Raw genomic sequence first — 60,948 nt, forward strand, 5'->3', positions numbered from 1 at the left:
CTATTGACTATTTTACACCGCTAAAGAGGCGAGGACGAACATGTCGGTGCTGAATAGCTGATCCCCGCAGAGCGAACGTGCCATGTTGGTACGAGCGTTACTCGCCAGCAGAACTGAAAATTTGCATGCTAGCATTCACTGGTTTGGAAATGTTCTTCCATTCCTGCGACTGCGAGGTCTTGGCCACAATCTTCGCCAGGAAACAAACATAGAGGTCGCGCCAAGTTGCCATTCAAGAACCTGCGCCCAACCTTCCATCCAGGAACACGGCGACCACCCCACTTTTTTTAGACAAAATACCGAACCACCGGCCAGTTTGGACCGGGGCGTCGAATTTAGGAACAGCAAGCTGTCCGGTCAATCCGCTGGGCCAATATGATCCGCCGAGATACGGTGATCGCCTAACTCATTGCTATCCTTCCTACTATGTGCTACGGTTAAAGAATCATCACCACACGAGCGATACCGGATCAACGTGTCGTTCTCTAGCCTCCGTTGGGGAAAGCCACACATATGCAAAGTCTCAGGCATCCTTTCGTCTCGCAGGTCCTCGTCAAATCTTTGCGGTGGGCGGCAGCGGTGCGCAAGACATCGTCAACACTCAACAGGCGGTGGCGGCGGTGCGCAAGTCATCGTCAGCAGCCTGCCCCCCCCCCCCCCCCCCGGGGTACCCGACCACGCCGGCACGTCGCGGTGTAGCCCAGAACACCCCGCCGCGCGCCCAGACGCGGGCGCACGCAGCGTCGCGTAAACCCCGGGACCGAGGCGAACGAACCAACAGCGGTGACGAGAGAGAAAGAAAAACAGAGCAAGCGGACGGGCGCCGCCACCACCACCGATTCACCAAACCCACCAGCTCTCCGTCTCCATCTCTCTGCCTTCCTTCTCCGAGTCCTTCCTCCCACTCCCCCGTCCCACCGCACCGCACCGGCCTCCCAACAGCAGCGGCAGCCGGGGACGCCGCCTCGTGTCCGGCACGCCATTTTTTCCCCTTCCATTCCCCTCCCCCGCCCCCCGCTGCTTTTCCTCGCTAAAACCCACCGAATCGGCGCACGCCCTGGCCTGACACCCCCAGCTCCCCTGTCGCCACCGCGTCGCGCGCGGGCCGGTCCCCCTTCCTCCCGCACCACACCCCCGCAAGTATCTCTCCAGCTCCCGCCGCCGCCGCCGCCGGCGGCGGCTGAGGTGGCGCTCCAGGTCCAGGAGGCGCGCCCCGCTCGAAGGCGCGCCCGCCCGCCAGGCTCGATCGCCGGATCCGATCGCCCACCGGGGCGGGGCTCGATTCGGTACGCCCCCTCGCGAGCTTCGATCCGGCTGGTGCTTTCCTTGCGGCGGAATCTTCGTGTTAGGTGCGGTTGGTGATGATGCTCGTCGTTCTTTTTTTCCCTCTCTCTTTCCCTTCTGCTCCCTGCTTCGAGTTTGTCTGGGACTCGGTGCTCTGCGATTAGCGACTTCGGTGAGCTGCGCGTTTAGCATTTTGAACTGTGTCGGGCGAGATCTGGCGTCGATAGTTCTCAGGTGCTTGTGGTGTGTTGCGATTGTTAGTTTTGTGAGTCCCCTGTGCCTAGATGGAATACCAAATTGCTAGCGGCCTTTTTGTTACGCGGGGATGCGCTGTGAACTAGTAGTCGGGCTGATACAGCCCCAGGTATACTGTTTCTCGTTTTCTTATCATTTGATAGTGCGCATACTCATATGAGTTGGAGAAATGCTTGGTGTTAGCATTCAAGGCCTTGTGTTTTGTGGGTTGAAGCTATCATTGATATACTGTACCACTTATGTTTGATGACATGTGTTCCTCTTCCTAGAACGTTTGTGTAGGCAGATGATTCCCCTGATAATAGTTCAGCAGCATTGCTTTTTTGATGGCCCATTTTGAATTCTTGATGTTGGTATTCAAGGAGTAGGCTGCAGGAAAAAAAAAAGATGCATCTAACCCCTAGATCAATTTCTGAGAATTTACAGTTGAAAAGCTAAACGTAACTAGCTTGTTTGAGTGATGAGACAAGATTATACATAGATTGAGATTGATATGATACTTGGAGCAGGAATATGCATGGTGAGGTCCGTTTGCATAGGAAACCATTGGGGTGCACGCTTGCTTATGTGCCAAAAGCTAGTGTTGACTATTGACACGAAATTGCTCCTAAGATGTTCAAGACATTTTTTGTTTTGCTGAATGTGCTTCAGCAATGCGATTGGTCAAGGAGCTCGCATAGCAGCTCACTTGCTCTGAACAATTGCCCACTATATGCACTAAAGATTTCCTTACTATGACGGTTTCCTTTATTGCAGTTTACTTAATTATACGGACCTTCTCATATGGCTTTGGAGCCGTGATGCCTCATCCATCCCTGGAGCGGTATAGAATTCATTGCCAAGACCAATGTTCTGAAGGGCTGTCTAACAGACAGAAATGGACGGAACTGAGCTTGAAAATCCTACTTCAAGAAGCTTATCCCAGAAATCTAGCCGCCGTTCTAGTAGCAGGCGTTCTCAAAAGTCAGCTGGACAACATTCTTCGCCCAGTACTCAGGAGAAAAGAAGCAAAACAAGATCTTCAAGGCAGAAGCACTTGGCTATTGACGACAAAGATGCTAAAAAAGGAAAAAACCATGACCACAAAATTGATGTCGCAGATGAAAGGTCCAATTTTCTAGGTTACGAAGTGTATGCTGGAAAGTTAATTTTTGATAAGAAAAATAAAAGCACAAGCGATAATAATCAGTTACCAGCAAATGGGAAAGCTGATGCGGTTGATGCTAGACTCACAAGTAAAGCTCTGATCTGGGGTTCCTCTGTACTACTCCTGGAGGATGTCGTCTCTGTAAGTTCAGATGATGAGATGTTTGTATTATTAATTGGCTCTGTTGGATCACTTTGCTGATATTTTGTGCTCTGTTTATATTTTGGCAGGTATCATATAATTCTGGAGCCAAACATTTTACAGTGCATGCATACCCAACTCAAAAGTCTTTATTTGGAAAGACACGCAGAGTTCAGAAAGACTTCTGCTTTATAGCCTCTACCTTAGACGAGGCCATTTTGTGGGTGACATGCTTTGCTGAACAAAGCATATATGTTAATTTACTACCTCACCCTGGAGCATCTAGTATCAATCAAGACTCAGATAACCCCCTCTGTGAGTCTTTATTTGACCAGCCACCGATTAAATGCAAACCTCCACAAAGAGTACTTGTTATATTGAACCCTCGATCTGGACATGGTAGATCAAGTAAAGTTTTCCATGAGAAAGCAGAACCTATATTTAAGGTACTTTTGATGTCTACATTAATGTAAATGTATAAACAACTGGTGATTGAGTAGCGATGTTCAACTATTTTTCTGATAGGGTTTCTTCCTGAGACTTCATTTTGACCATTCTGTTTCTTATGTTCTTACTGAATGTCCTCTTCCGTCTTGAAATTGCAAAGATCTGGATATACTTTTTCATGGTTTGAATGCAAACTTGTTGGATATTTTGTATGATTTCAATTTGTACATGTGTAAACTGAAAAATCATACAGATCTTCTGTTTCTTGGTGTCATTGAAAATAAATGAGACCACATCTATCATCTATGAATTCTAATCTCTTCATTCTTATGACTCTGTAGTAGTAAGGAACTGAAATAATGGATGCAGCTCTGGGACTAGAGTAAAAAGTTGTGTTTGTTTCATTATGTAGTGACCATTTAATCTCCTTACTCTGGTTTTACAGTAGCAACTTACTGTTTTAGATTAAAAAAAGAGCAGTAGCCAGTTTCAATTGCCTGTGTGGCATCATTAACTCTTGAGAAGGAACATAAAATGCTGTCTTTGTCAACACTTATTTTCTATGCCACATTTAATCTAGTAGCTTGTGTTAAAATCTGTGCATATTGTTATGCTTTACTGCATACATATTTTTGCTAATAATTTTAGCTACTACTAATTGAGTGATAAACTTGATGCAGCTTGCAGGCTTTCGGATGGAAGTAGTTAAAACTACTCATGCTGGGCATGCAAAATCTCTTATATCTACTTTTGATTTCAGCACATGCCCTAATGGTATGAACATTAAACATATAGATATGTGATTTATCTTGGTACAGGCAACCATCTTAACTGGTCTATTGATATCTTGACTATTTTTTGCAGGAGTCGTGTGTGTGGGAGGTGATGGAATTGTAAACGAGGTTCGACCTTGCTGTTTGTAGTATAGTTGGTTGGTAATAATTATATTATTTGCTACCTCATCATTTATAGCTCTACAGGTGCTCAATGGTCTTCTTCTCAGAAGTGATAGAACAGAAGCTGTATCGATTCCAGTTGGAATAATTCCTGCAGGCTCTGACAACTCACTCGTCTGGACTGTTTTGGGAGTTAGAGATCCTATTTCCGCATCATTATTAATTGTTAAGGTATGCTTAGTTTCTTCTTTTTCTCAAAGACCCCATTACTATCGTTACTATAGGGTTCTATCGTGACTTACTATATGAGGAGAGTTCCAGCAGTATTATTTTGCTTACTTTGATTTTGTTGAAATAAGGCTGTCACTAAATCCTGCTCTCATGAGAATTCCATCGTAACAGGGTGGGTGTACGCCTCTCGACGTCTTGGCTGTCGAGTGGATTCAATCTGGTCAATTACACTTTGGCTCAACTGTTTCATACTATGGTTTTGTTAGTGATGGTAACCTCATATCTAAGCCATTATATTTATTTCATTTCAATGTTTTTTAGTTCTGATTTTCAGATGCATGTTGTAACTGATTTGCTGGTTAGATGCCACATCTGTTCATTTTGAAGAATGCCATGAAATCTCATGTGTCTTAAATAAATACTAGGATGGAGCTTGCTCTTCACTGTGGTCATCCAATCATCCCTTTGCAATTTAGTTTGGGAAACTATTGTGTTATCAACTACTAGAGGAAACTGGTCTCAGGAAAAAAAAACTACTAGAGGAAACTCTTAGGTGTAACATCATATAATAAATTAGCTATGCACGCCTGTCATGGAAAGAAAAATCTACTGTTAGTTCCATTTTATTTGAAATATGTTGTAGGCTCTGAGCTGCATTTCTACTGATCTTGTCATTCTAATTCCAAATCGTAAACAATATCTGTGTTGACAGCATGCAGTTGCTAATCGTGATGTGAATTAGCTTTCTTTTATTTATTGCATGATATAAAGTTTTATGAACGAATTACCCGCACATTATTACATATAACTATTCTTATGCCTTTCCAGATGATAGTATATTCGTATTTTTTATTTCTTAATTGCTAAAAAATCTTTATCTGAATTGACCGAGCTCATTGCATCAGTGAATTTGATGGATGTTGAGAAGTAAGCTGAAAATATTTCTTATTACTTTGCTGCAGTCCTGGAACTTTCTGAGAAATATCAAAAGAAATTTGGCCCTCTTCGATATTTCGTGGCTGGAGTCCTGAAATTTTTATGTTTGCCTAGCTACTTCTATGAGTTAGAATATCTTCCTTTGTCAAAGGACATAGCCGCGAATGGAAAAGGCTCAGATCAAGAAAAAACAAACTTGTCCAATGTCTACGGTGATGTAAAGCACAGCAGATCAAAGCGAGAAGGAATTCCGCGGGCATCCAGTTTGTCCAGTATTGATTCTATTATGACTCCAAGTCGGATGTCACTTGGGGATGTTGATACATCAGGTAGTACAGTGGCAAGCACTGAACCGTCAGACTATGTACGTGGTCTTGATCCGAAAGCAAAACGCTTGTCTCTGGGCAGAAGTAATATTGTTTCCGAACCTGAAGAAGTGCTACGCCCCCAACCACATCATGGATCCTTCTGGCCAAGAACCAGGTCCAAAGCAAGGACTGAGAGAAATTCAGTTGGTGTGACGTGTACTAATGACACACGGTTGTCTTGGGCAGCCCCATCAATGCACGACAAGGAAGACATTTCCTCAACAATATCAGATCCAGGACCTATTTGGGACTCTGAACCAAAGTGGGACACAGGGCCAAAATGGGACAGTGAGCTAACTTGGGAGCCTGACCACCCCATTGAACTTCCTGGACCACCAGAGGACAGGGAATTCGGAACACCAATGGAACTTGTGCCAAATTTGGATGAGAAATGGGTAGTTAGGAAAGGACATTTTCTTGGTGTCCTAGTATGCAATCACTCGTGCAAGACAGTGCAAAGTTTGAGTTCACAGGTTGTTGCACCGAAAGCAACCCATGACGACAACAGTTTGGACTTACTTTTAGTTGGCGGAAAGGGAAGATGGAAGTTGCTGAGATTTTTCATATTTCTGCAATTCGGTCGCCATCTTTCTTTGCCCTACGTGGAATATGTAAAGGTATCTTAACTTCTCTTTGCTCAAGCTATTGTCCATTTCTCCCATTTTTTTCCATAGTCTAGTAGCTTTGTTTTGACTTTCTGAAGAAAAATATATTTCATAGAGGTAAGGCTAATCTTATGGCATTATCTACTTGGGGATTCTGAAGAACTTTATACTAAATCTATGTCATTGTTTTGCATCAACTTGAGCATGTTCTTATGCATTCTAAGTAGGCATATCTTCCTTTCTAAATGTATGTTTTCCTTCCTTTTTGGAGGAAAAAAATATTCTTATGATCAACATGTCCCAAATGAAACTATTGAGCCTGTTAATAAAGCTGTAAGTTGTATCTCCAGCGCTTCTTGTTGACCTTGATTATTTGAGACCCCAAACAGAATGGTGCATTGTTGGTACCTATGTAGCTGCTGATGATTGCCCGTTGTTGGGTCTGTCATGTTCATTTACATGCTCTGTGTCATGAGCATTAGCTTATAAAAAGCAGCTGCTGCATTTTTTTTTCAAATATTCTGTTTATTTCCGAAGAAGAATGCTGATTCAATCTTAATGCTGATCTGACATTGACACAGGTGAAGTCAGTGAAGCTTAAACCTGGTCCAAACACACACAATGGCTGTGGTATAGATGGCGAGCTTTGTCGTGTCAAGGGACAGGTACTCTGCTCCCTGCTTCCAGAGCAATGCAGGCTTATTGGCCGACAATGTAGACAATCTATTTAAGTGCTGTGTTGTTGAATTTCATCGGTTTTGGAGTCTCTTTCCACTTCTAACAACTAATGTTTATATATCGATACTTGTTGATGAGGGTCGAGCATGGGTTGGTCGTGCAGATCTTGAGAGTTTGAACTGGGCAGACAATGTTGTGAGGTTTCTGTATATTCGAGTGGTTATAGGATGATATGTTGATTCTTTTTATCTATATATAACTTTTGCTTATATATATATATTTTTTTTATACAGTAATGCCCTTTCCCTTGTCATGGCGGGAGTTTTGGTGGTTTTGATTTTTGACTGCTCGAGCACGTGACTTCCTTTGATCAGCACACTAACTTTGCATACAGACGATATGATATGACTGAACCTTAAATTTGTTTGCTAATCATTCTTGCTCTACACCTTAAATAGTATTATTAATTAGGTGGTTTGATGGTATGGTTGATAGTATTACTCGACAGTGGCAGTTGGGGGTGATAGACGTTGCATGGTTTGATATTATTGCTCGAAAGTGGAGGTTGGGGAGTCTGGATGTGTGGAAAGGGGACAATGGATCCACGAAGGAATTCATGAGGGAGGGGGACACCCGGGGGGGGGGGGGGATTTGAGATAATAAGATTAAGAAGTATTCCAGTTATTTTTTTGTTTTGGGATGTTGTCTTTTTCCCCTCTAGTATTTTTGCTAGAGGCTTTCAGGAAGTGGGAGAAGGCGTGACTGAAGCGTCATCAGCATAAATGAGCTCTCGGAGATTATGTGAATTTCGCTGGAAATTTGCAGGGTGTTCAGATAGTTTCTTTTCGTCAACAGAATCAGCTCCCAATTCTTGTTTGGTTTACAACCAAATTTTGCCACGCCACACTTTGTGGCGCCGCCACAAAAATATTACCCTGTTTGGTTGATGAGAAAGACAGTGCTTTTTCTGGGCGCCTAAGTTGAACCTTGCGTGGCAGACTGTGGCTGGGTACCAAACAGCCCCCAAGTCTTCTAGGTACGTAGTATAAGATCTGTGATAATAGAAAAAAGGACGATGTTACTTGTTTCTGTTCCTAGTTAGTCGTGCACATGAAAATCGGAGAAAATTCGAATCGTCTAGGGGCACGACCTCGAGTGAGAGACCAAGAGATGAGAACCAAACTTGCGTCTAAAATTCTGATGGTCTTCAAGTTCCTGCCTGTCTGTTCTTCCTCTGATGCGCCGACAGCGGATTCCAAGTCATATGGTGCAGATATGTTTCTTTAATACGCAACGCCTTCTTGATTGGAAAAGTTCTGCCATCGGTGGAGGTCAAACTTAAACAATGGAATAAGAGGGGGTACTGCAAGCTATCTGGTAGGACCAGCCAATCAAGATACAAAATTTAAATTCTTATGATGAGTGCGATTTTTTTTTTTGCAACATGATTAGTGCGATTCTTTTCAGAACATGATTATAGTGCGGTTTAGTGCATTTGTGCAGGCTTTGCGAGGCCGCCACCGCCTAACCAAATCCTAAAAGGTTCACCCTTTAATCTTACCTTTGAAGGAACAGAAACATGTCTGTACGATTATATATGAAAATTAATATGTTGTCACGTGTTTTTTTACCTCTCCCTTCTAGTTTAATCTCACTGTTAGACAGGTACAACTAGGATTAGGCTTTCTCTTCAAAGGCCAGCATATATATATGCTGGCAGGACATAAACATGCGAGTATGTGACGCTCCAAATGGCAGGAAGCAAGTAACGTTGTCGGAATGCCACGGTGCGTCGTACAGTCCTTGGGCAAAAACTTAGGTGGGTCATTGGCAACTTGCATGAACAAGATAAGGGTCATCCAGAATAGCTTTGGAAGAGGGAGAGAAGCCGGGGCGCTACACAGACAGCACAGTGCCACCATCCAAACGAGAAAAATCGAAATTCCGACTGCCTTGTCGCCCCGTCCCAATCCCAAGCAGCTGACTCATTTCCGCCCGGACCACCCTAAATTAAACCGCGGCCGTGGCTTCTGCGATCGACGCCGCAGCGCGGGCAAGAGGGATGCCGGCCCCGCACCGGAGCGACGCGCCAGACGAGGCGTGGACACGCGGTCGCTTGAGCTCCTGATCCTCCACGCCCGCGACGCCGACGCGCGCCCCCACAGACCAGCCACGAGGCCCGCGCGCGACGCTGACCCCGGACCCGCCCGCGCCACTCGCCCGCCGCCATGTGTCCCGCGCGGCACGGCCGGGGGTCGACGTCCGCCGGGCCCCGCCGCCGCGCGCAACCCCTCGTCCAGACGCCCACCTCCTCCTCCTCCCCCGGCTCCATCCTGGTCCCGGCCCCGGGGGCCCATCCGCCACCGCTACGCCTCCTTCCTCCCCTGCATTAACCCACCGCGCCTGTCTTGCACACCTCGCCCGCCTCCTTCACGCTCACGCGCACGCGCACGGTCGTCGCCGCGTGATTAATCGCGGTGTGACCCGGGGGAAAGCCACCCGGCTGACGTGCCCGCGCAGTTTGGCACCGGCGCGCGCGCGCGCGGCGCGGGACGGATCGCTCTCCTCCCTGGACCCCAGCTTCCCCGGCACGGGATCCTGTGGCCGCGCCAGGACGAGCGTTTCTTGGCGTGGAGGATCACTACGACTGCCCAGTGCTAGCTCCTGTTCCTGCCTAGCTACGTAGGCCATCGATGGCTAGTACTCGAGCACAGCGACCGGCAATCATCACCGCGGCTTCTCTGGTCTTCGCGAGGGCTGTCGAGTTCGTTTCGTACTGCTGCCGGAATCGATCTCTTCGCGGGCCGAAGCAGACGTCGCCTTTGCGGCGGAGCAGGCAGCCGGGGTTTGCCGGTAAACCACGTCGCCGTCGCGTGCGCGCGCTGAGCGTCCCGGAGTTCCACGGAGAATTGGTTGTTAATCGTATCGGATCACCGCTTTTTCACTTACCTGAACCGCTAGAACACGCATGGGGGGGAACCGGGAGCACGTTTCCATCCATCGCAGGGAGTAGTGAAAGATCCCGTCGTCCGTGGATCGTGCGCGATCCGTCGAGATAAGCCCTGCTCCCCGCTCGCGCTCGCCAATCCGATCGCGTCGTGCTTGTCGTCTACTAGTAGTAACCTGGCGTTTCTTTAGTTTTCCTTGTCGTTTTTTCACGGCGGCTGGTGGGGCGCACGGCCTGCCGGCAAAACGCTACGCGACACGGGGGAACAGGCCTTCGCCACCGGGGCACGCCTGGTCCAACGGACGCGCGCGCGAGAGCTCGACGGTGCACCACCCGATCGGGCTACGCCGGCCGCCGCAAGGGGACAAGCGCGGCGCGCCACCTCGACGACCCTTTCGGGGGAAGCCCCCGCACAGCTGGCGCGGGGCGACTGCGAACGCGTGCCCTTCCACCGGACCACCTGTTCCAATGGCGCCCGCCGCCGCGCACACCTTTCCGCCGCCCATTGGCCGCGCCCGTCCCGCGTATATGCACGCGCGATTCCGTCCGGTTCTTTCCCAGGCTCCGACGGGCTTGGCGCGCGAGCGGCTCCCCCAACTAGTGCGGCACACGGGAGTGGGAAGGCGACCGGCCGGTCGGTCGTCGCAAGGAACGGAACGGAAGCAGTAGACCACAAGCTTAGCCGAGAGGAGAATATCTCGGGCTCGTGCTGATGGCGGGCGCCACGTGTCGGGTGTGCGGATCCCGAGGCGGCCGGATAACCATCGGTCGACGGGCCGCCGGCCGGATTCCGGACACTTGGCGGGGCAGCAAAAGCGGCTTTGCCCGCCTGGTGTCATAATGCGCGGGCCCCACCGGGGTTTCTTTATCCGCAATCGCAAATGCCACATGTTCGCATCCCCGGACGTGGACACGTAACGCGCCGCGCCCGGTATAAAACGGGGCGGGGGATGGCCGGGAGCCCGGAGGAGAGCCCTGGCTGGGTGATCGGAGAAGAACGGCGGCTTTGCTAGCTAGGATCGTTCGATCGATTGGTCGGTCGGTCCGTCGAAATGGACAGGCCAGATCGCCACCAGTTCTTCATGCCGGTGCAGCAGCCGCAGCTGCCGCCGCCGCCGCACCACCACCACCAGCAGCTGTGCGCGCCGATGATGGACGAGCAGGCGTCGTTCTTGGCGGGGAGGGGCGGCGGAGGTGGAGCGGCGGGGAGGGGGGAGAGGAAGCGGCGGTTCACGGAGGAGCAGATACGGTCGCTGGAGTCCATGTTCCACGCGCACCACGCCAAGCTGGAGCCCCGGGAGAAGGCGGAGCTGGCGCGGGAGCTGGGCCTGCAGCCGCGGCAGGTGGCCATCTGGTTCCAAAACAAGCGCGCCCGGTGGCGCTCCAAGCAGCTCGAGCAGGACTACGCCGCGCTCCGCGACAAGTTCGATGCCCTCCACGCCCGCGTCGAGTTCCTCAAGCAGGAGAAGCACGCCCTCACCGCACAGGTATGTAGCTGAGAGCATGATCGTCTCTCTCTGGTATCCCTCAACCATGATCGATCATGGTTGCTAACTTTGGTGCGGTGTTGTGCTTGAGCAGTTGCAAGAGCTAAGCGAGAGGCTGAGGAAGCGGGAGGACCACCGGGCCGCCAGTGGCGGCGTCGCGGCGACAGCTAGCAGCAGCTGCAACGGCGGCGGCGAGGAGGCGGAGGACGACAAGAGGAACGTCGTCCTCCGGTGCGTCGACATGGAGCCGCCCGAGAGTTGCGTGCTCGGCGGGGCGTGCGCGACGCCGGCGGACGTCTCGGTGGAGTCCGAGTGCGACGACCACCGCCTCGGCTACGACGACGGGTTCCCGGAGTCCTTCTGCGCCACGCCGGAGCTGTGGGAGCCCTGGCCGCTCGTGGAGTGGAATGCGGTCGCCTGAGACACGGTGGAAGCTAGTACATAGGCTTGCGTGTGTAAGATACGCCGTGCATGGTGCCATGGCGCTCTCAAATGGAACCGGAGGAGAACGGGGACGGGCTGTGCCAATGACGGGTGGGCCCCGGCGTCAGACCGGGGATGAGAAGACGTACGTTCAAGCGATGGAACCTTGGAGACGATCAACCAGTGGGATTAGTGTTTTCAATCTGCAAAGGTTAATGGTATTCATTAGAGACGCAGATGCTCATTGGTAGGTCGACTGCTAGAGTTGCACACTAGCATGCAGCTTTGTTGTTTCCTTTGGAAATCAAAGTTAGATAATATAATCGAAGCATATATGTTCGCTTGATAAAAATATATATTATTCGCGTGTACGTATATGCTTGCGTGCAAAGAGTCAACCTTGTGGTTTTGAAGCTATGACTCTCCAAATTCGTCGTGATCACAGTTGATTGGGCATTTCAGTGGTTCAATTTGTTAAGTACTCCCTCCATCTTAAATTATTAAATTATTAGTTGTTTTAGTTTTTCTAGGTACACAGTTTTTCTATGCATCTACATATATATTTATGTCTAGATGTATAGTAAAATTTATAAATATAGAAAATTCAAAACGACTAATAATTTAATTTGGGATGGAGGGAGTAACTTATAAAATGATATTCATACATGACATCCAACAAAAATTTTCTTTTAGTTCTCTAATTTGGTGACTCCCACCAACATGTTGCTACCCCCTTTCAAACATAAATAATGGAGTCCATATCATTTATAAACTTGTCGTTATTAATATTTTCCCATAATTTTCATTATTATTAACAACTTGACCTTTCCCTCTCGAGAATTAGTCCACAAATAAAACAGGAGAGATAGCTATAACCAAGAGAAAAAATGAAAAAAAATACAGACTCTCGATAGCCAACACGTAAACAACCACTATAGTTTCTAACTCATCTCGCAAACATTGATTTTTGATCAAGTACATTTCTACCGGTTGCATTTTGTGCATCTTTTAAAATTTCAGGTTTTCCTGACAGGTAACATAAAAAATTTAGCATTGAAAAGGGAATTAAGCATGTTGATACTTCAATAGTGGGTCCATCGACATCACAAACATTAAGGGATGGGCTAGGGGGGGAATTTAATGCAATTAAGATCTTTCATATATAGATGGAATGGAAATGTAATGCCATAATCCGTGCCAACCATCAGGGTATTTGTGCCCGACAAGAAAAAATATTAAGACCTGAAAAACATTACTAGTACAACTCACTGACAATCATTTGAACATAACATACCCACAACGATCTTACCCCTAATTATACTGTAACAAGTTGTTTTGATCAGACGAGCTTACACTGTACAGACAACCAAATAGGCCTGGCCTAACCCACATGAATTTAACTCTACTGAAATCTGCATAACGCTCCATTCCATGTTACCGAACACTGTGCGTACAACAGACCACAGTAGACATCGCCCCTGGAGCAGGAGAAGTTCAGCACCAGGTGAACACCCTGACAAGAAGGCGCTCGTGACGAGATAGACACGCACGTCGACGAGAGAGAGAGAAAAACACGTCCCTGTTCCACCCTTCCTTCCGCCCGGTCGACGTCGGCTCGTCGCTGCTCCGCCCACAGTAGACGACGAACACGTCCTCGAAACCTTTGGCCTCTGGAGCCTAGCACACCCCGAAACATTCGGCTCGTGCGGTGGGCGCTGCGCCGGCCGGCTGGCCGACGTTCCCGTCCCGTTCCTGTGCAGGGGGGAACAGGAGAGGGGAGGAGGCAGGAGAAACTTCTGGACCCGTGCGGCCACGGGCCCATGCATGGCCCCGGCCGGGCGAATGGGTGGCTGAAAGGGGTCCTCCCGGACAGTGTCGCGACGGCGACGCACAATTATGCTGCGAGAGCCAAGCCAGAGGGCGAGAGGGATTCTTGCGAGCATTCTCCCGTCTCATCTGCGGATCGTTCCGTCCATGGACGCCCGAGACGGCACATGGATTTTCTTTCGTTTTTGGGAGCGTTTCCTTGGGGGGAAACGCCGTGGTGTTTTGCCACCAGATCGGCCATGGTTTGTTCAGTCGCCTGTGGTGAGACCGGACCGGAGCTGCCCCGGATCGGGACAACTCGTGGGCATTTACTTCGGGGATTAATTCGGGGATGGGGACTACCCAGGGGCGTTTTTGCTGGTCTGCAGTGCTGCCCTGTAGCTGGACCGGCGTTGTGCTTCCAATCGGTATGGCAAATCATGGGGGCAGAGATCGACACCGACGTTCTTTATTTAGTAGAAACGGCTCTTATGCCTGATCCGGATTAGTGCCTGTTCAGACATCGTAATTAAGGCAGCAATCCCATCATCATATGCATTTAGAGCAATAATTGCCGTTTGCATTGGCTGAGAGTTTTTTTCAGGCTTGCGATGTCTAGAGCACCATGGAGGACGAGCAGAGGAGGTGGTTCAAGTTAACTGACAGAACGCGTTCGTGAGTACTATCTCTTTTTTTTTTTTGAGAAGATCGTGAGTACTATCTCTGACAAATGTCTTGCCGTAATTCGTATGCACCAATAGAATGCTACTGTGCAGGTGCACTGGACTGGATCATGCGGTCTGTCTGAAAGACCGAAACAATGGCAGTGCTCAATCTTGCGGAAAGCAACGGCTGAGTTTAGTGCATTTTATTTTGGTATTTTTAGTATGGCTGGGCTGCTCTAGAGTTTGTACGAGTAGCAGGCAGCCACAAACCTGTCGCTGGTCCACACCCTGTGCGGCCAATTCGAACAAGACAGATCGTGCACACTGATTTGATGCTATTGGAGGGGTAGCATCATCCTCCACATCCGTGCCTGCTCGATCAGTGACCGCCGATTCACCAGATCAAAGCCGCTTTGGCACCTGACAGCGACGAGCTCAGAGAACACAAAGCAGTCCGAGTCGACCAAAGTTGTGACCTGGGAGAACACCGATACCTCACCTCACCTCACCTCACTCCTTGCACTTTGATACGTACTCTAGACAGAGTTGCCTCCTCGGCTCGTGCAACCTTCTAGAAACACGGGAAAAATAAAGGCGTAACGGAAAGCCGGGCCCCCCTCCTGTGGAGCTAACCGCCCCGGACGCCACTTCCGGGTGACGTGGGTGGTGGCCAATGATTTGGCTGTCGCCCTGCTTTGGGGTCCGCGGCAGCATCCGGACACAGTGCTCGGGCTGTTGCCAGTCCTGTTCCTGATGCGTTCTGCCCTAAGCCAGCATGATGCTAGGCTCCTGTGCCCGCCTCGCGCCGGCTGCTGCGTGGACGGTCGCGGCGGTTTGCTTCGCCGGAGAGGCCACCGCCGGGCGGTGGCGACCGCGGGCCAGTGCGCCACGGCCACCATCGGAAATCTTCAGGAATCTCTCCCGCTGTGTCAGCAGCGCCGGCGCTTTCGCCGACGCACGCACGGAAACCCGGCCAGGGGCGCGCGCCCGGCCCACGCGCGCACTCATCTGGTTGCATCCGTCCATCATCGAGCGCCGCGTGAGTGTCTCGCCGGCACGGCGCCCGACAGGGACCAGACGAAGGCAAAGCTCCGCGCCGCGCCATGACGAGATGCGGCGTGATGAGTTGCGTTGAAGCGCACAGGGCAGGCAGGGGCACGTCAGGCTCGCCTGACGGCGAAGGAACGCGTCGCCGCGGCGCCACCTGCACGGCTGCCCCCCGGGACGGCGCGCGCGTGGCTCACCTCGGACGCGTCGACCGACGTGTTCGCGCAGCCTGACGGGACGTGTGCCGAGTTGTCACCTCCGAACGTGACCGGTCGCAAGAAAGGCGCCCCGTCCCGGTCGCCGGCGCGTCGGAGGTGGCAGGCCACGGCCGCCTAGCCCGATCCGGATGAACCTGTCGCCTGCTCAGCTGGCGTCCTAGACGGTCTAGACCTCCTTTCGAACTGGGGAGGACGGCGCACGGCGGGCCGAGGTAGTGGTAGAGCTTTAGCGCAGAAAAGACGATGCCGGTTTGGTAAGTGTCAGTTCTACGTAAGCGCGACGGCGAGCACAGACGGGCCGGCCGAGCGAGGCCTCTGCTTTCTTTACCGAGTTCGGGGTGCCGTGGAGGCACGAGTGGACGCGGGGAGTCGTTGTCTAATCCGGCTGATTGACTGGTTGACCAAAACTTTTAGTATATGCTCGGTAGAGGTTGAGCACCACAAGTAATCATGTCCGTGGACGATCAGCGCATGGTTCCAAAGGGTGACTCTGCACTGTCGTACGTCGAAAAGTTATTAGTGGCAAACCATGGAGGGGCAATTGAGAGTTTGAGACTGATCTTACTCCTTTTCTTAGCGAGACTGATCGGGTCTTAATACTGCTGAGTGCAATCAGCAGGAGTCCAGCCCAAGTTTTTTTTCTTTTGAGAGGAGCCCAAGGTTTATTTGGGCCCTCACCTTTGAGAAACCGTGTGCCAGAGCCATCCAGGCCCTTTTCAGCCCATTTATTATGGAGATGTTCAAGTGGGCCGAATTGCTGCCACAGCCGCCCACCTCACTATTTCCGGCCCACAAACTTGATAAATAGTGAGGTTGGGGCGGCTGTCTTTCCGGCCCACCTCGTCACCCTCACTCCTCTGTTCGCATTCGCCATCAGCCCATCACCGTCACCCGCTGCCTCCGCCTCGCTCCATCTGCAGAATAGAGGGACCAGAAATCTTCCGTCGTCGCGGGATGCCAATCCATGAATCCATCCAAAGCTCCCGTGACCGTGAGGCCGTCGTCCGCGTCATCCAGAGGCGCCGCAGACAGAAATGCGAAAAGGGAAAAACGGTATAAATATACAAAAGTACAGGGCGTATACCGTATACGGTTACCCCATTTGACGGTTTGACCCACAGTACGGCGAGCAGTTGATTGGCAGCTGGAGCAGAGCGCAGGGCACATCGGGCAGAGCCGCCGGCCGGCTCCCAGGCTTCGTCGAATGGGCGAGTGCTTTCCGTGTGTGTCACTATTCATTCAGAGCAGATCGTACGGTCGTACCCCTGACCAGCCGTCGTAGCCCATTGGATTGGATGGGGTTTCGCTGTTAACTAATCCACTGAAAAGGCAGCCTGAACCTCTGTCAGTTTCTTAATTCTTCTGTTTAGCACCTTCCCACGTCATCTCCTCTACTTAAATTATAAGTACTAGCGTACTCCAATATTAGTATCTCAGGCCTTCTAGCAGACAGGTACGTAAGCACATGACACTGGGACCCACGGAACCCCGGGGCCACCCGTCAGACTCAGATGCGCGCTGCCCAAACGGTGCGAGTACAGAGCCAGCTGATTCAGCGTCTCAGTCACTCCACTCACCGAGCCCCACTGGTGAGCGCACCACCTCATGTGAGCACGCAACCCCTGATGCCCCCGATCCCGTCGTCTCGCGTGCACCACCCACGGACCCTTGACGCGTGAACAGTCGCTGACGCCCGCGGCGCACCACGGCCCGGCTCCACATGTCATGTGCGGAACATGGCGTGGTGACCTGTGCGCGTTCTCTTTGCTCCAAAAAGCGAGAAGAATAACACGCCTGCACTGCTACGCACAAAGACCTCTGCCTTTACCTTTTTTCACACTGACGTGCGGGTCCCGAGTTTACGTGGTCCCGCGCGTCATTGCGAGAGGTAGATTTTAGTTACGCCCCACGCTGGTTTCCTTAAACCGCACGCTAATGCCAAACCCGCCCCGGAGAAACAATGACAAAAAGGTCAAAAGGCGGAGGGCCAAAACCCGAGACGCCCACCCCCGCAGGCCGCAACCACCAGGGGCAAGCCGATGCCACTATGCTCCCGGGGGGAGGAGGCGAGGGCGGGAAGCGCCGGGACCGGGGCGCCACCGCCGCCGCCGACGAGGACGCGGACGCCGCCACATCGGCGTCGGCGGCCTCCCTGAACGACCTCTGCGCCACCGCCACCGGCGCCGGCGCCGCGAGGGCGCCACCGCCGTTCCCGAGGGCGGCGGCGTGGGCGGTCGCGGCGCTGCTCGCGGTGGGGCTCGGGGTCGGCGCGCTCGTCCTCGCCGCTGTGCACAGCGCCGCGCTTCTCGTAGTGGCGGTGCTCCTCTCGGCGGCCGTGGCCGCGTTCCTCCTGTGGAACGCGGCCGCCGCGGCGTCGGGCCGCGCGCTGCGGCGGTTCGTGGACGGGCTCCCAGCCTCCAGCCTCCGCGTCGCGGCCGATGGCCAGCTCGTGAAGATCACCGGAGTATGCTTGCCGTTTCCTCGCGCATTACGTTTTCTTCGTCACGAGATTTCCGCAATTGGTCTAAGAAACTGATCTGTCAACTGTGCAGCATTTATGCTTTGCAATTGAGCTGGGTTCGCCATTGCATTACATTTCTCTGCACTAAATTCACTAGCATTAGATGTCTTTGAAGTTTGAACAGTTGGTGCAGTGACCTTGCAAAGTAGGCGTTAGAGACAGCTCAACCTTGTCATAATTTGTGTTGAGTAGTTCACAATACCTTATCTATTTAGAGCAGTTACTTCGGTAATTCAACGCACCTTCTGAATAAGGGCAAGTAACTGCTCCGTTTCAGTTATCAGCTTGCCATTTGACAATTCTAGCACCATTGTTGCTGTATATGATCTATCCATGTCAGCGCCAATATTTGCAATTATGCATGAGTTACTTTCAGTATTCCTCGTGTGCTAATCTCAGATGTGGTGTTCATTCTTTCATGCAGTTTGTTTCATGTGGTGATATCTCACTGATCTCTTCATATGAGAAGGTTGAAAATTGTGTATACACATCTACTCTGCTAAGAAAATGTGCCAGTTGGGGTTCCATGATACTAAATCCTTGGAATCGACGGTCCAAATGGAAATTAACACATGCTGAGGTAATAATGCTTTGTTGGCTTATGCTTGCAATTTCGATGTCTTCTGACATGTTTTCATGTAAAACATATAGATCCTTTCCTTTGTCTTCCGCCAATCTGCCTTAGGTCCTGATGAGTTAACTGCTTTGTTTGTCAATGTGCCTTAGCAGTCTAATGCAATTTAATGTCATCTGAAACATACTATTATTTCTGCATGATACTGTTAGTGCTAGGAATAGAATAGCTGAAGTGTCTTCCTATTGCTTTAGTTTCAGATCCAGCATATAATGTAACACTCACATTCTTCAATTTCTTGCAAGATACTGGAAAAGTTCCGCGGGCAAGTTTTGCACAGTAAATTTTGAGTTTTTCTTCCCCTGACAAAAGTTTTATGGTAGTGTTTCTCAGTTATAACAGAGCAAGAACTTGTAGTTTAATGTTACATTAATGAATAATTCATTAGTAGGATCTTCCAGTTCCAGCATTTCTAAAGATTATTGTCTCTCTGGCTCTGCCATTACTGTATACAAGTAACACATAATAAGAATTTAAGATGCCACATATATGTATGATGTATTTCTTATTCAAACATTCTGTGGAGTTGGACAGAGGTTTGCTGCTGATTTCTACATAACGGATGCAAAATCAGGTAAAAGAGCCTTGGTGAAAGCTGGGCATCACTCAAAGGTAGTACCACTAATCGATGAAAACCTTCTGGTGATAACAAGCAGAGATACCGAGCTATCTTCAACTTTGAAGTATTGGCTCGAAGAGAGAAACCTTTCTTCTGAAGAAGCTCAGCTTATTCGTCTTGAGGAGGGGTAATTGAGTTGCTCCCAAACATCTATGCCTTTTATCTGCATCTTTGTAGGTTGAACCTTCAGAAACATAAAGTACTGTTGCATGTGCTTGTAGGTATATCAGAGAAGGAATGCAGTTAAGCGTGATAGGAATGTTGAGCAAGAAGAACGGGGATGCCATGATACTTCCTCCACGGGAACCTCTATCGACAGGCTGCGTGCTGCTGTCCTGTCTCCTTCCAATGTATTTTGATGGAATAGTACTGAGATTGGTTGACAGAAGTTACTTCGTGCCAAACTCTGGCGTCTCATGAAGATCTGTATGTGAGGCCTCGTCGAGATGTAACAGCTAACAATTCTTGTGCGGTGCCCTTGCCCCTTGGGATCTTCTTCCTGTACGGGTCCACATTTTTTGCTTTTGGGACTCGATCATGTGGCTCTTTGCAGGTAACCCTGATGTACATTCTCACTTGGTCGATAGTTGTAATGCCTAGTCATTTCTGGGGATGCATTGCGTATCTTGTAGTTTCATTCGGCTGATTTAATGTCCTTGTTTTATATTGTTGCTTGGCATATCTTGCCGGCCCAACCGTCGGCATGCTGGAGCCTAATAGGCCCATCGCTGCCTAGCAGCATGTGAAGCAGCTGGAGCCCCGTTTCATTCGCAACCTCGTTTCCCTTTTTTTTTTCTGGCAAATTGGCAATGCAGTCAGACCCAGCATCAGTAGGCAGAACTGCAGGAGGCTCGTCAGTCGTCATACGCTCGCACTGAAAAAAAAAACCCCGAAGCACTGCATCCATAGAAACTTGTGACTCATGGCTGCCGAGATCCGGTGTCCAGCTGTCCAGTTCCCGTTGTCGTGGCTGGTACGGGGTACCTGTCGCCGTCGCTGGTGATCCTCGCTGCTCCCGCTCATATCCCCTTTGATGGAGCCCTAGAGATCGTTTACCTTCTTCACGCGAAGACCCCTTACCACCATCCGTCCTGATCGAACCGAGAGATTGACCTGCCTGCTACCTCCTCCACGCGAGACCCTCTTGACCCTCCCTCCACATCCGTGGGAGGACGCGCCATCCCCATGGCCGTTGCTCGATTGCTTCTAGCCATCTCTGCGGCATCAACCGTTTCAGTTTCAGTAGTGTGGCGCGCAGTCGAAGCATCTGAATGTGAGAATGTTCAGCTGTGAATCTGAAGCATCCAAGGAAACTTCGATTCCGCGCTATCCAAACAACAGAAGCTTCGGTTTCGCGTTATCATCTAAAAAAGCACCAAATTTTCCGGCAAACCAGATCGCAGAATCTCAACTCATTTCTTTAAGAAAACTCATTTCTTTACGCCTAGTCGGGCTCAATTCTCCAGCGGAGAAACAAAGTTTGGTTTCGCCTCGTCATAAAAAAATCATTCGAGCACGCAGCATGCGACAAGTCCCAGGAAGCACTCGTGATCCGGCGTAGTAGGCCCTTCAGTCTCCAGCCATTCAGTCGCGTCCAGATTTTTGTTTTTGTGTTATTAAATGATGAGGCGCCGAGTGCGACGCCTACTTTATTTTCCTCAACCGTCTCTCCCTTGCCCCCAGTGGAAAAATTGGGGGTGGCGGTAGGTGCCCTGTCAATCGCTCGCCCCCCGTGATTTGTGCGGCGGATGATGCATGTAGACACAGGGTTAGTTTAGGTACAGCAAACGGATAGGGCGATGTTTAATCGCTAGCCAAGCCAAAGAGCCAATGATCGCCGAGATGTTTATCCGCAGCAGCATCGTAAACTGCCCGGCCGATGACGTCCTGACGCGTTGATGTCCTCCGCCTAAACCACCACCCACCCAGTGACATCGCCTCAGTTTTTACCGGCCTGTCGCCGTCGATCTGCCGTCGCCACTGGTGTCGTGTTCCTGCGGTCGCCGCGCTTCCAATTTCCCCGGGCGGCGGCGCGCCCGCCCCCCCCCCCCCCCCCCCCCCGGAATGATTCCAGGTGCAGATCGTCGAAAAGCTGGGGACGGGTGTATCGGCCGTGGCAGACACCGTACCACCGCAATCCCGGCGCGCGCTCGACACGGAGGTCGCCAGCGCCGGGCCGACCCGTCTCGTCGCCATCACGCCCCAATAATTCACTGCCCCGCCCGCCCACCCGCCGTCGCCACCACTGGCCTGCGCGGCCCGCCAATAATAACGCGCCTAAAGGAGAGGCCCAGACCCGCGACGTGCAGGGCGCCAGTGGCGGCCACCACACACGCACACGCGCGGCCGAGGAGCGGCGCGCTGCCGGCCATGTCCACGCCCCCCCGCCGCCTGGCCTCCGCCTCCCCGTCGCTCCGCTTCCTCGGCCTGCTCAAGCAGCCCGACGACGCCGGCGTCGACGACGCCCAGGAGCTCGAGCTCGACGAGCGCGACGTCGTCTGGTCGTCCAGCGCGACGTCGTCGTCCTCGACCTCCGCGGCCTCCTCGCCGTCGCCGACCCGTCCCCGTCCGCGAGCCTCGGCAGACCCATATCGACGTCGTCGCGCCACTTCCCGTCCGGCAGCGTCGGCCTGTCCGCGCTCCTCGCCGAGGACCGCCACGCGCCCACCGCGCCCGTCGCGGCCGCCGCGCGCCCGGAGAGGCAGCGCGCCCCGCAGCCGTACCACCAGTCCGCCCCCGTCGCCGTGCCTGCCTGGCCCAAGGCCATGGCGGCGGCGGAGCTGGACTTTGCCGCGGACTACGAGGACGACGACGGCGAGCCCGTGGTGCCGCCGCACGAGATGGCCGCGCGCCGCGCCGCGGCGGCGGCGTCGGTGATGGAGGGCGCCGGGCGCACGCTAAAGGGGCGCGACCTCCGGCGCGTGCGCAACGCCGTGTGGCGCACCACCGGCTTCCTCGACCTGTGAAAAAGGACGCTCCTTTTCCTTTGGAGGTTTCGTTTCGTTTCGTTCGCCGGCTACGTCACTCCACTTCCACTTGATCTGCAGGGATCGCAGGGCAGCTTCTTCTTGCGTAGCGTAGTGCTGTGCCAGGCACTGGAAAAGGTGGGCGTTTTCCTACTAGCTTTGGAGTTCTAGGGGCACTATTATGAGGTGTATTTGTTGTGCAAGTATCTGCAGGTGCTACAGTATTTTTCCTGAAGAAAACTACGGTGATCAGCCTGCAACTGTTTTAAGATCGCTGCAATTTTCTTCGAGAAAAAAAATTTAGGCAGATGATGCAGAATAGCTAAGTCCGCCGTGTAGCAGAGGCCATGTGATTATTAAACCTGTAGTGTAGTGTGCACAAGAGTGTGTTCATAGCTTTTGTATGTGGCTAATAGAGTGCATTTTCTGATGTCCAAATTCAGAACAGGCACTCTTCTGTGCATATTGCGTTTGCTTGCACCAATGATTTCCTTTTGCTTACAAAACGTTTTTTTTTGTTTGAACGAGAAGATAAGTGATGTCATACGCCTCATAAAACATTACTAGAAACTTTCTGAGGGTTTGATTGGTTAATCCAATCCGTATAGAAGTGGGGTTTGGAAGACGGAAGGATCACCCTCTTCCTCTCCCTCCACATGCGGGCACATTCCCTTCCATTTTCTATAGGGGAGCGATCAACCTGACAAATCCTGAAAGTGAGTTGATACTTGTAAAACATCTCCCTACTTACACTGTGACCAAATTTTTCAGGCCACATACTGAATTTTTATAAAATCTTGGATCAAAGCCAGCGTTAAATTCAGAGAAGCTACTTTATGTTTTTACAACTAAAAGACTAATTTTTGAATCTCATGTAGAAAACTAGGAATATTTTTAATCACTTATTGTGTTCCCTTGGGACATTCCTAGAGCTGATTCCAAATTCAATTTTTGGCACAAATAAACGCATCGCCTAGCTTTAGTACTCGTTTGGGTCAGTCAGAGTTTACTCCCACCTATTGTAAATAAGTTAGAAAGACCCAAACAAGAGAGTCTACAGGCCATAGCCCATACTGTTTCATGGTTTCAGTTTAAGCCGAAACATGTTGTCTCTCATCGGGAGAAACAATTGCAAACTCTGGAAGCGACACTCGCAGCTAGAAGACGAACGACATCGCGACGCGCTTACAGTAATTTGCTTTCCTGGTCTCCTACAGGACTTGGACGCCGGGTCACCTCGTCCCGGTCCACCGTGCAGGCGTTTCTGCTTTTCCCTGAAGGCGACACCGCCCCCATCCTGATCGCTACCGGGATGGTGGTCATTAGCCTCGCCCATCCCAGAGAAAGTTGAAGAGAACCATCGGTAATTGCTGCCAAGATTCCGCATCATTGCTCGGCTCACGTCAAACTGTCGATGAAGTAGCAAGGACCGGGGGGGGGGGGGGGAGCGGTTTTGCTGGAATCTGCTAGGATTTCGACTCAAATTACAGGGTTCTTGTGGTTCCCCTTCTCTTTTTTTTTTCAAGAAATCTGTTCAGACCCACAAAGATGCTTCTCCTTGGTGGCCCTTGAAGTCTGAAGATGAGCGAGCCCATGACAGCGTTCGAGCGTTGCAGTGAGACAGGCCGACCGACCAGATGACAAACTGAACCAGAAGGACAGACGACAATACGCCAGAGTCCTGTGTCGAGCATAGGACAGGATGCCCTTTCCAATGGCTGAATCGAGGCAGCCCCGGACCATTGAACTCGAACGGAAGTGCATGCTGTACCAATCAAACAGCGGCCGGGCGCACAAGTGTGTTGCTCCTCCAAGGGCGCAAGCCGATGCTAATCTCTTCTAGGGAAGTAGGATACCAGTAGGCCAAAGATTCCGGGAGACCCTGCGCCATCAGTAGAGGCCGGCCGGGCCGCATCTGAGACTGTTCAGGCATCTTTGAGTAGGGAGCACTCCAATCAGCGAGGACATCAGCGAACGTCTTAAGTCTGAACGATGCCGATCGCCAATCGGCAAAGGCATCGGCGGAACGTCTGAACGACGGCGATCCACGCCGAGCAGTCCGGTGGGAGGCCTGGCATGGCACCTCGCGAGATGCCCCCGGTCCCTTTCACGGGCCAGCGTCATCTGGATCGCGACGGCCACAAGAACAAAACACAAGGAACCAGCAACCAACTGCAACTGATCAATTCACCGCATTGTTTTCGACGCAATCTGTGGGCTGCAAGCATCACGCGTACCATCTTTCAAGGTTGTTTTTCGAACAAGTTTTGGCCCAGAAAGTCATTTCCACGTCTGGCCAAGTGGCCAGGCACGTCGGTGAATTATCTTACTGCCTTCTGCGCTTGGCCTAGTGATGTAAGCATGTGACCCTGGAAATGGACAGGTGGATAACTCAGAGGGTTACTTCTGGTTCAAGAACCTTATCATGGGAAGCCATTGGAGTCAACAAAGCTACTCAAGCCAAACTGGAGGGTCCCCCCGCCTCCCCCTTGCTTCAATCTGGAGGGTCCACCCCGTTTGTCTGCCTTGAGAGAGCCAAGTAGATAATTTTATCCTCGAAAGATTGCACTAAATTTTTCTGATTTGATGGGAGCAAAACCCCCACTTTTCCTTGAAAAGGAATGATCATATATAGAGATAACGACACAAGCTATGTTCACCTTTGAACGTTCAACCATAACTCTTATCTTTTTTTTGAAGTAATAACCCACAACAATTTTTTTAAACAACATATCATTGCACTGGTTTTGTTGAATGGGCACATTTTTTCCTTCATAAAACCTGCTTAAGTGCTGATATACATGGACATATATGCATGGTTTGCTAACTATTCACAGCCATACCACTAAATCTGTATTATCATATAACTGACATCATTTTTGTTTTTTCAAGAAAGATGGAAACTGGCAATTTACAATTGTATTGGATCCCCGATGAAGATGCTTCTTACTACACGGCATCTTGTTGATCCAGGTATGGCAAACACATTCAGAAATTTATATACATGGTTTGCTAACCATTCACTGGCATACAGCATCTGAAGACTCATTAAATCTGGCTGCATTTCTTTTTACCGAAAGCAGCTGGAAACTGACAATTGACAATAGGATCAGTTGACCTTGGAAGATGCATGGTATACTCAACCTGTGGGTCCCGATTATTGGGGAAAAATTTCGGCTATTCAGTAGCTCCCGCATCCATCACTCACTAATGGTGATATGAGATTCTCAAGCGCAACATTGGCCATTTGTGAGGAATCATCTTGCGCATGATAATTTTACTGCGGCACCACCTTACATCATTATATGTAGGTGACATCCAGGTAGGCACTGCACCTTCTTGTATCACATTCCAATTATTTACTGACGATATTCCTTCCTACTGGAATGATACTGCTGTCAGATTTTGAGCATGTTTGTTACTCCTCTAGTGTGTAGACCTGAATGCCATGCACAATGGTGGATTGATCTTGGCCAAGGCAAGCAAGGATTCGGGGAAGATCCAAAGCCCATCGCCACATATCAAACCAGATGCAACTGCTGGCACCATTAATGATGCTTTGCTTCTGTCGACCATGTGCCAGGTGAAGACAATCAAGCTCCCAACACACATGTCGATGGCAAAGCTCGCGCCAACTAAGAAGGGAACCCCCATTGCCATTGGTAGAGGAACCCATTTGCCATACTTGGGTGGCAAGAGGTCCCTCATCAGATTGGCTGCCACTGCAAATCCAAAGAATCCATAGCACAGCTGCAAACAATGTAGCGGCAGAGCGGAGAAGCCCTGGACACCAAGAATTGCCATATTGCGGTAGACTAGAGCATATGGTGCCTTCCAGTACCCATCTGGGTTGCCAATATCAAAGGCCTTGTAGAACAAAAGGAATGTCAGCGGTCCAATGACGCAGCCCATGGCAGTGCCAATAGCCTGAGCAATAATCATTGATCTAGGTGATGTAAAAGTAAGATGTCCAGTCTTAAAGTCCTGCATCAGATCAGCAGATATTGATACCAGCGATTTTACCAACCCACAGCCCACTAGGCCAGCAACTACACCAGAGTCCTTACCGGCCCAGGCTGCAAGAATGAAGAGAGCGACCTTTCCATAATTGTAGGCCATATTGATGTCAGTAAGGCCAGCGCCATAGGCATTGCAAAAACCCAACGCAGGAGCCAATAAGTATGCTATGACAACATAGTACCATTTCATCTCATGGAACATCAAGGGAATAGCAAACACTGCAACAACTGATAGTGCAAGATATCCAGAGAAGGCTAGCCAGGTAGGGATACTGTCTCTTGTGAAAACTTCGTTGCGATGGATGTCATCGAGCACCGGAATGTCTTCCTCTGGAAACAGGATGAGCCCCACATCAGATAAACTATACATCAAATATCATATTCACATGAATTAGGCAAACTATTCACCTTTCTTTGCACTCTTCAGTCTTGATCTGTCAAGCAGACTCTTAACAGTGAATGCAACAATCTTAACAAAATTGTATAGACCATCTCCTAAGATGAGCGCTATGCAGATGAAGGCCTAAAGAACAAGAGAAGGTAAGTAAGAAATGAATGTAGTAGATGTGAACATAACAAAATTGAACTGTGAAACAAACCTTGTAACCTTGTAGACTTCTCATGCTGCTTTCTGGTATGTCTGCAGGATACCAATCCCCTTTCAAATCACTGATCAGTGGCCACATTACCCCCCATGAGAGAAGCGCACCAAGAAGGAGAGACAGATTAACAAGGTGGGAGCAAATCATCCCTGCCCCAACATATGTTAAGCTGAAATCGAAGAAAAATCTGAAATACAAGTATATATTTCAATCAGGTGAAATTATTGCTAGCCAGGAACTAATTCATTGACTAATGGACCAAAAGACTGACGTTTGTTTCCAAGCTCTTAGTCCAAAAGTGGGAAACTGTGAAAACCCACAATTGCCTCCACCTGAGTAAAACCACTGGAAGAAGCTCCAGAAGAAGCTGATTGCAAAGTATTTTGTGAATCCATTCACTTGCTGCCTATTGTGAACATAACACAAAAACTATTCAATCATTGAAATTTTATATGATTCTGCAGGTTGAGTTATGTGAGAGAAGTAGAGAACCACATACTTTGCTGTTGCATCTCCATGAGTCGTGTGGAATCCATTTATAAGCACAGCTGTTGCACTACCACTTGGGTAAGTTAATTTGTAGTCAATTATCATGATCTGAAATGGTTTACAATGTCAGTAGCAGATTTCATCATCCATTTATACTGAAATGCTTAATAACTTGTTGAAGTTCTTGAAACAGAATATGGAAGAGCTTGGAGGAATCAAGTTCGTTTAAGGCTCACAACACATATGTTTAGTAGTCGACTTTGTGTTTGAGCTTATCAAATTATGTTTGTGTGGTGGACTTGCGCTGCTTTTTAACTTCTATTCTGCCAACCTATGGCTGTAACAATGTAATGACTGACGGTTCAATGCATCTATGGATTTGGCAAGTATATCAAATTGCTATTCAAATATTTAATAGTAAGTATATCATTACTTTTAAAAATCTCCATTTCATTTGGCAATGTATACCTCAATCCACAAGCAAAGCAGCTAATACTCTGAATAGAGATTAGAGAAGCACCACACAGCATAGGTGGTTTGGTGCCTTTCTTTCATCACCGGTCATCATCAAAAGTATACGTGCCAGACTGCCCTGACATAACTAGCAATCACCTAGCTGGTTAAACAACGGAAGCAGATAATATGCCTTGAGACAGTGACGATCGTATAATGTAGCAGCACAATTCAATCAGCAGATGGAGTTAACTAAAATGTTTTGGAAATGTCAAAATACTAGCTATTGCTTATTGGGCCACACTAAAGCAGTTAACTAAATCAAAGAATTTTTCTCATTTTTCCTGCTTAGCAAACCCATGAGGAACTCTTCGCTAAAACTGAAATAAGCATAAGCTGACGTTTTACGGTACCAACAAGATAGCACGACAGGTGAAAGACTCACGCATGCCGCTGAAGGAAGAGAGATACAGCCAAGAAATTATATTGTCTTTTGTGATTATTTTTTTCTTCAGGTCTGTTTTGTAATCAGATAAATTTGTTAAAAGAAAAGAGCAGGATGGTGGAGAGATAAAAGTTGCTCCTTTTACTTCTTACGGGACTAGCAACAGTTGACCGGGCAACAATGGGGAACGGAACAAGATTGGGGAAGAAAGGTAAAGTCCCAGTTCTTAAAATGTAGCTCGGCTCACCGACCTTCCTGAGAGGGATCAGCGCAACAATCCCAACGAAGCTGACGGCGAAGAGGAAGCCGGTCATCCAGCCAATGCCGGGTTCCTTGTAGCTCCCCGGCACGTTGCCTTCCGTCTCCTCCCCCGCCATTTCGTAGGTCCGCTTGTTGAGCCCAAGCAAGAAGGAACCAAACCCACCTGCGGCAGAGAAACTCAGGGAATTTCATCAATCCAAGATCTCCACAGACAAGAAGGGAAGATTCAGTCATAAAAGTCCGCACGTCTCTGACCTCCGACGGCGATGCTGTAGCAAGCGACGGCGCAGGTCTGGACGACGGTGTTCTCCTGGCGCGTGAACGGGCGCGTGGCAACGCCGAGGCGAGCGAGCGCCTGCGTCCAGCCGCGGAGGATGACGAAGGCGATGAGCGCGGCGGAGACATTGAGCGTGGGGATGAGCCCCGTGGTGAGGCCCAGCTTCATGACGATCACGCTGTACATGGCGCCGACGGCGAGGCTCGCCACCATCCCGCGCGCCGTGAGCTGCTCCCGCCACGGCGGCAAGCGCCCCGCGGCGCGGGCCCCGGTCTCGGCGTCGCCGTCCAGGCAGGCGGCCGCCTCCGCCCCCTCGTTGACCCCGCCGTCCCGCGCGTGCGCCATCGCCAGCTCGACGTGCGGCGGCGGCCTTGGTTGCTGCCTCCTCCGGCGCTCCTGCTTCATGGCGGAAAGATTTTGGCGGGGTCAGATTTGTGGCCGCGGGGATTGGGATTCGGAGGCGGCAGAGGGGGGAAGAGTTGGTGAATTGAAAAGAGGAAGCCTCTCATGTCAACTAGTTCTTGGCCGTGAGCAAACAAGAGTACGGTGCCAGTGAGTTGTTCACTTGTTCTACTGGCAGAAGTGTGAGTTCATATGAGCAGAATTGAGATCGCCAAGGATCAGAATATCGGAGGAAGAAATCCGTGAGCCAAAAAAGATTAGATTTCGATGAACAATCCATGAAGTTATTTTCAGTGGAGCAGAGAATTCCAAGAGGCAGATTAAAAACAAAAACTCACCTCACCTTGGCTCGCCTGCTCCAGCCACAGGGACAACAGCAGTGAGCTAGTGACCAGAACAAGAAATGAAAGGTGGGCGATGGTACAACTGACCAGCACGTCACAAACTGGAGAGGAAAAGGATGGGTAAAAAAAGGAGAAAGATCATCTGCATTTTTTGGACAGGCCAATAGCTAGCAAGAATCATCAAAGTAAATTCCCCACCAAGTGTTAAAAAAAAAGAGCAAATTCCCCACCTGGGTTATGCTCTTCGGTGTGAAGTGCTCCTCCTCACGAACTAGACGTAGGTATAGCACTTACTATGCTAAAAGCTAAAATAAAATAAGCGAGGGAGAGTTCCTCGTCGGCACACAATGAGATGCTGGGCTGTTGAGTCGACCAACGTTCCGTGCAAGAAACACTGCGGCTCCCTGTCCCTTGAAATTTTCGGACGAACGGAGATGAGGTGCCAAAATATCAAAATATTGTTGGGCAAAAAACAAGAGAAGTCAACGCATTTTTTTAGGGCAAATGAGGAGAGCTTTCGTTCATCATCATGCAGGAATTTACAGTCCCTGTTGCTTATCTCCCTCAACCAACCAGGGTAACAGCTAGTAAATCAGAATTGCAACAAAGTTACACTTACACCAGGGAGAAATCGCCCGGCAAGATCGAACTTTGTTGACTTCCAGGAATCTGTCCTTTAGTACAGTCAGCGCCCCGCAGCGCGGGCGACGCAAGAGACTTGTCCTCAGTTTCGCCCCCAAAACGGGCGTGCGTCAGCATGTACGCTTGCGCCGGTGCGCCCCGGACGCACACCACCAGACGGCGCAGTTCACGCACGCACGCAAAGGGCGCCCGTATCTTCCTGGTCATGCTTCGGCGGCACGCGCCGCGCCGCCCGCTTTCTTGTTGGTCCGGTGAGGTCTCGGCCTCTCCTCGCTCGCGGTCCCCCGCGGCCGGTTGCTCTCGCGGGGCCGGGGCGTGTGCCCGCCCGGCGCCCGCGGCACCCCACCAGGCCACTAGACCCGGCTCGCCGGGCGGCCGGACACCCGACTCCCCGAGCGAGACGGAGCCGGCAGAAACCGACGCCGAGCCGCCCAGCCCCCAGGTGCGCTCGAACCGCGCGCCCCGCCCGCGTTTCTGCCGGGTCTCTTCGCTTCCAGCCGTGCTCGGTCCGTCCGGTCGTCCAGGGTGTCGTTTAGATCGCAAAACTTTATAACATTCGGAACTGTAGCGTTTTCGTTTGTATTTAACAAATTTTATCTAATTATGGACTAACTAGTCTTAAAAGATTCGTCTCGTGATGTACAATTAAACTGTGCAATTAATTATTTTTTATATACATTTACTGCTCATCCTAAAATTAATGTGATAGAGAGAATGTAAAAATTATAACATTTTGAATGCATCTAAAACTCCCGACGGAGTCGACAAGTAAGCAGAAACTGCAGCTTTACTTCAAAAACAAAAAAGAGAGCAGAAACGGCAGTAGCTGCTTCGGTTTAGCGATTGGGTCGTTCTCATGTGCCGTTGCTTTCGAAGGAAACGGGACGGTGCAAAAGTTTTCATCAGAATAAGCCCCGACGTATATCTCGACCTAGCAATGAAGAATCAAAAGGATGCTTGGTAATCTTAGACTGCGTCCACACTTGTTTTATTCTATCTATCTTATTGCGTGCGAGCGTAGAACTAGCCAGGGCGATGTCGCGTGGTCCGTGGGTCGCTTTCGGACGTGTGCCCCGCCCACGCCAGGCCAGTCAACGCCGCCTCACCCGGAACGGAAGCCAGGCCAGAGCCCGACGTCCGCTCGCGTGTCCTTCCTCGTCTCCACGCTACCGCTCTACGGCCTACGGGCTTGGCTGTTTGCTCCGACCGTGTGACTCTGCACCGTCGGTCTGTCACGTCCTGACGTCCGGCACAGGCGGAGACACTCTGGACCGGACCGGTTTAGCGATGTGGTTTTTCTCATGTGCAGTTGCTTCGGATGGACAATAAACGGGGCATGTTCCCATTAGAAGATGCCCATAATTGACGTGCTCGTCGATAATCTCGCCAGCGTGTCCGTAGTACGTCCATACGTGCTATTTTGTATTTTCGCTGGTTTTATATCAGTCGCGTGCAAGCCTAGAGCTGCTCGGGTACATGTCATACGCCTGGCTGTATACGCAAGTTCAGGAATCTGGAATCCGGAAACAGATATCCCTTGGTTACTGTTCGGACCAGTGAATAAAAAAAACAAGGAGCACTTATTACTTGAGATGCCGATAAAAAAAAACCGTTGTTTCGGTAACAGGAGTGCTCCAGCAGATTACCAATTTCATCGCTAATATAAGAAAAAATGGCGGTCGTCAAAACACACCTCCCTCTTGCTAAAATGTAGGAGGATTTCTCTCTGCACCTTATCCATTGAGTAATCTGCTATGACACTGACTACCAAAAATAAAAAAATTGCTATTGGTAATAGAGAGAGAAAATATATAGAATATGAGAAATGAGTAATCTACTGGAGATGTTCTTCTGAACACTTTGCAGCTCTAATCTGAAGTTTCAGGCCTAGTTGGCTACTAGTTTGGATCATCGTCTAGGATGGTTTCTTTTTTTCCTTTTTCGCAGTAGCATTTGATCCTACATGTCTGCACCCTCCAATCTGGATACGCGAAACGTGATATGTGTCATATAAAATTTCCAAGCACTAGAAAGTAGAATTCCATGGTGGAAGATGACATAGGAGTAATCATATCCTTTTTGGCTCCAAGCGTGGCGATCCACAATTCCAGATCGAACCGCGCACAGTGCGCGCACCAAGTGCAAACGGCACGAAGCACGCCGTTCACTGGGGGGAAATGACCAGTAATCACAGCAACCACTCATGATCCCACCGCAGCAGGGTCAACAGGAGCAGCATCACACGATCTCAGCTCCTCCTCTGCCTCCGAAGTCCGGAAACATATATGATTTCACGTGTCATAGTCCCGGAGATCCTCCCGGACAAGCCTTGACAAGTGGCACATCGTCCTGCCTATATATATGCCGCCTTTCCTAGCTGCCATTCGCAGCCAGAGCTAGCTAGAATGGCCCCCCTCCCTCCTCTACAGAGTCTAGGCCCGCGCGGCCGTGCTCCTCCATTCGATTTTGTATTCCCTGCCGTTTTCTTTGTTGGGTGGCGGTAGGTGCTCGATCGCGACTCGTGAAGGCTAACTTTCGGTAGAGGACGCGCACATTTCGTTTCGGTTCCTACGCTGAAGGCCTGAGATGATTTTGCAGTACAGATGTACTACACGGAGTGCCGCCGAGGAGAGGTCTGATGCGACGGAGCGTGGAAGTAAGTGGCAAGTCAAAGCAGCGGACATGGATCCGATGGTTGGTGATCGGCCTAGGTTGCAGCTTGTGGTGGAAAGGGTGACTTTTGCGTTGGCTCCTTGGTGCTCGTCGCCGTGAAAGATGTACGAGGAAAGAAAACGGGCATGACCGTACCAGAAGAAGAAAGGCAGAAGGGAAACCGCTTCCAAGAACTTGCAAGGGCGCGCATGGGCCAACCCGAGCTCGGAAGCCCTGACAGGGTGAAAAGCCCAGCAGCCCGTTGAAATTTCATGGTTGGTTACTAGGTGTCCATCAACTTCGTGCTCGGCACAAACTAGTATTAGAATTTCAGAGTGCTACAGAGTACAAAATCGAATGGAGGAGACATAGGTATTAGAAATTTATGAAAAAATAGAAATTAATGGAAGATGTGTGTAATTTTTTAAAAAAAGCATAATATATTTGTCGGTGTTTAACCGGCTGCCCACCGAGGGATATACCCAAGGTGGTAAGTTTTGGGTGAGAAGACGCCGAGATCAGGAACTCGAAGGTTCAAGAAACACAAGACTTTTAGACAGGTTCGGGCCGCACGGAGCGTAACACCCTACGTCCTGTATGGTGGTTTGTATTACCAAACCTTTGGTGTAGAATGACCTAGTGATCTTCTCTTTTTGAGAGGGGTCCCTGACCTCCCTTATATATCCGAGAGGCCAGGGTTACAAAGATACTAACCAATACCAGCTAAGGAATCGTACCAGAACATATCTCGAGTAGATTCCCCCTGTATCGGTTAGCCTTATCTCTTATTTAAACGGAATGAATAAGAGATAAACAAGATGAATAAGAGATAAGACGGACTTAATCTCTTAGATCTCTTTAAACTACGTTATGTGCCCAGCCCGGTGACCCCGGGTCTGACAAGCCCCCGAGCTCTTCGTAGCTGAGTACTGCAAGCTTATCGAGTACTTTCGAAGCAGTCTTCGACTTCTTCTGGATCTTCGTCTTGAAGTCCTTCTTCGAGTAGTTGCTGGGCTGCATCGAAGCTATGAGGTGCTCATGCCCCGAATTTTTATTATGGTGTGCGATTTAAAAATCGCACTCCATATGGAGTAGCCCCCGAGCCTTAGGTTGAATCGGAGAATCAGGCTGAGGGTCCCATTAGTCTGTAATCCTCCTTATCCTTCAAAGAAATTTGAAAAATAAGTAGTCGATGCCACGTACCCCGCAGCCCCCGAGCCTTAAATCCAAATCCCACAAATATGGAGATAAGGATCTAAAAACCGTGGCATTGGTGTTACTCTGGAATTGTGAGAAAAACTCTTCGCCTCTGCATAGTGAAATTAAACCTCCCGCTGGTTTATTTAACCGTGTGGTGGCTTAGAGTTTCTTCTGCACTCTCAGTCTTCATATGAGTCGTCTTCGAGTAGTTTTACGGCGTCCAGCCCCCGAGCTTACAAGTCAGGAGAGCCGAATGAGTCATGTCGAGTAGTGCGCATCGCCCGGCCCCCGAGCCTGGGAACTAGCGAAACTGCGATGGCACGCCGCGCTGCCTGGAGGGTTGTTGCTGAATCTTGACCTGAAAAAAGACAATGCACACATTATGTAGCATAATGTGAAGATACCGAGTAGTACTCAGTAATAATATAAATACACCAAAATTTATTCGGTGTAAAAATTTCGCGTCTTGCTCTTGCTAGGCCATGTAATTTCCCCGGTCAGTTAGCCTGTTACGTTTAAGCACCTGATCCCTGATGGCCGTAGACCATAGCGTAGGGAGCTTAGCCGCATGCACGCGTAGGAGCATAGGCTTACAGAAGAGTCGAGGTTTCATGGATTAAGGCGTGTGCTACCCGAGTACTTTAGCAACCGTTAAGAGAAGACAAAGAAGTTGTCATGCGACAAAGAGGATGCGCAGTGCGCAAAGATAGTCGGCGAAGTGTAGCTCTGGAGGGTTTCATGCCCATCGAGAGACGTACACGGACAAGTAATCGATCATGGTGTAGCCCCCGAGGGTTTCATGCCCGTCGAGAGGCGTACCAAAAAAGGTAGCCGATCTTATGAAGAACAAGTCGGAAAAGGTATAAATCACTTAGCTTGATTCGTGGACGAATGTCGACGAAGCCGTGGAGCTCGTTGATGAAGCTGCGACGATTTGTTGATGAAGCTCGACTAGTTGGAACCGATTCCGACTAGTTTTCGAGTCGAGACGAGTAGTTGATGTAGTCGTCGGCGAGCTGCCGATCGTCCTCGCGAAGTCGAAGTAGTCGAACACGTTGCTGCTGCGCGCGGATATTGCGGCACGAGCCGAAGTTGAGCCGGGTCGTCGAGGTCGACGGCCGTGGTGCATCGACGCTGTAGCACAAGGTGAAGTTGAGCCGAGTAGTCGAGATCGATGTAGCCGTTCGCTGAAGGATCCGATCTCGAACTCGATGAATTGATCCGTCGATGCACATGCGTGAAGGTAGCAATCCACCACCTGGTGAACTAGAAAGATGCCATCGAGTTCGCCGGCGGATCTTCGACGCGCTCCCCTACCTGGCGCGCCAGCTGTCGGTGTTTAACCGGCTGCCCACCGAGGGATATACCCAAGGTGGTAAGTTTTGGGTGAGGAGACGCCGAGATCAGGAACTCGAAGGTGCAAGAAACACAAGACTTTTAGACAGGTTCGGGCCGCACGGAGCGTAACACCCTCTACGTCCTGTATGGTGGTTTGTATTCCCTTTGGTGTAGAATGACCTAGTGATCTTCTCGTTTTGAGAGGGGTCCCTGACCTCCCTTATATATCCGAGAGGCCAGGGTTACAAAGATACTAACCAATACCAGCTAAGGAATCGTACCAGAACATATCTCGAGTAGATTCCCCCTGTATCGGTTAGCCTTATCTCTTATTTAAACGGAATGAATAAGAAATAAACAAGATGAATAAGAGATAAGACGGACTTAATCTCTTAGATCTCTTTAAACCACGTTATGTGCCCAGCCCGGTGACCCCGGGTCTGACAATATTCGATGTCTATTTTTATCAATGACCAGTTGATTCTATCAGATTGACGATCAGATCGTTTAAGGCATTGTTTGGATCCTTCAGCTAATAGTTAGCTAGGCTAAATATAGCTATTGTGGAACCAAACAGATTAGCTAATGATATTCCAGCTAATTAAAATAGTGTTATCTCATTAGCCGATTGAACCCAGTTAATCCCAACTAAAAACGTTAAAAGACCATATTACCCTCGACCCTTCTGTTGAATTTCCCAGCGTAGGAGTAGCATGGTCTATTCATATTAACAATCAACAATTAGTTGATGAATAACTAGTGACTAATTAACTAATCTTTAGCTAGCTAAATGAGACATATTATCTGTCGGTACATACAGATAGGGGTACCTCCTGCTAGGGTGTCCAGGCCCTGGGACTTCTCATAATCCACGCTCCCCCTCGCCTCTGGGCCACGTGGCATACGGCCTCCGGGCCTGACTGCTGGGACCACGGTCTCCGGACCCTCCCCGTGCTCCGTGAGGTCCGGGGCCTTTGCACACCCACGTGGGCGGGAGAGCTCTCGGGTAATCCCTGCGGACCCGGCCTCCCCTGGGAGGTCCGGGGCCGCCACGTGTGATGGCCAGACCATCACAGGTCAGCCCGCTCCGGCCGGCCACGGGGGCCCCGGACCCCTCTTTCCCCCGGGAAGGGGTCCGGAGCCGCCATGTGCTGCCCGGCGGGTCGCCTCTCCACCTACCAGCATTCAATGCGGTAGGTGAGCTGGGCGCGCCAAGGTCAAAAGGTGCGGCCTGCCACTGACACACGGGGCAGGTAAGCTGACACCACGGTAAGCCCGCCTGATCTGAAAGCGGCGCGTCGTATCACCGCGCACAGTGCGCGGACTGTGTGCAGTCCCGTCACGGCGCTGCGCGTGTGATGATGGTCTGTAATAGGTGTGCTAAGGCTTGCGATGTAACAGTGCGCATGGCACGAGTCAGCGCTGGCTCGCCCCCTGACTGGAGGTTCGATCCCAACAGTGACAGCACGGCTTCACTGTTGGGCAACGCTGACACCGAACACTGTACAAGACAAGGCTGTACACGGCCGTATCCCGACTATGGATACGCACATCAACTCCCCGATCGAGAGGACTACAGAGAGGAGCTCGAGGAGATGACCTCCATATCTCTCGTAGAACAAGCTCCTGTTGGCCGGACCCACATGTCGGGGTCCCGCTCAGTGTAAGCATCCCCCTTGGACTATAAAAGGGAGAATGCACTCGCTAGAACACGGGATCAAAAACACTCACGCTAGACGTTCTAAGTTCCAGGCTGCATAAGCACAAGCTGTATGCTAAGCTTCATCCAGTCTTCAAGCAAAACAACACCAAAGTGGACGTAGGGTGTTACGCTTCGGCGGCCCGAACCACTCTAAATCTCTGTGGCCTTCCAGCGTTCATCTGTTCGCCGATCGAGCACTCCTAAGTCTCTTCCAAACCCATCCTTAACTAGGATTAGGCGGGTGCTTTCTGCCACCCGGCTGGAGAAATCCTCCGACATTTGGCGCGCCAGGTAGGGGGCTTAGGTTTGGTTTGCGTTCGGTCGACCACCGTGACCTTGATGGCGCAGGAAAATGGTCACCATGACCTCCTGATCGGTGAAGAAGTGGCGTCAACGGCGCCTCGCGCCATCCCGCCTCCAGGGTGGCTCCGCGTGCTGCTCCACCACGCGCAGCGGAGCGGGACTCCGTGGCCCAATCGGTGCTCCCACCGAGCGGGCCGCTCATGGCAGCCAGGGAGTTGCTCCGCAACCCCCCTGGAGAGGCGGCGTCGCCAGACGCGCACAGACAATGGCGTGACGACGTCGACCGCCTCCTCTACCTGGCACAGGCTTCCCCAGGCTCAGCGGGGAGATCTGTGTCCAGGCAGCGCCGTCGTCAAGGCGGCGCATCCGGTTCTGTGCACTCACCATCAGTGAGGAGTGCACGGACTGAGGACCTCCGGGCAGAGCTCAACCGCAGGCATGCGGGAGAGGATGCTAGGATCTCCATCGAGCGAGCACGCAACCGACGGCTCAACATTGAGGGTCGGGACCTTGCGCCCGAGCTCGATGCGGCTGTGGCCAGGCCGCAAGGACTAGCCCAGGCGCCGGTTTCGGGCGTGGGCTGCGCAGCGCTCGCAGGCCACCTCCGAGCAGTCGCCTGGCCGTCCAAGTTTCGGCCTCACCTGCCGGAAAAATATGACGGGACTTCCAACCCGTCGGAGTTCCTGCAGGTCTACATCACCGCCATCACGGCGGCTGGGGGTAACGAAGCCGTTATGGCAAGTTACTTTCATGTAGCCTTGACCGGGCCGGCCCGGACCTGGCTCATGAACCTTACCCCGGGATCCATCCACTCCTGGGGAGAACTCTGCGCACAGTTCACTGCGAACTTCGCCAGTGCGTATCAGCAGCATGGCGTGGAGGCCCACCTCCACGCCGTGAGGCAACAACCCGGGGAAACCCTCCGGGCCTTCATCTCCCGCTTCACTAAGGTACGTGGAACCATCCCACGTATCTCCGATGCATCTATTATCACGGCTTTCCGACAGGGGGTCCGAGACGAGAAGATGCTAGAGAAGCTGGCGACCCACCAGGTGGAAGCCGTCACCACCCTGTTCGCTCTGGCGGACAAGTGCGCCCGAGCTGCAGAAGGCCGTGCGTGGCACTCTGCAACTCAGGTAGGACCTGCTCAAACGAGTGGGCCCAGTGTCGCTGCCCCTGGCAGCGGCAAGAAGAAGAACAAAAAGAACCGTGGCTTCGACAAGTCGCGGGTCGGGGGTCCGGCCGTTGCGGCTGCAAAGACCGGGGGCCAGAACTCCCGCGGCAAGCGCCCACGACAGCAGCGCACCGACCCCGGGTCGTGCCCTGTTCATCCTGGGGCTCGCCACAGCGCCGCTGAGTGCCGCGAGATCCAGAAGCTCGCGGAACGCCTCAGCAAGAGGCGTGACCAAGCCTCCAAGGAAGGCTCCTCCCCTCCGCGGTGGTCCGGCAAGGAGAAAGCCTCTGATGCCGACGCAGCTGCGACTGAGAGGGAGTTGGGGTACAAACCCCCAATAAAGACCTCAAGGGACTGTTCCAGCAGTCCGATTCCGAGTCCGGCGGGGATGAGCGCCGCAAAAAGCTGTATGTTATGTACGGTGGCAGTTCGGAGCTCGTCTCCCGACGGGACGTGAAGGCCCTTCGCCGGGAGGTCCTCTCGGTGAAACCAGTTGTGCCGAGGGCGGCGCCCCACCAGCGGTGGAAGGGCATCACCATCTCCTTTGGGCCATCCGACTGCCCAGAGAACATGGCGGGTGCAGGGGTGCTGCCACTCATCACGGCACCCACCATCGCCAATGTACGCCTTCACCATGTGCTGATTGACGGAGGCGCCGGCCTCAACGTCATCAGCTATGCGGCGTTCAAGCACCTGCAGATCCCGGAGTCCAAGCTGGCTCCATCACGCCCATTCTCAGGAGTGGGCCCCGATCCCGTGTACCCGGTAGGGACCATCACCTTACCGATTACATTCGGGACGGAGGACAATTTCCGTACCGAGAACGTGCAGTTCGAGGTCGCGGAAGTTAACCTCCCCTTCAACGCTATCATCGGCAGACCGGCCCTGTACCGGTTCATGGCCGTTGCCCACTACGGGTACCTGGTCCTAAAGATGCCCTCACCGGCGGGCGTCCTCACCGTCCAAAGCGATCGGGCCGCTGCTGTTGTAGCGGTCGAAAAGCTCCATGCGCTGGCTACGGGGCTTGCCCCTGCAGCTGGCACCCAGGGGTCCGACCCCTCGACCTCACGAGCCAAGGCCCTGGCCAAAGCACCGAAGGTCCGTCCGTCTGACACGGACGATCTACCCGTGAAGACCGTCCAGGTCGGAGCGGAGACCTCCCAGACCACCCGCATCGGTGGTAACCTGGGAGAGAAATAGGAAAGCGCGCTCATCGCCTTCCTCCGGGCAAATGTTGACGTGTTCGCTTGGGAACCGTCACAGATGCCCGGGATCCCTAGGGAGGTGATTGAGCATCATCTGAGGATCCACCCTGACGCCAGGCCGGTCCGGCAGAAGCCACGCAAGCAGTCCATCGAGCGGCAAAACTTCATCCGTGAAGAGGTCCGCAAGCTGCTGCAGGCTGGCTTCATCGAGGAGGTCTACCATCCTGTATGGTTGGCCAACCCGGTTGTAGTCCCAAAGGCCAACGGGAAGCTTCGGATGTGCATCGACTACACCAATCTTAACAAGGCATGTCCAAAAGACCCTTATCCACTCCCGCGTATAGATCAGATTGTGGACTCCACCTCCGGGTGTGATTTGCTGTCCTTCATAGATGCCTATTCTGGTTTTCATCAGATCAAGATGGCTAGTGATGATAGGAAGCATACAGCTTTTGTAACAGTGGATGGTCTTTATTGTTATATAGTGATGCCTTATGGGTTGCTTAATGCTCTACCCACCTTTGCTCGAGCGATGAACATCACTCTAGGTGATTTGGTTAGAGATATAGTCGAGGTGTATGTTGATGACATCGTTGTCAAGACTAGAGAGTCGAATTCCCTCTTAGAAAACTTAGCTCAAGTCTTCGACAAGTTACGGGCAACTTCCACCAAGCTTAACCCCGAGAAGTGCGTCTTCGGCGTATCGGCGGGAAGGCTCCTTGGTTTCCTGGTCTCCCACCGGGGGATCGAGGCCAACCCGGATAAGGTCCGGGCGATCGAGGCAATGAGGCCTCCTACACGCCTCAAAGATGTACAGAGGTTGGCGGGGTCCCTTGCAGCCCTCAGCCGTTTCATTTCGAGGCTGGCGGAGAGGGCGCTTCCCTTCTTCAAGTTGATGAGGGGGTCCGGCCCGTTTGTATGGACTGAAGAGGCACAACGTGCCTTCCAAGAGATGAAGCAGTACCTTACCTCCTTACCGGTCCTGGTCGCTCCGGATCCAGGTGAGACACTGTTTCTTTATCTTGCAGCAACAACCGAAGTGATCAGCATGGTGCTGGTCACCGAGAGGTCCGAGTTTCTCTCGCAGGGGGCCCCTGTGGACCCCCCTGCGGGAGAAGGAGGTCCGGCCTCCTACACTCCAGCAACCGGCTCTGCTTCGGAGGGTCCGGCCGGGCTCCGACCCGGAGAAGCACTGAGCAGCTTGGGGGCCGAAGGGTCCCCAGCCCAAATTGAAGGATCCAGTCCACCTGGCAGAGTCAGGACCGTCCAGAGGCCGGTCTACTACGTCAGTGAGGTCCTTCATGAGACAAAGGCCAGGTATCCTGAAACACATAAGCTCCTTTATGCTATACTTGTTGCGTCCAGGAAGCTCCGCCACTACTTTCAGGCCCACAGGATTGTGGTGGTGACCGCCTATCCATTGAGGGCCATCCTCCACAACTCCAACGCCACAGGCAACATTGCCAAGTGGGCTGCAGAGCTCGCGGGGTTCCAGCTCGACTTCCAGCCGCGTCACGCCGTCAAGAGCCAGATCCTGGCTGACTTCATCGCGGAATGGACGCCGGCACCGAGCGCCTCCGGGGGTCCGGACCAAGGGACGGACCCCCCGCGTCCGGAGGACAGGGCTCCGGTCTTCACCAGGCCTCACTGGACCCTCTTCTTTGACGGGTCCGCCCGCAGCAAGAGGGCCGGGGCTGGTGTGGTCCTCATCGACCCACGTGGCGAGCAGCTAAAGTACATGGTGCACCTTGATTTTGAGGCCACCAACAACATGGCGGAGTATGAGGCCTTAATCTTCGGACTTACGGCGGCTCTGTCCCTGGGGGTCCGAGCGCTCCTGGTCAAAGGGGACTCCCAACTCATCATCAGACAGGTCCGGGGGGAGTGTTGCTGCAACAACCCCCAGCTCGCAGCTTACCTCATTTATGTGAAGAGGCTGGAGAAGGACTTCGATGTGCTGGAACTGCAACATGTTCCACGCGAAGGCAACACAGCAGCTGATGCACTCTCCGCGAGCGCATCGACCCAGGCACCCGTGCCGGAGGGCGTCTTCCAAAGACGTCTGCTGAAGCCTTCCGCCCAGCCTGCCGACCTGGGCGAAGGGGGTCGGACTAGCACCTCGAAGCTGGCGGTCCCGGCGGCGCTCCATCCGTGGTGCCCGCCAAGGGTCGTGTGCTCCCTTGAGGGACCCGGAGACCTCAGGGAGCCACGCCCAGCTCCTCAGGAAGGTCCCGATGCATGGATCTCTAAGGTCCGGGACTACCTGAAAGATAATTACCTTCCTGAAGATCAAGCATCCGCTGAGCGCATTGTCCGGATGGCTAAGCGTTACACGGTGGTAGAAGGGGATCTCTATCGCCGTGGCGCCAACGGCGTCCTCATGCGGTGCATCACCCAGGAAGAGGGCCGCGACTTGCTTGCGGAGATCCATGGAGGTGAGTGCGGAAGTCATTCTTCATCCCGCACGCTGGTTGGAAAAGCTTTCCGGCATGGCTTTTACTGGCCGACAGCACTCCAGGATGCAGCTGAGTTGGTAAGGTCCTGCAAAGCGTGTCAGTTCCACGCAAAGCAAATACACACTCCAGCTCAGGCTCTGCAGATGATTCCTCCCTCTTGGCCCTTTGCGGTGTGGGGGTTGGATATCTTGGGACCTTTCCCTAGGGCCGTTGGCGGGTACCGGTACCTCTATGTTGCCATTAACAAATTCACTAAGTGGCCGGAGGCAACCCCAGTGGTCAATATCACCAAGGCGTCAGCAACTGCTTTTCTCAGGTCAATTGTGTGCCGGTTCGGGGTCCCGAACCGCGTCATCACAGACAATGGGACCCAGTTCACGAGCCAGTACTTCCAGGAGTACTGTGAGGATATGGGCATTCAGCTCTGTTTCGCCTTAGTGGCGCACCCCAGAAGTAATGGCCAGGTTGAGCGGGCCAACGCTGAGATCCTCAGAGGGCTCAAGATCCGGACCTACTGTGACCTTGAGAAGCATGGCGTAAGGTGGATTGAAGAACTCCCAAGTGTGTTATGGGGGAACCGGACCACACCTAGCCGGGCAACAGGGGAAACCCCTTTCTTCTTGGTTTACGGGGCCGAGGCGTGCCTTCCCCCGGAGATCACCATGGGCTCTCTGCGAGTCCGGTCTTTTGATGAGGAAATGCAGGAACAGGAGCGTCGCCAGGATGTGGACCTCGTCGACGAACGCAGATGGCGAGCAGCAGTCCGAAACGCACGGTACAACCAAGCGATCCGGCGCTACCACCAACGGTTTGTGCGTTACAGGGAGCTCCGGGTCGGGGACCTAGTCCTAAGGCGGATCCTGAACCGAGAGGGTATGCACAAACTCTCCCCCAGCTGGGAGGGGCCCTTCAAGGTTACAAAGGTGTGCCGTCCCGGATCTGTTCGTTTGGCAGCGGAGGATGGAATGCAACTACCCAATCCGTGGAACATTGAACACCTCCGTAAGTTCTATCCCTAGTACCCGATTGAGGAAGAATTTTTCCCTTGTAATTGGTAGTATTAACGTGCGGACCAGGGCGGTGGAGGTCCGCCCTCGTAAACCCGGCCCCTGGCGTACATCGCACAACTCTTCTGTACCAATTCATTAAGGGAAAGTTTGTTCTCGAATGTGTTCTTGAAGTCTATACAAGTCTACATCTTTTCGCTTCTTGAATTACACTAACCCCTCACACGTTTTCCGCGTCTGTGTCATGGCGGCTTCTTAAGTTGCGTGGCTCCGTCCCAGCCCCGGACCTCTGTCTCAAAGGAAAAAAGGAACCGGACCCCTGTTAACTGGCTCCAGGGAAACGCGCTCGCCCTTTGCTAGGGTCCAGGGCTGTGTAGCCGCTTAGCCTGGTTCCGCACCCTAAACCTACACGCCCTGCCCTCCTAGGGTAAGCGCCGTTGCACCTTGAACCATGTACCAGGGGACCGGGACCCCTTTTAGCCCTTAAACATGGGTCCTAGAGCTCTGACTCGCTTCGCAACTTAAGAGGCCTCTGCTGGCCAGACCGAGAACCTGTGGGGATGTCTACTAAACGTCGATCATAAGTTATGTGCAGGACCTCGGTTCTATGGCAGCTAGTCCCGACTTATTGCGACTACCTCCCAGGGGGCCAGGGGACCTCGGTGTACTCGAAAACAGCTAAGTTTTTCAAAAAAGTAGACGCACGAAATGTTTAAATGCATCACTGATAATATGCACAGCATTACGAAGTCATTTTACAATAACAAAAATTATATTACAAAAGAAATAACAAAAAGGTACTAGCACTACTGCTCTGGTGGTCCGGAGGCACTCCCACTCTCTGCAGGTTCGGGACGTCGCCGGAGGCGGGCCGCGACCAGGTCCACTGCCTCCTGGACTCCTTCCCGCGCAGCGGCTACCGTTGCCTGGAGGGGCCCGACCAGGACGGGAGTCAGCTGGACGGCAGGATCATGGCTCCGGAAGCTGGTGAGGATGTACTCCGCCATCGCCCGGGCAACTGCTCGTCCTTCTGCCTCCAGGAGCTCCTGTAGGCCGGCCTCCGCATCTTGTAGCCGCCTGGCGGTGGAGTCCAGCAGCTGGAGTGCGGCGCCGTAAGGTGAAGGGGCCTCCGGCACCCAGATGGGGTTGGCCCCGAGCGCCTCTAGCAGAGGGTTCACCGTGCCAACCCATCTTGTCAATCGGTTGGCGCCGGCGTGCTGCTCTGCCAGGAGCCCCTCCACCTTGGCCTCCCTCTCCTGGAGCGCTGCCTCGCGCTCCTGGAGCCTCTGGTACCCGGCTGCCAGCTCCTTCTTTACGGCCTCTTCCCGCTTCTGGAGCTCCTGCAGCCGGGCCACCTCCTCTGCCTCTCGGGCGGCCAGCTCTTCTTCTTTCTTCGCTGCCGCCGCCACCTGTTCTGCAAGGGAGGCCTGTTGCGCCTCGGCCGTTGTAAACGCCTCCCTCGCCGCCTCCGCCAGCTCCCGGGCGGCCCGCTCCCTGGCCGTCGCCGCCTCCTTCAGCCTCTCCGCGACGATTTGCGCCTCGAGGGCCTCCTTTTCCCGCCGGTTGGCTGCTTTCTCCCGCTCGAGCGCTGCTGCCTCTCGATAGCGCGCCTGCTCCAGCTCCTCCCGCAGGAGCTCGCGTCCCTGTGCGAGCTTGGCGCGCTCTTCGGCGTAGCGGGCGGAGACAGTGTTGATGCGGTCCCCCAGGCGGACCTCCCAGTCGGAGAGCCGCTGGCGCTCCGCCTCCAGCTTCTCCCACTCCCGTCGCATGCCAGCCTCTAGCTCAAGTTGAGCTTGTTGGCATTTGGCTATGAGCCGGGGGAGTGGGACCTCCGCTGTGCTCGGGAGGAGAGGCCTCCCCAGCACCACCTCCGGTTCCTCCTCCTCCGCTGGTGGGGCGGCGCTACTGGCGACTTCGGCGGCCTCCGGAGCCGCAGCCTCTGCTGCCTCCGGAGCCGCCACCTCCGCTGCCTCCGGTGCCGCCGTCGCCGCTGCCTCTGGCCTAGCAGCCTCCGCCGTAGCAGCGACTCCCTCAGCTGCCGGTTCGGCTGGGGAAGGCCCGACCTCGGCGCCCGGCGCTGTGGCCGGGGCATCTGCCGTCGCAGTGGGCCTGATCGCCTCCTCCTGGGGGGCGGCTTCTGGACATGGCAGCATGGTAGCCTCCAGCTCCGGACCACTGGGACCGGAGGCTTCAGGGGCTGCTCCTGGCGGAGGCCCTGCTGGGCCGTTGCCGAGGACTCCGGCGCTGGCTGGGGGCCGGGTCCCCCAGTTGGAGCATCTGAAGGTTGCGGCCTGCCGTACCACCTGTTTGGTTAAGCACTAGAAGCTGAGGAAGAAAATGAAAAACCTTGATAAGACCACTTACGGGAAGTCGTACCACTCCCATCTGCCCCGGGCGGCCGGGGGGACCTTCCTCCCTGCCGAGGACCCTGGCGGCGGCGTTGGGGACGGAGGTCTGTTCTCGGGCGGCGGCGGTGGTGTCGCTGGGCGCGGCCCTGGCGGTGGTGGCGGTGGAGTCTGTCGTCCCGGTGGAGGCCGGTGCTGTGGGAGAGGAGGAACAGCACCGCTCTGCTCCTCCACTCCCGTGGTTTTCTGGCGCTTGGGCGCCGGCTCCCCCACCAAGGAGCCGTCGCCTCGCTGGAGCCTCCGGGACTTGCTCCCTTCGGCTTGGCTGCGCCGCTCGGGTGCCGCCGCCTGAGCCTCGCCGCTCCTTTGGGCCGGGGCAGCACCCGCACAGTCTTTCTGCCGGTGCTCTGGCACCGGCGCTTTTTCTTTTCCCTTCCCGCCGGGGGCCGGACCTCTGGGTTCCGGCTCCCCGGCACCTCCGCTGGGGCGTTGCTGGCGGTCCGGTGTGGCGCCAGGGATCTGGAGCCCGCGGTTGGGGTCCCCCCCCAGTTGCCGGACCGCCAGGCCGCCCTCGTCCAGGGTCGGCATCGACGCCAGGACCGTTGACCGCAGAGCCTGGTCCTCGCACAGGGCCTTCACCCCGCTCGGGAGGACCAGGGACTCTGGAACGAACGCCTCGCCGGTCATCGCCCGGATCGCCGCCTCCAGCTCCGCCCGGGTGAAGTCGCCGCCGGGCCCCCGCGCGATCCTGCAGCAGTCGTTTAGCCCCGTGTACACGTAGGCCATCCGGGACCGATGCTGCAGGGGGGCGATTCGTCGCTTCAGGAAGTCGCCCAGCACCATCATAGAAGTCAGGCCGCTCCTTGCCAGCTTCTTGATCCGGTTCAGGACTGGGTCGAGCTCTGCCGGAATTGACGGCCTGGCCTTCCAGGTGCTCCGGTCGCTCTGGGGGCCCCCTTCCGGCAGTTCTAGGCGGTCGTGGGGTCCGTCACCGCAATGACCCAGCCTTCACGCCAGTCCTCCCACTTGGAGCTGGAGAAGGCGGCGATGTAGGCGCTCGACATCCCGTGCCGGAGTTGGAAGTAGTAAGCGCCGATCTCGCCGCGCTTCTTCCCGGTCCCGACCAGGGAGTAGAAGTGCTTGAAGATGGTGGTGCAGGGGCGCACCCCCACGAACATCTCCATGAAATGGGCGAAGACCGCCGCGAGGAGAACGGAGTAGGGGGTGAGATGATGAAGTTGGAGGCCGAACTCCTCCAGGAGCAGGAGGAAGAAGGAGGAGATCGGAGGAACCAACCCGCACATAATGTACGAGTTGAAGAGGACGAACTCCCCCGCGGCAAGCTCGCGGAGGGGGACCTCGCCGGCCTTGACCTTCCCGACATTCGCCGGCGCAGTCCACCCTAGAAGGCGTCGCACCGCGTCCAGCTGATCCTGGGTCTGGAAGCGGCGCGGGAAAGGAAGTGAAGCCATGGAAATTGTTGGGGTGGATCGCGAAGGAGCAAGGTAGAGAGAGGTGCCGGGCGCAAGGAAGCTGATCGCGGAAAAGGATGCGGAGACGAAGGGGCGCTACGGCGTCTGTTGTTGGCGAGAGCGAAAAGGTAGCCGTTCCCTTCGGCGCATACCTTTTATGCAAAAGACTGCTCCTCCCTTTGTGTCCCGCGGCGACCGAGGGGAAGCCGAGCGGTCGCCAGCGCCGCCTTCCCCTACCCTCACACTCAATGACCGGTGGGCTCGGGTCCACCAGTCATTGGCGTGGGCGCTGGAGGATCGTGGGAAGGGCGGAATCTGAACCGCCCGAGCCGCGCGGCGGGTTCGAATGAGACAAAAATCTGAACCGTCTGACGCGCCCGATGCGCGCGGAGGACGGGTCCCTCGGGGTTCCCGCTACGGGCGAAAGGACATCCGTGCCCTCGCCTGGCGGGAACGAGCTGTACACCCGGCGCGATGTTGGGATTTGGCCCCACCTGCGGGTTCATCCCTCTCCCGAGGTGGGCCCGGGGGCCTCTGTCGGTACATACAGATAGGGGTACCTCCTGCTAGGGTGTCCAGGCCCTGGGACTTCTCATAATCCACGCTCCCCCTCGCCTCTGGGCCACGTGGCATACGGCCTCCGGGCCTGACTGCTGGGACCACGGTCTCCGGACCCTCCCCGTGCTCCGTGAGGTCCGGGGCCTTTGCACACCCACGTGGGCGGGAGAGCTCTCGGGTAATCCCTGCGGACCCGGCATCCCCTGGGAGGTCCGGGACCGCCACGTGTGATGGCCAGACCATCACAGGTCAGCCCGCTCCGGCCGGCCACGGGGGCCCCGGACCCCTCTTTCCCCCGGGAAGGGGTCCGGAGCCGCCATGTGCTGCCCGGCGGGAGGAGCGGGGCTGACCCCGCCGCGTGCCTGCGGCCGGAGGCCCCTTACGGGTCGCCTCTCCACCTACCAGCATTCAATGCGGTAGGTGAGCTGGGCGCGCCAAGGTCAAAAGGTGCGGCCTGCCACTGACACACGGGGCAGGTAAGCTGACACCACGGTAAGCCCGCCTGATCTGAAAGCGGCGCGTCGTATCACCGCGCACAGTGCGCGGACTGTGTGCAGTCCCGTCACGGCGCTGCGCGTGTGATGATGGTCTGTAATAGGCGTGCTAAGGCTTGCGATGTAACAGTGCGCATGGCACGAGTCAGCGCTGGCTCGCCCCCTGACTGGAGGTTCGATCCCAACAGTGACAGCACGGCTTCACTGTTGGGCAACGCTGACACCGAACACTGTACAAGACAAGGCTGTACACGGCCGTATCCCGACTATGGATACGCACATCAACTCCCCGATCGAGAGGACTACAGAGAGGAGCTCGAGGAGATGACCTCCATATCTCTCGTAGAACAAGCTCCTGTTGGCCGGACCCACATGTCGGGGTCCCGCTCAGTGTAAGCATCCCCCTTGGACTATAAAAGGGAGAATGCACTCGCTAGAACACGGGATCAAAAACACTCACGCTAGACGTTCTAAGTTTCAGGCTGCATAAGCACAAGCTGTATGCTAAGCTTCATCCAGTCTTCAAGCAAAACAACACCAAAGTGGACGTAGGGTGTTACGCTTCGGCGGCCCGAACCACTCTAAATCTCTGTGGCCTTTCAGCGTTCATCTGTTCGCCGATCGAGCACTCCTAAGTCTCTTCCAAACCCATCCTTAACTAGGATTAGGCGAGTGCTTTCCGCCACCCGGCTGGAGAAATCCTCCGACATTATCAATTAGCTAGCTAATCATTAGTTGGGGAGATCCAAACAGAGCAGAATTTTTAGGATATACTATTTTTCTAGTGTATCTCGTGTAGATTCTTTTAGAACGACATTATCTCGCGTAGATTGAAATACAGACTTTAAAATATGAGTCTACGATTCGTATCGGTATAAGGTTCCACAAACAACTGGTGGCCAGAGTTACCGATTCCCCCGCCAAAAAGGATGATCGAACCTGCTTCGACTGTAGGTGCCAGTCGCCGGCGCCGCGAAAGTGGAGCTCGAGCACATGGCGTGTTACGTATATTCCTTATCACAATATATATATATATATATATATATATACAGTGCAATATATATGATGCAAACGGCTTCCCAATCCTTCCAAATCGTCCAGCATGCATGCCTATCCGTTCCGGCCGCGTCCGAATGCAGTGCAGCACGACAGCTACACCCACGACACCGGCAACACGAGGGTGGTGGCGCGAACTATGAGCTGCGTTGAAAACTTTGCGAGCACTTTCACCGAGACACTGCCAAATATTCTTGCAGCCTGTTGATCCGGAGCTCATCACTCATCAGAGGCTACCCGCCACCGAATCGAATCAGTACGAGCCAAGCTCGGACACGGCTACTGCCGCTGAAAGCGGAACTGGCGAGATAGCTCACGGCAGGCAGCCGGCCTTTTAGAAAAAGCAAAAGGGCACAGCTTCGTCGACGGGTATCAGTTCACTGCGTCAGATTGCCGGTGTGGTCTTGCGCCTGCTTGGAACCTCTTGGTAGTGACGGTGAGGCACCCAGGGGGGATAAAGGCGGCGGTGCCGGACCCCGAAGCCTGTGGTGGCAACTGAGGAATCGCCGGGCAACTTGAGCGAAGCGAACCCCGGCGGTGGACGGGGGGATCGCTGATGCCGACGGGTTAGGCGGGCACTGGCATGCGCGGAGCGCGGAAATTCCGTGCCGGGATTTCTCTTCGGAGAGGAAAGATAGCACCGCGCTGCCGCCTCCATTCCGGTGCAAGATCGGAGTGGAATCTGCTGAAAAGGTGGAAATCATGTCTTCTTACAATTAGTGCTATTGAAAGTTTGAAACACGATGGTGTTCACTGTACTGACAACAGGCGGTTCTTCCTGTCGTCCTTCGAATTTCCATTTTAACTGAATTTCCATTTTAGCTGAATTTTACACGGTGCACGATCCGGCTCATATGAACAGAAGAGCACGCCGGATTTTTTTTGGGATTTTATCTGGAATTTCCCCAAAGAGATCGAGGTCTTCCTTACTTGAAACCACCTCTCTATCTGTATGTATGTATTGGCTATAGTCATTGTCCTTGGATAAACTAGGTGTCTACTAGATCGTCGTTCCTAGTACTCTCTAGCTTCCCGGCGTGAACTTCATGCAGATGGGCGGCTTGACCTTGGCCAGCGCGAGCAGCGACGACGGGAACGTCCAGATCCCGTCGCCGCAGATGAGCCCGGAGGCGACGGCCGGGACCAGCAGCACGGCCTTCTTGCTATCGAGCCTGTGCCACACGAACACCACGAGGCTCCCCACGCACATGTCGATGGCGAAGCTGGCGCCTACCAGGAACGGCACGGCCATGGCCATCGGCAGCGGCATGAACCGCGCGAGCCGCCGCGGCAGGAGGTCCCGCGCCAGGTTCGCCGCCACCGCGAACGCGAAGAACCCCGCGCACAGCTGCAGGCAGTGCCTGGGCAGCGCCGAGAACCCCTCCACGCCGAGGACCGCCATGTTGCGGTAGATGAGCGCGTAGGGGGCCTTCCAGTACCCGTCCGGGTTCCCCACGTCGAACGCCTTGTAGAAGAGCATGAAGGTGAGCGGCGCCAGGATGCACCCCATCAGCGTGCCCACGGCCTGCCCGACCAGCATCGACCGCGGCGACGTCAGCGTCAGGTGGCCCGTCTTGAAGTCGTGCATCAGGTCGGCGGAGATGAGCACGAGCTGCTTCACCACGCCGCACACCACCAGGCCGGCCACCACGCCGTTGTCCTTGCCCGCCCACGCCGCCAGGATGAACAGCGCGATCTTGCCGTAGTTGTACCCCATGTTCATGTCCGTCAGGCCCGTGCCGTAGGCGTTGCAGAACCCCAGCACCGGCGCCAGCAGGTAGGCCACGACCACGTAGTACCACCTCACCTGTCGGAACATGATCGGGATGATGATCACCGCGATGACGCTGAGCAGGGCGTACCCCGTGTAGGCCAGCCAGGTCGGGATGTTGTCCTTGTTGAACACCTCGTCGCGCTGCAGGTCGTCCAGCGCCATGGTGTCCGCGTCCGCCACTGCAACAAGCTCCAGCCAGTCAGCATTGGCCAGGGCGAAATGGTAATACCATTTCTGTGAGGTAAACAGATGTTTCCGCTGCTTTCTTCACCTCTGTTCAGGCTCTTGCGATGTGATCTCTCGCGTATGTTCTTGACAGAGATTACCATGACTTTGACGAAGTTGTAGAGCCCGTCTCCGACCAGCAGAGCAATGCAGAGGAAGGCCTGAGCAGGGAGCAGGTCAGGGTAAGAATGGAAGCCATCGTGCCAGAGGCCAAGAACTAGTCTAAACAAGAACAGGTGAATCCATGAGCATAGTACCTTGTAACCGTAGATGCTCGTCATGCTACTCTCAGACGCCTTGGCAGAGTACCAGTTGCCCTTCTGCTTGCTGATGAGTGGCCACATTACGCCCCAGGAAAGGATTGCGCCAAAGAGCAATGAGAGGTTGACAAGGTGTGAGCAAATCATCCCGGCGCCAACATACGTCGGACTAAAGTCGAAGAAAAACCTGACGATTCAAAATAGCAATAGTAATGTTTTTTTGCACAATTGACACTAGATTAGTAACGACAAAGATACATTTTTTTTTGGAAAAGATAAGATGATTACGTTTGCTTCCAAGCTTTGAGCCCAAAAGTAGGGAACTGGGCGAATCCGCAGGCGTCTCCGGCGGTGTAGAACCATTGGAAGAAGCTCCAAAGGAAGCTGATCCCGAAGTACTTGAGGAATCCACGGACCTGCTTTCTGACAAGAGGGTGAAAGTAAATAGTTCAGGTTTTCCATTACATGGTGTCGGTAAAGTTCAGCGAAAAGATTTCGTCAGCATGACTGAAATAAAAGAGCTTACTTTGCATTCTTGTCTCCTTGAGGTGTGTGGAACCCGTTTATGAGAACCGCAGTAGCAGTCCCACTTGGATAAGTTAGTTTATAATCGATCACGAGCACCTGAAAAATAATAATTTTCGAGCTCGATCTTAGAAAGGTGAGAACAAGAGGAAAGACCCAAGATTCCCTCCCTAAGACTGTTAAACGATGAACAGTCGAACTGATTGTGGTCAGTGAATACTGCTCGGATGCAAAAAAAAAAATCCAGAAGTTCTGATAGCAACAGCAACCACGGAAAATTCAGAAAACGCGACTCAAAATAGTAAACGCTCAAAGATAGGACGGCAGGAGTGTAGGACATGGAATATCAGAGAGAGAAGAGGACCACGGGTGCCTGGCACCTAGTAGTAGTACCTTTCTGATTGGAAGCAAGGTGAGGAGCCCCACGAAGCTGACGGAGAGGAGGAATCCCATCATCCAGCCGATGGCGGGCTCCTTGTAGCTTCCCGGCGCGTTGCCCGGCGAGCTCACCCCGGACTGCTCGTACGTCCTCTTGTTCAGGCCCAGCAAGAAGGACCCGAACCCACCTGCAGATTCAGCGAGCCAGACGCTCACGGTCAGATGGGTCTGAACGGCAAAGGCCACAACGGTGGTGGGGAGTGACTTGCCGCCGTATGCGATGCTGTAGCAGGCGACGACGCATGTCTGGACGACGGTGTTCTCCTGGCGGGTGAAGGGGCGGGAGGCAATGCCGAGGCGGTCGAGGGCGCGCGTCCAGCCGCGGAGCGCGAGGAAGGCGAGCAGCGCGGCGGAGACGTTCATCGTGGGGTTGAGCCCCGTGCTGAGGCTGATCTTCATCTGTATGACCGTGAAGACGAAGCCCATGAGAAGCGCGGCCACCATGCCGCGCGGGGTGATCTGCTCGCGCCACGGCGGGACGCGCTCCGCCGCGCGCGCCGCCGCGGGCTCCGACTCCATGTCCGGCGCGGCGCGGCCGGAGGGCGTCTTCTCGATCTCGTGCGCGCCCGGTGGCGGCGCGCTGCGCTGCTGCTCCATGGCGGCTGCGGCGGCGACCCTGGGGACCAGCAGCTCGAGCTCCGAGGCGGGGGCGGGTGCTGCAGCGTGGAGGCGCAGCCGTGAGTTCATTTGGTCACGCGAACCAGCAGGATGCCAGTATGGCATCGTCCCATGTGCTCGTGCATTGGACTTGGACAGCCGCAAAAGTCGAGTGGTTGGATGGATCTTGGATGGGCTCGAATTGTTAAACCATTTGGATTTTTTTATGGCAAGTTTGTCACGAACCCCCAAATTCCCAACAAATCAAATAAAAGATCAGGAAGGATGAGGAACGTATGGTCAAACTCTGACGAACGTATCCGATCAGAGGAACGGAGCCGCAGCACCAAATTCTTCACAAGAAACGTATGGTCTTTTCTCAAAAAAAAGGATTATATACTAGTATATAGTATCGTGTATAAACAGATACAAGAATATGATCAAATTTGGAAGCGGAACTCCCCCGAAACGACGCTGGAAATCAAGAGAACCATACAGGACGACGGAAATGCCGGGGGCAAACGAAGCAACGGATTCTGGATGGATATCAGACAGGGGAACGCGTAACCACGGACGCAACGCAGAGGAACGGGAAGGCCTCACCTGGATGGCTTTCCCGAAACAGCGGCGGCGCCTGACCGACGCCGGGCACGGACGCCGAGCTCCCCCTGCTGGCTGCTTGCCACGAGCCCCCGCGAGACGAGAGGGCGGAACGGCAGGCCCGGTCAGTTATATAGCGGCAGCGGCAGCGGCAGCGTCGCTGTAGTGCGCGGGGGCTCGCGTCGTAATTTCGTGTCCGGGCCCGGGTGCCGGTGCGGACGCGCGCGGGGCGCGAAGTACAAAAGGCGCGGAGGCTCCAGCGCCGCAGTACAACCGTAGTGTGGGGGACGCGCGCCGGCGAGCGGGTGGGCGAGTGAGAACGGCAGGTGAGGCGAGTGGCGGGGTCGGTCAGCGACGCGTGCGTGCCCGCGCGCTATCTTTCTTTCCCAGCGGGGGGACGTGGACGGACGGGCCTCGCGGCGGGCGCTGCTCCTGACTTTTTTTCTTTGTAATTTTGGTTGGGCGTGTGGCGACGGCGACGGCGGCGAGCCGGCGACGGGGACTGGTCCTCGGCGCGCAGCGAAAGTGGCCTTGGCTGTTCCTCTCGCTCTCGGGCGAACTCGCATCGGGTTCACATGGTGTGGAGGGCGCGCGAGATGCTCGGCCAAATTCGGTTGCCGATAAGATGGCGCTGGCGTTAGACTTGTGCGGGTCGTCGTAGTGTCACGCTCGCATAAGGCATCTGCGGTTCTGGACTTGTGTGATGAGGCGTCCGTTCGCAGAACTCATGTGGTGCCATACTGCTCTGTTTTCCCCAACCAATGATTTTGGCTGCTCCACACGACCACACTCCACTGGCGGTCTCCGATCTAAAATCTCGTGCCACTAGTTGTTTCGTGTAGTATAAAACTCGCACCTGGGGTTTGTTTAGATCCCCTCCAAATTTCAACTTTTTTTACACTCCCTCTCTATCACATCAATTTTGGGACACATGCATGGAACAGTAAATGTATATAAAAAAATAACTAATTGCACAGTTTAATTGTACATCACGAGACGAATCTTTTGAGCTTATTTAGTCTATGATTAGATAAAATTTGTCAAATACAAACGAAAGCGCTACAGTACTCCGGTTTATAACATTTATAATTTGGAGAGCATCTAAACAAGACCCTGCTGCTAGCGAATGCTTCGATTGTTTGCCATGGATTGTCTGCTAGCCGCCCTCATCAATTCGGCACGCAATTTGAAGCGCAAAATGTGTGTAATGTCAGAGCAATCAAATAGCAGTCAGTGGATTTTGGACACCTCAAGGTGACAGGGTGCCGGCCGCGTCGCGCGGCGAACCTACTGTATCACGTTGCGCAGCTTATTGGCATGCAGTACGGCAGCCGGCGGAGCCAACGCGGGTTCACCTGGCTCATCCGACAGACCGACACGCCACGCCACGCTATCAGATGGCAGATGTGGGTGTGCCCGTCATCGTTGGAAGTAAAATGCTTGTTTTTGACCGAGGAAGTCAGGTGCTTGCTTTCAAATAAGAAAGTCAGATGCTTACCTTGTATTGTGCACATGCAGACACGCTAAAGCCATGTGGCCAGGTGATTGTGTGTTTCCGGTTGCTTATTTGAGTAACGAACTGAAGGCAGACAGGAATGGGGAAGAAAAAGGATGACCATCAGACATCAGTCCATCAGATTTCAGGAAGCAAGCTAAGGCCATCTCCTGGATCCAGATTCAGAGCGTAGCCTTCGCTAAGTAAAGCGTTGACTGATTTGAGCAGTCTGTTGAGTTGTAGGCATATGATATGATAGACAATGGACAAACTTTGTTTACGGCTTTTAGCTGTTCCTGGAAAGTTGCATTCCTTTTGGAGGAGCTAACGTGGGGCCTTGTTTAGATCGCAAGTTTCTATAACAGTTGGAACTTTTTGCTAATGTAGCACTTTCGTTTGTATTTGACAAATTTTATCTAATTATGGAGTAACTAGGCTTAAAAGATTCGTCTCGTGATGTACAATTAAACTGTGCAATTAGTTATTTTTTTTACATACATTTACTGCTCCATGCATGTGTCCCAAAATTGATGTGATGGAGAGAGAGTGTAAAAATTTGGAATTTGGAAGCGATCTAAACGGGGCCTGGGTTTTCAGCTCGCTGTTCCTTTACGTCATCGTCTTTTGGGTGTTGTGGAATGTTCGAAACAAACGGGGCGATTCAGGGTGTCTTTCTGCGGGAGCCGGTTGAAATGTTGTTCAAATTTTTTGCTTGTTTGCAGAGATGGGGAAAGCGTTTGCGTGCTGCTGACCAGGAGCGGTTGGAGCGCTTGGTGGCTTCGGTTCGAGCCTGGTCAAATGACTTCATGAAGCATGGTCGAGCTGCTAGGGAGGAAGACCTCGAGTTCTTTTAGGATAGGAGCTTCTGTTTTGGTGTTAGTTTGGTAAACCTGTGGTGGTGAGTCCGTTGTGGTGTTCTGTTGGTAGGGGTGGTTGCGGTGTGTTTCTTGTTTTGGCTTTCTGGAAAACTGGCATCCCCAGTTCTTGTATCAGACTTTTTGCTTTCTATAAAAGCAGGGTTATCCTTTTTCGGAAAAAACTTTGTCTACGGCGTAAAAATTTCCGCTGTAAACGATGTTCCTCTTCCCAAGTTATCTTGGGCCTGCGTGAATACTTGATCCACCAGCAGTATATCATCCAGATCTTATATTTTATACAAGCCTCTGATGTTGAAAATCGTCTGAAACCAGACCAGTGGGTGTTTTCAGCGCGCTACTACATAGAATTTCTGTTCTTTAGCAAGAACCTCACAAGTTTGTGATCGCAGGAACAACTGATAGGCTTAGGAACCTCTGGGCCACACCCACAAACCAAACCACACAGTACAAGGCTACGTGGGCTGAAATGGCCGGACATTGAAGTCCACCTTCTCGGTCTGATTCGGTCCGTTCACTTGAGCCAGGGCCCAGCCTGCCTCATCAGCCGGCGGCGCTGCCGGCCTCTGATCGCCGCAGCTGTCCAAGTCAGCGAAAGGCAGCCGTTCAGGTTCAGCCAACCAACGTCCCGAGCTGCCCGTCGGCAGCGGGCAATTAGCGGGAACCTCCTCCCGCGATCGCATCCACCCGCCACGACCACCCACCTGTGCAAAAGTCTCTGCGAGTTATTAATCGCGGGATCAATCCAATCCGGCGAATCATCACGGACGGGATGATCCCGTGCGCGTCGCAGCCCAAGCCACTCGATTAGTGGAGTCCACCAACCAATCACGCCTGCCTCCTTCCCCGTCCCAGATCCCAATCCCCAGCAGGCCTGCCAGTCGGATCCGTCTCCGGCTCTCCGCATCTCCCCGCTCCACCGTTCGCGCTCCTCGGGCAAGCCATGGAGGGTCTCATCAAGGGGTTGGTCCACGTGGCGATCGACGCCGTCGAGGACGCCGTGCGGGACCGGGGCCACGGCGGCGGCGACGACAACGACGAGGCGCCGAGGAGGGGGGCGCCCCAGCGCGCCGACCCGGACGCCGACGGGGAGGAGGACCGCGACGAGCGGTCGCGGTCCACGTGGGCCGAGGTGCGCGCAGCTCGCTGCTGGCATTTACGAATAATGAAGAATGGTTGGCGTCGTCCGGTCTGAGCTTGCTGTGGTTGGGCTGTGCCGCAGGTCGTCTCCGAGCACAAGGGCGGCGGGCCGGACGACGAGCGCCGGGACCATCGGAATGCTGGGCGGGTTTGTGCCCGAGCGCTGCTGTTTTGGTGTCGGTGGGCGATCGGTGATTCTCTGGGTTTAATTATGTTCTCCACATTGATTTTATTATCGCATTTAGGACAAGAGGCATGAGAGGAGGGATGACGAGGGTTGGGAGAGGGTCGGCGGCCGGAACCAGCAGCACCACGGAGGACGGCAGAACCAGGTTGCCTGGATTTAGGGTCCTTTGTGCAAACTTGAGTTTGTGTTTTTGGTTTCTTCGTTGGATTGCAGCGTGCTGATAGAGCTGCTCTGGGTTCTATTTGACAATTTTTGCAGTACGATGGAGACGACAGGAGGGATGGCAGCAGCGGGCGGCCGCAGCAACAGCAGCAGTCACAAGGATACGGGAGGCAGCAGCAGGTTTGATTTTTCTTTTTGCCTCATTTTACTTTCCTAACAAGGATTGGGCAATTCACCTGCTCGTCTTTCATTATAACTTGTTAATCGTACTTACAACCGATGTCCACATATTGTAAATTTTGGGTTTGTGTTTTAGTCACAGGAACAGTGTGGTATGTTTATGTTCTGTTGAATGAATGGTTCTCCGATGCACTATTGAGCTGATAGGGTGGAGAATGCACTAACATAAGATGCAAGGTTTTTATTTGCTTTTGGAAATCTTCCATAGAACAAAATTGCAATAGCACAACAGCTTTCTTGGTTATCTTTTAGAGCTTTGCCCATGCATAGCTTGTTCTACCCGTTTTGGTTAAAGATACCATCAGAACTGGCAATTCATAAGAATTAGAATCCCAAACGATGGTTGCTTCTTAGAGTGTTTTGTTGAGCTTACGATTTGGAATATTTTAGGAAGGAGAGAGGATAAATGATGGAGGTTGGCAGACCGTCGGTGAGAAAAAGAACCATGGAAGACCACAGCAGGTCTGATTTCTATTTCTTTATTTTGCTTCTTCATCATAAATAGCTGTGAATATGTTGAAGCTATTGCTTTTGTTTTTTTAGGTCCTTGTGTCTCTATATACCGACTGACAACCAAGAACCGACATTTACAGATATGGTCCTTTGTCCAGTTATTGATGCACTGAGCCACTGAATAAAAAAAGTCAGTTGAGTGTTGCAGAATGTGACCTGTTAAAAATGCTACTTGCCAACTGTTCCCTCTTTGGTCGTCAGTTATTGATTAGTTTTATAACGTGATTGTAATTAGAATATGAACTGAGCATAGATAATTGCTAAAATTTTCTGTAAGTGGATCATTACTGTGAAATGCCTCAACCTGTAGCACACCATTTTGAGCTTTCTTGTTGGTGAAAGATCTGAGCAAACCATGGTGTTGTTACACAGCTACGCCCCATTTAATTCTTGTAAGACTGTCATTTTTATGCCCACATAAACAATTGAAATTCTAGTTGCATTAGAAACATCTGATGGTGATAATAGCATGTTCTGTCTTCCTTGTTCTATCTGAACTCTGAATTCCCATCATTGCATAATGCAGTCTGAAGCATGGAATGGATACAGAAAGCCACCGTCAGAACAACAATACTCTGAGGATGTCGATCACCAAGGAGTCAATGTGGAGCCTACCAGGGAGGAGCTGAATAGCTTATCGAAAGCATGCAGCAGACTATGGGAGCTCGATATGAGCCGCTTAGTTCCTGGTAAGGACTACAGAATCGACTGTGGTGAGGGAAAGAAAGTTTATCAGAAGGGTGATATGGCATCCGAAAACTTGTTCTGCTGGCTAGGTGATGATGTGTTACGAAAGCCCACCTACTCTCGTTTTTGTGCACTTCTTGATAACTACAACCCACACCAGGGTTACAAGGAAGTTGTTACCCAGCAGGATAAGCACGAAGAAGTAGCATTCATTGAAGAGATTGCCAGAACAGCACCAATTAAGTATTTACACCGCTACTTAGTGCAGAAGGGGGAAGTATCTCAGGACTATGAGGACTTCAAGAGAATGCTGGCATCCCTATGGTTTGATTTGTATGGAAGAGGTGGCAACACTAACTGCTCTTCTGCCTTCGAGCATGTGTTTGTTGGTGAGATCAAAGGACGGGGACAAGGAGAGAATGAGGTCTCAGGCTTCCATAACTGGATTCAGGCAAGTTCTTGTAATGTATCATAAGCCCTTGTTTTCTTATTCGAACGTACTTGTAACGGGTATTCCATGACTAATTTGCAGTTTTACCTAGAAGAAGCCAAGGGAAATGTGGACTACCAAGGTTATATATTCCCAAGACGTCGCGGTGAATCGGTGGGTATATTGTTAAAATTGATGCACTCTCTTTGCCAGCAAAAAAAAATGATGCAATGCTGTTGCATGCGAATACTGTTAGCTAAAATGTTATACCCTGGTCCTTGCAGCCTGATTCAGAGACACAGCTGCTGACTGTTCAATTTGAGTGGCACGGTGTGCTGAAATCAGTATCCAGCACGTTGATTGGTGTCAGTCCTGAGTTTGAGGTTGCACTCTACACATTGTGCTTCTTTGTTGGAGGGGAAGATAACCGTGTCGATATCGGTCCGTACACTGTGAACATCAAGTGCTACCGGTTGGGGAAGAACAAGATTGGGTCCGCCTTTCCCATTGCAGAGAACTGATTATTTGGTGGTCTGCTTCTGCAGGTTTGTAATTCTTTTTTTTTTTCTGTTTCGTCATCACTTTTGTGAAGCTAATATTGTACTATTGGTATCTAGCTGTTGTGCATGAAAAAAGTACCATACTCTTCAATTTGTTGCTACCAGCTACAACCGTATCGGTATTGCTACTGATGACTGAGACTAAAATTACTTTTTCATGTTTCTTTTTTTCCCCTCGGTCTGTTGAAGCTTTGCCCTGAAAATAATATCAAGTTTATTTACTGTTATGCTGTTTGTTGATGAAAATTCAGTAGACCAATGGACGGTCTGCTCAGATGTCAGCACAAGAACGCCTTGGTCATAGGAAAATGGTGTTACTGAAAATCAGCACTACGTTTCAGCTTCTAGGTATTAAAAGTGAAGCCATTATTGTTTCACGGAAAAAAAGAGTTATTGATATTTTGTCAAAGTTTCCAGACTGAATTTGTGAACCCACAAAATATGCTAACCAGAGAGGCATCTACTGCCATTCTGTCAAACATTTGACTCAGCTGCTTCAGACTTTCCCATTCAATCGTTTACTTATGGAATGAGTCCAATCTTTTTTTCATATAAATTTTGCCTTTTGTGAAGGATCCGTGCCTACTCTACCTTCCTATCTAGGACTTCGATATACAAAATATATACTACTGTGAAGCATAGATTGCTGTCAACAGAGAATTTTCTTAGTATTTAGGTATTTAGATTCAAAATGTCAGGGGGGGGGGGGGGGTATTGAGAACTTTCAAAAATTTTAAATAAGAATTAGGGATTGGTTTGGGTTGCACTACATCGGCAAGGTGGCTTTGCGTATTACAGTAGGACAAGAAAGCACATTTTTTTCAATTCAATTTTTGCGGTTACAGTATCACGTATGCTATGAGGTTGAGAAGAAAAAGGCAATACTGTAGTAACTTCCACACGTCCCAAATTTTTCTTCCTTTTCAAACACGTACTCTCAAACACTGACCCATTAGATCAGGCAACGGAAAAAACCAAATGCGGACCATCTGACCCACACACAGCAACAGAAACAGAATGCCG

The 60,948-nt window shown here is 52.5% G+C and overlaps 6 protein-coding genes, 1 long non-coding RNA gene and 1 pseudogene across 17 annotated transcripts; 6 read left to right on the forward strand and 2 right to left on the reverse strand.

The window, feature by feature from the left end:
• Positions 1-828: 828 nt before the first annotated feature.
• On the forward strand, positions 829-7,288 carry LOC112899597 (sphingoid long-chain bases kinase 1-like). Of its 2 annotated transcripts, XM_025968125.1 has the most exons (9): positions 829-1,349; positions 2,296-2,827; positions 2,917-3,273; positions 3,955-4,048; positions 4,139-4,176; positions 4,255-4,401; positions 4,573-4,672; positions 5,364-6,322; positions 6,892-7,288. In XM_025968125.1, the coding sequence occupies exons 2-9, from the start codon at positions 2,417-2,419 to the stop codon at positions 7,039-7,041; spliced, it is 2,256 nt and encodes a 751-aa protein (XP_025823910.1). In that variant the 5' UTR covers positions 829-1,349; positions 2,296-2,416; the 3' UTR covers positions 7,042-7,288. The 2 variants fall into 2 exon arrangements, with proteins under 2 accessions (XP_025823910.1, XP_025823911.1); XM_025968126.1 differs by lacking the exon at positions 829-1,349 and having other exon boundaries at positions 2,523-2,827; positions 2,917-3,142; positions 6,892-7,284.
• Positions 7,289-10,884: 3,596 nt separating this feature from the next.
• LOC112901661 (homeobox-leucine zipper protein HOX22-like) lies at positions 10,885-12,222 on the forward strand. The gene is made up of 2 exons (XM_025970620.1): positions 10,885-11,422; positions 11,517-12,222. The coding sequence occupies exons 1-2, from the start codon at positions 10,988-10,990 to the stop codon at positions 11,841-11,843; spliced, it is 762 nt and encodes a 253-aa protein (XP_025826405.1). The 5' UTR covers positions 10,885-10,987; the 3' UTR covers positions 11,844-12,222.
• A 5,327-nt stretch (positions 12,223-17,549) lies between these two features.
• On the forward strand, positions 17,550-20,019 carry LOC112898926 (uncharacterized membrane protein At1g16860-like). The gene is made up of 4 exons (XM_025967240.1): positions 17,550-18,045; positions 18,527-18,682; positions 19,271-19,482; positions 19,577-20,019. Exons 1-4 carry the CDS (start codon positions 17,629-17,631, stop codon positions 19,773-19,775), a joined length of 984 nt encoding a protein of 327 aa, XP_025823025.1. The 5' UTR covers positions 17,550-17,628; the 3' UTR covers positions 19,776-20,019.
• A 1,706-nt stretch (positions 20,020-21,725) lies between these two features.
• LOC112899066 lies at positions 21,726-22,805 on the forward strand (annotated as a pseudogene).
• Positions 22,806-25,747: 2,942 nt separating this feature from the next.
• LOC112899065 (probable metal-nicotianamine transporter YSL9) lies at positions 25,748-29,601 on the reverse strand. 2 transcript variants are annotated; one of them, XM_025967396.1, is made up of 8 exons: positions 28,846-29,601; positions 28,581-28,753; positions 27,442-27,539; positions 27,214-27,348; positions 26,940-27,129; positions 26,749-26,863; positions 26,389-26,670; positions 26,164-26,305 (listed from the first exon to the last, which is right to left on the reverse strand). In XM_025967396.1, exons 1-8 carry the CDS (start codon positions 29,270-29,272, stop codon positions 26,298-26,300), a joined length of 1,428 nt encoding a protein of 475 aa, XP_025823181.1. In that variant the 5' UTR covers positions 29,273-29,601; the 3' UTR covers positions 26,164-26,297. The 2 variants fall into 2 exon arrangements, with proteins under 2 accessions (XP_025823180.1, XP_025823181.1); XM_025967395.1 differs by having other exon boundaries at positions 25,748-26,670.
• On the forward strand, positions 26,721-27,892 carry LOC112899067. 2 transcript variants are annotated; one of them, XR_003229973.1, is made up of 5 exons: positions 26,721-26,880; positions 26,987-27,074; positions 27,158-27,320; positions 27,407-27,509; positions 27,625-27,892. It is a non-coding gene; the product is annotated as an uncharacterized LOC112899067 (long non-coding RNA). The 2 variants fall into 2 exon arrangements; XR_003229972.1 differs by having other exon boundaries at positions 26,987-27,157; positions 27,234-27,320; positions 27,625-27,891.
• Positions 29,602-49,964: 20,363 nt separating the features above from the next.
• LOC112899636 (probable metal-nicotianamine transporter YSL16) lies at positions 49,965-53,778 on the reverse strand. Of its 3 annotated transcripts, XM_025968183.1 has the most exons (9): positions 53,640-53,730; positions 53,549-53,554; positions 52,649-53,095; positions 52,395-52,567; positions 52,003-52,100; positions 51,765-51,899; positions 51,474-51,663; positions 51,263-51,377; positions 49,965-51,170 (listed from the first exon to the last, which is right to left on the reverse strand). In XM_025968183.1, the coding sequence occupies exons 3-9, from the start codon at positions 53,034-53,036 to the stop codon at positions 50,242-50,244; spliced, it is 2,028 nt and encodes a 675-aa protein (XP_025823968.1). In that variant the 5' UTR covers positions 53,037-53,095; positions 53,549-53,554; positions 53,640-53,730; the 3' UTR covers positions 49,965-50,241. The 3 variants fall into 3 exon arrangements, with proteins under 3 accessions (XP_025823968.1, XP_025823967.1, XP_025823966.1); XM_025968182.1 differs by lacking the exon at positions 53,549-53,554 and having other exon boundaries at positions 53,640-53,778; XM_025968181.1 differs by having other exon boundaries at positions 52,649-53,735.
• Positions 53,779-56,646: 2,868 nt separating this feature from the next.
• LOC112901176 (poly(U)-specific endoribonuclease-B-like) lies at positions 56,647-60,475 on the forward strand. Of its 6 annotated transcripts, none has more exons than XM_025970029.1 (9): positions 56,647-57,138; positions 57,229-57,294; positions 57,392-57,481; positions 57,592-57,675; positions 58,126-58,197; positions 58,775-58,937; positions 59,025-59,386; positions 59,468-59,539; positions 59,650-60,095. In XM_025970029.1, exons 1-9 carry the CDS (start codon positions 56,950-56,952, stop codon positions 59,884-59,886), a joined length of 1,335 nt encoding a protein of 444 aa, XP_025825814.1. In that variant the 5' UTR covers positions 56,647-56,949; the 3' UTR covers positions 59,887-60,095. The 6 variants fall into 6 exon arrangements, with proteins under 6 accessions (XP_025825814.1, XP_025825811.1, XP_025825812.1 ...); XM_025970026.1 differs by adding an exon at positions 60,177-60,475 and having other exon boundaries at positions 56,648-57,138; positions 58,775-59,386; positions 59,650-59,910; XM_025970027.1 differs by adding an exon at positions 60,180-60,475 and having other exon boundaries at positions 56,648-57,138; positions 58,775-59,386; positions 59,650-59,910.
• The last annotated feature ends 473 nt before the right edge of the window (positions 60,476-60,948 follow it).

This window comes from Panicum hallii, chromosome 7 (genome assembly GCF_002211085.1).
Source record: "Panicum hallii strain FIL2 chromosome 7, PHallii_v3.1, whole genome shotgun sequence".
In the NCBI taxonomy this organism is placed as follows: Eukaryota; Viridiplantae; Streptophyta; class Magnoliopsida; order Poales; family Poaceae; genus Panicum; species Panicum hallii.

Coding starts and splice junctions, on each gene's coding strand:
- LOC112899597 (XM_025968125.1), top strand. CDS start 2,417: ATGGACGGAACTGAGCTTGAAAATCCTACTTCAAGAAGCTTATCCCAG. Junction 3,274..3,954: donor AAGCAGAACCTATATTTAAG/GTACTTTTGATG, acceptor AACTTGATGCAG/CTTGCAGGCTTTCGGATGGA. Junction 4,673..5,363: donor CTATGGTTTTGTTAGTGATG/GTAACCTCATAT, acceptor ACTTTGCTGCAG/TCCTGGAACTTTCTGAGAAA.
- LOC112901661 (XM_025970620.1), top strand. CDS start 10,988: ATGGACAGGCCAGATCGCCACCAGTTCTTCATGCCGGTGCAGCAGCCG. Junction 11,423..11,516: donor AGCACGCCCTCACCGCACAG/GTATGTAGCTGA, acceptor GTGCTTGAGCAG/TTGCAAGAGCTAAGCGAGAG.
- LOC112898926 (XM_025967240.1), top strand. CDS start 17,629: ATGCTCCCGGGGGGAGGAGGCGAGGGCGGGAAGCGCCGGGACCGGGGC. Junction 18,046..18,526: donor AGCTCGTGAAGATCACCGGA/GTATGCTTGCCG, acceptor TCTTTCATGCAG/TTTGTTTCATGTGGTGATAT. Junction 18,683..19,270: donor GGAAATTAACACATGCTGAG/GTAATAATGCTT, acceptor GGAGTTGGACAG/AGGTTTGCTGCTGATTTCTA.
- LOC112899065 (XM_025967395.1), bottom strand. CDS start 29,272: ATGAAGCAGGAGCGCCGGAGGAGGCAGCAACCAAGGCCGCCGCCGCAC. Junction 27,349..27,441: donor CATGGAGATGCAACAGCAAA/GTATGTGGTTCT, acceptor TGTTCACAATAG/GCAGCAAGTGAATGGATTCA. Junction 27,130..27,213: donor CTAAGAGCTTGGAAACAAAC/GTCAGTCTTTTG, acceptor CTTGTATTTCAG/ATTTTTCTTCGATTTCAGCT.
- LOC112899636 (XM_025968181.1), bottom strand. CDS start 53,162: ATGCCATACTGGCATCCTGCTGGTTCGCGTGACCAAATGAACTCACGG. Junction 51,378..51,473: donor CGAGCATCTACGGTTACAAG/GTACTATGCTCA, acceptor CTCCCTGCTCAG/GCCTTCCTCTGCATTGCTCT. Junction 51,171..51,262: donor TCGCAAGAGCCTGAACAGAG/GTGAAGAAAGCA, acceptor AGCTTGTTGCAG/TGGCGGACGCGGACACCATG.
- LOC112901176 (XM_025970026.1), top strand. CDS start 56,950: ATGGAGGGTCTCATCAAGGGGTTGGTCCACGTGGCGATCGACGCCGTC. Junction 57,676..58,125: donor GATACGGGAGGCAGCAGCAG/GTTTGATTTTTC, acceptor GGAATATTTTAG/GAAGGAGAGAGGATAAATGA. Junction 58,198..58,774: donor ACCATGGAAGACCACAGCAG/GTCTGATTTCTA, acceptor TGCATAATGCAG/TCTGAAGCATGGAATGGATA.